Source organism: Centroberyx affinis, unplaced genomic scaffold, assembly GCF_046629955.1.
Source record: "Centroberyx affinis isolate AG114_WGS23_722 - 3 ecotype Tasmania unplaced genomic scaffold, CSIRO-AGI_Caff_v1 ptg000549l_1, whole genome shotgun sequence".
NCBI lineage: Eukaryota > Metazoa > Chordata > Actinopteri > Beryciformes > Berycidae > Centroberyx > Centroberyx affinis.
The window spans coordinates 23,910-95,998 of NW_027279194.1; the positions used below are offsets into that span (position 1 = coordinate 23,910).

The 72,089-nt window shown below is 43.8% G+C and overlaps 1 protein-coding gene across 1 annotated transcript; it reads right to left on the bottom strand.

Annotated features, from left to right (window-relative positions):
- Positions 1 to 1,754: 1,754 nt before the first annotated feature.
- Positions 1,755 to 41,452, bottom strand: LOC139642972 (PDZ domain-containing RING finger protein 4-like). Its single transcript, XM_071518073.1, has 8 exons — positions 41,384 to 41,452; positions 16,455 to 16,708; positions 14,331 to 14,433; positions 8,882 to 8,980; positions 6,536 to 6,598; positions 5,037 to 5,138; positions 4,029 to 4,168; positions 1,755 to 3,225 (listed from the first exon to the last, which is right to left on the bottom strand). Exons 1-8 carry the CDS (start codon positions 41,450 to 41,452, stop codon positions 1,755 to 1,757), a joined length of 2,301 nt encoding a protein of 766 aa, XP_071374174.1.
- Between the last annotated feature and the right edge of the window lie 30,637 nt (positions 41,453 to 72,089).

Below are 72,089 nucleotides of genomic sequence, written 5' to 3' on the forward strand. Positions count from 1 at the left end.
GGTAAACATGTTTCAGTAAAAACTATACAATATCTAAGAATGTTTTCTGTTCCTAAAAACTCAAATTATACAATGTATGAATAGGGTTGAATGATTTCTCTCCGTTGCACAGAGCTATAGACAGTTCATTGTTTCTGTGAGAAATCAGGTTGCCACACCAACATTACATGAATTCAGTTTCCACTGTTAAGGCTATGCTGAGTAAAGTTGTATATGTGGAGAGTAAAAAAATATGTAAAAATACTGGTATGTAAAAGCTATGAGCAGGTCCATCTGTTGTTGGATATAATATATATGTAGAAAAAAACTATCAAGCAAAAAATAAAACTGTGAACACAAAATACTTTCTCCCAAAGCCGCAAACCAGACAAACAAAGCTGTTTTCTCTGATGCCACCAAGAGAGAAACACCTGGAGATGCTGCATTGCCAATGAATTAGAGAATGACTTTGTGGACACCTGGGATGTTTTGAGTTTTAGCACCCAAAAAAACATTTTTCATTTTAGTTCTAAAATTGCATGTGTGAATCTCTTGTGTCCACAAAGTCGTCCACTGCCTTGTCAGTGGAGCAGCTTCATGAGTTTTGTATTTCTTGTTTGTAGCTTTGTGGGAGACTAGCTCATGTTCACGAATCTAGACTGAACTGTCCAAGATTACAGGAACAACATATGAAGAGTTTCACTGTAAAATGAGATATCGACCTTTTGAAAAAACTACTTTTAAAATAGTTGATGGTAAAACTGACCATGGGATTAGTTGACCAAAGACCGTTGCTTATAGGATATAAACAATTTAGAGGATATAACAAGTTGTATTTTTGCAGTACTGATCAAAAACCATTCAAAATGGATACAGCATTTTGGGGTGAAACTCTTCATATGTGAATTATTTTTTAAGATGATTTTTCCCTTTCAGGTCATTTCAGGTCTTATCTGTTTCAAACCTAGTATAGTGAGTCAATTTCTTGGTCGCTACAGTTTGGAGTGCTGGAATACACACTCATTATTACAATATTTTGTAAAGAATGTTAACAGTATCAACAGGGTTACAAATCAGTTGTTGAAATACATAAACATTTTGTAAATGCATTACCTCAAATTGTTAGCATAAAAAACATTTGAGTTTGAAAACAACTGCATTCCAAAGGATTATTTATTCCAGAATCATCAACATTTTATGAGTTAAAGACATTCTTAGTTGAGCAAGTTGTACAGTACTATGATTGGAATGTGTCAATGTATTTATGTGGCTTTAAAAGATAAATAGAGTTGTTGTTAACTGCATGAGCATAAAAAGGTCACAACTGAAAGACAGGAACCCACTGATTGGCTGTTTTCAGCACTCTGCAAGTACATCTTAGGTAAAACATCTTTATATCTCAAAAGAAAATATGTAACTTTTCTTAAGGAGCTCATACAGCTATCTTGAGTCATATGGGTAGAACAGAACGTAAGTATGAAAATAATTAATGATTAAAAAGATAAACATGTACAGAGTGAAGTAAGAAAAATAATTGTACTGTCATAATTTCATAGAAAAATGTTTTGTTTTTTTTTCCTGGGAGAGTGACATGAAAAACAATGCTGAAAAACACTTGAAGAAAATGCCATGACACCACTGATAAATTCTTTACAAAATGCTATTCGGGTTACAAAGTGTGAAAAATATTCCTATTGTCCTCATAAAAACGCCACATTGAACGAGGCAAGTATATTATACCGCATGGGGTAGATTGTGTGTTTGTGTTTTTTTTTTTATACAGTAGTGACTGATAGGAAGGCGTTGTGCACTTTGGCTCCCTCTGGGGCCTTGGTACCATGAGTCATCAGCTCCTGGATGGTCATCCAGTTGTCCAGGATCTTCTTGTTGCGTTTCTTCATCATCTTCTTGTGGCTGAGCTCAATAATGCTGACTTCCTTACGGCCCTCGCTGCTGCTCTGAGGGTTTTCCTTCAAGCTTTCCAGCCGGCTCCGCTGCATGAACTCCCGTCTCCTCCTCTGCTCCTTGGCCCTGACCAGGTGCTGCTTCCTCTCCTCTTTGCTCCAGTACCTCCCCATCTTCATCTCGCTCATTGCATCATCATCTGTGGTCATTCCCCCGCTGCGCTCCTCCTTAATCTTCAGGGCTCGCTCCCGCAGGATCTTGTCTCTCACAGGCCTCTTGGTGATGTAGCGCGTGCCGTCGCTGCGGATCTTGACCTTCCACTCCATCTTGGGCTCATTGGCGGGCCGCTGGGGCTCTTTGCAGACGCTGAGCAGGCTGAGCTGGCTCTGGGCGTACTCCACGGCTGAGCGCTGCTGGATCAGCTGCATGTAACTCTGGTAGTGGCGGGCGTGGGCCGGGATGTTGGCCTGCCTCTGCTGGGAGCTGTGGGATGGGGAGAAGTAAGGGATCTGGGAGGCACGGGGCTTTAATTTCCCTTTCCTCTCCTCCTCCGCCTGAGGTGTCTGGTCCGACTCAGAGGGGTTGCTGTGGTCAGGGCTGCTGCTCTTGCCGGTAACTGCAGCGCGGCGTGTGGGGCTGGGGCTCGGGCTGAGAGAGTGGCCCGTGGCTAGGCTGCTGCACAGGTTCCTCTGGTTGGTGAGGCTGACCATCCTCTGGAGAGAGTGCTCCGGAGAGCGGTCCATGGCCAGAGGAGTGCTCCGTGAACTCTCCGCCGTGTTGTAGGCACTGGAGCTGTCCTTGTCCGATTTCTCCAGTCTCTCGTTAATGTCGGCCAGCTTGCCCCTGGTGGGCTCGCCGTGGCAGAGGCTTTGGTCCTTGGTGGAGGGTGCGGAGCGGCCTGTGGAGGGAGACTGATGGCCCTTACGAAGCTTGTGGGCCTGCATGATGTTCTGACACTCCAGCTCGATGCTGCGCAGCTCCTCGTTGAGCATGCGTAGCTCACGCTGCACGCCGCCCTGCTCCCCCATGCTGCACTCGATGGTGCTGCGGCGGCTGTAGAACAGGTCGTACTCGCCGCTGTTACGAATCTGACACTTCAGCTCCAGGAGCTGCTGGAAACGATCGCCCTCTGTCTCCTCCTCGTCCTCATCCTCGTCGTCCTCCAGCCGCGTGGAGCCCGTGTTACAGTATGTGTCCCGATTGTCTCTCAGGCACTGGGACAGTCGTCTCTGGATATGAGCCAGGACGTCATGCTCTGAACTCTCCCTTCTGTTTTTTACACTCACTGCACTGTCCTTATGATGAGAGAGTGTGGAGCAGGTGGGCGTGTCATCTTCTGCTCTCTGAAATGAATAACATGAATAAGACCAGCTTGAAATGCTCCAAATACCAGATTTTCAGCAACAGAACCTTTCTGGTGTAGTTCTCTATTCTATTTGGCTTACTACAGAATAAAGACAAACAAAAACATAAAGTCACCAGAACTATCTAAGAGTTCAGCAAGTGCAACGCTATTCTGGATTCTCCTGTAGGATTACGTCTGTTGTTGTGAGGAGCTCTGTAATACAGTGCTGTTACTTCAGGGATTGTTTCTTTTCTGCCATGTCTTTGAAGTCCCATTTATATGGATTTTTTTAGTATGCAATCCTCCCAACAAAACAGAATTTTAAATTATGATTATTAATGTTTGGAATTTAAATGGATCATCAGTCTCCTCCCATAAATATTCATACACATTATTTTGTATTCATATTTCAAAGGGCATAGCTTGTTTTCACTGGGTTTTTTGGAAACAAAGTCAATGAAGAGCTTATTCCCATCTCTCCCACCAGCTAGAGCTGTAGTAATTTCAAGGAACGGGTTAATATTGACTGTGAATAATGACCTAATACAGTCAAAGCAATTCAACTATTGATCAGTATGATGGTATTATGCTCATAATACATTGAGTACTACAGTCTATATTTACAATGGGAAAAGTAGAGTAGAGGCTATCCCTTTTTGACTTCATAGTTTTTCAGATTTTTTTTATCCACTTGGCCAGAGCCAGTGAGAGGAAATGGGCCTTCCAGCATGTCTAAAACCCAGAACACAAAGCTCTGTCACTGACTTGCTAATCCAATTAAGTAAAGCATATGTTGTGCTGCCGTCTGACCTGTTCATTCTCCTGCTCCTCCTGAAGGGCAGCCAGCTCCATCTCCTCTCTCTGCTGCTCCTCCAACATTTCCATCTTCAACTGCTCCAGGAACTCGCTGTGTTCATCGTCCAGCCAGGCCTCCTCCAACTAAGGGTGAAGAGAGAAAGCATGTGGAGAGAGTGAGAGAGAAAGGGTGGGGGTGAAGGGTTATTTGTCAAGGCCCAAAACTCTTGCGATGGTGTCTCAAAACCAACAGTACAATGTTTCAAATGGGTGCTCTAAATGGGATTTTCTTCAGCAAAAAAACATCTTGTTTCTTTTTTTTTTTGATAACAATATCTGATAACAATATGTTTCTGATTGATTGATATATCCCTACTTCTTAACCAACAAAACACAACGTCCCAAACATCCTCATCTTTACAATACACATTCTAACCTTAAGATCAAGTCAATACAGTTTGATGGGCAGAATTTTCACCTTTGACCTATTTCCTCCATACCATCCATCAGCTCTTTGTCTGCTTGTCGTGAACCAAATGGGATCCATATCTGAAGACTTCAGATTTACTACTGAGAGACATATTTAATTACAAAGAGTCTACCATTGCTCCTGGCTCATCTGCACTGCGGCTGAGTCCTTCTCATGATTCGCCATCGGCCTTGGGCCTGAACTCACTCCACATTAGCATGCCATTAGCTTTTATGGCTTACCGTTGGAAGTCAATTACAGTGGCGCTACATAAAAATAAAACATGATGAGGTGTCTCAGTGGTGGCTTCCACTAGGGGTGGTGGTGGTGGAGAGGGGGAGGGGTGGCTACCTCAGACTGCTAATGTTTACTCTGGGCAAACATATATATATATACTGTAAATGAAAGACCTTTAGGGCTGTAATTTGAGCTTCCCTTACCTACGTTAGGCCCACAGTAGGTGTTGTGTAAATAGTGACTAAAAGCATTCAATGGATGAAAATCTGTCAGGCCCATAGGCGTTGGTGTGAGGTAATTTCTAACCTGCATCTCGGGTCTGGCAACCAGCAGCACAATGTTCCTACAGTCTTCACTGGAGAGTGCAGCCACCGCTTCCTCTCTGTCCTGCACATCCTGGCCATTTATCTGAGGATGACACACATACATGGTTACTACACACTATTGAGCCAGACGCAGGCAAGCATGCATGCACTGTACACACATACACGTGCACACATACACACAAACAAACACACATACACACACACACACACACAAACACAAACACACACAGACAAACCATTCTCACCCTCTCACTTCCATTACAAAAGCCCTAAAGAAAAACATAAGGTGCCACAATCAAAGTGGCACTGTACAATAATCCCTTCTTTCCAGAGGAAACTGTAAACACTCTGCGCTGCTCTCTGTGCTTAATATGAGGCAGGACCCAGCAGTGATTATGAATGGGACAGCGGCCATGGGCCGACGGAACTGTTGTGTTCACCAAAGTATCCGGCAGCGTACATACATCTAGCCGCACAATTAACTGGCCGCTGACAGGGGGCGTCCATCTTTTTGCAGGCAGAGTAATGGCCCTGTCACTAATGGATAATAGTGCCAGAGTACTGGTGTGCCTCACAAACACCCCCCCCCACACACAAACCACCACCACTGCCACCACACACACACACACACACACACACACCTCCTAACTCAAATCAGTCACACAACACACACACACGCTGGTAGACAATTAGACCAGTACAGCGCATTATCTTTGACCAAACAGTGCTTATGCATCCCTCCCCCATCTAATAATCGCTTGCACAGAATATTCACTTCTCCCTTGACTGTATTCCTGTTGCCCCCCTAATAATGCAGTCTGCAGAACTCATTAAACCATATTTACTGTATAGAACACTACAGTCTGCTTCCCCATTCATAAACCCTCACTTCCTGAAATATTCACCTGCCACTCATGGCTCCCATTCATTATAGCTCCCTAAGAATTGTTCACTTTGCCTATTGTGGTCTCCAAAATTACCTCTCCCTTTCCACTACTTTCAAACTTAACATTAAAATGAGAGGCTGTGAATCACCCACACGAAACAGTAATCACCCATGCAGCCCACCCAGCCTGCAGTGTGCTGCCTACAGTCCAAAAAATGCCTCTCCTTGGGGGTAGCAGCATCCCTGTAGACCTCTGGCCCAAAGATGAAGCTGGGGGCTAATAACACTCACAGCCTTTCAGCTATCCCATAGGGGGCAGCGAGCTGCAGCAGAGCGCCTTCCTGAACCAGAACTCTTAAAAACCCCTGTTGGTGCTGAGTCGGTAACTAAAACAGCCAGGGGGGCATTTCTCCCCTTCTAACCGCCACAGTGGGGGCGAGCTCCCCCTTTAATGTGCTGCCATTAAAAATGAATGGGCTCTCGTGCTGGGAGACAATGGTGGAGTGCGACAAAATAAAAGAGGGTTTTATGTTGAATCTAATGAGAGCGGGTGGAGAGGGGGCCAGTGGGAGAGAGAGAGTGTCTTACTGTACCTGTAAAATACGATCCCCCTCTCGGATGCGGCCGTCCCTGGCGGCGATGCTGTTTGGACCGATCTGTGTGGGAAAAGGGCACAGCATGCGTCTCTGAAACACGTTCAGTCTTTATTAGAGAAAATCAGGGAGCGCCTGGAAATCTTTTCACCCATAATCAAGACATCATCCAGCCAGATATGTCTAGACTGTTATTAACAAAGTGATCTCCTTGAAAACCACCACAGTAGACTGGCTGTATCCTTGCTGGCAGGGGAAGACCTTAGTTGTCAGATAGCATTACTGCGGCTGCCTGGTCAGGTATCAAGGCCACTTTAATCTCTTCTGGAGGCTAAACAAAAGCTACAGCAAACCTGTCAGTAAACATGTCAAGGTAAAAATAGGAGGGAACGTCGCTCTAAATGTACCAATCAGCACCTTTACCGTTTAATGTCTCAGTTGAGCTAAACTGCACCCGCCTCAGTTGCTATATTGGTAGGACAGGACAGGTTGATGTAACACAAGAGTCCGCCTATAGCATCTACAGCCCCGATCCACGATGCACATGCTCCTCCTGTAACTAATGGCAGTGAGCGAGGGGGTAGGACACTCTTTCATCGGCCAATCAATCGGTGTCTGGGGCCATTCGTTTCACTCTGTCCAATCAGGCGGGATCTCTGGAGATGGCTGGGCGCTGTGGCATTCCATCTTCATGATAGTCCACTCCCACACAGAGGACCACTCATTAAACTGGGAGGGAGGGAGGTCACTAGACTGGATTGGGACTGGGACTGAATAAGCTGTGTCTGGTCTGATACAGGGAAAACAGAGAAAACTGGGGGTAATCTGTCTGTTATAATCTGTCTGTTGAAAAGCACACAAACCTTGAAATGTTGAATCGACAGGGAAATATATGCAGTGACTAATTCATTTAGATTGTCGAAATTTCCACTGTGCTGCTCTTAATTGTGTTTTTAGTCATGCACCCTTCTGCATAATTCAATCACTGTATTGCGAGTCAGTATGGAAATAAACGCAAACAAACTGAAATAACAATGAGGGTAAACAATGCTGTTGATTTCTCTCTGCGTGGCCCATCGACTGTAATCACAAGAGCTCAGAAGTTGGGGAGATTCAAGCTCATTTTAAAATGACCTTGTGTTTTTCTTTACTCAATGTTGATGTGGTCTTACTACTTATGCGAGATCAGAGTATACAAAACAGCTCCTCTGACATGCCTCGTACACAGTGACATTCAGCCGCCTCATCTGAATGCAGAACACAACCTCTTGGTCCTACTTTTTTATACACGGTGAACACTTGAGGAGGCTGCCAGGAGCCACAGACCACAGTGATCTATATTCTGCTCAGGTCTGAAAGCAGGCACCTTGCGGGGTCTGACTCAACTTCAAACGAATGGAAGAGAAAGTTGAGCCGAATGGAGAATGCTATTTTGTACATGCTTCCAACAAGTGGGAGAAAGGAAGAAACGGGGAGGAAACAAGTCTTTCGCCCAACATATGTCACAGCCTGCTTGTTCATGTCAGCTGCATTAGAAAGACTAGGTGCACAATACGAAGAAACACCCGAGAACATTTCCGTTCATTGCTTTTTTTTCCTCTTAGGAGAGATTTGTGCCACAGACTGACAGTGTAATCATATGCAGTTAGAACATTGCTAAACTATTCAATAATCACATTTGTGCTTGATAAAAGGGTTCAATTTTGAACTTACTGTACCCAACAGAGAAACTTGCTTTGCTCACATGAATATTAAAGTAAACGGTAAATTGGAAGACAGAGCCGAATATTAAATGTCACTATTGATTTAGCCCTAGAACTCTAGCTTCGGAGTTGTTTAGGCATTTTACTGAGCCACTATAATCTAGTCACGATGATTGCCGGCTTCTCCAAGGACGTATGATATGTAAATGTGAAACTTCAAAGAACTAAAATATACAGAATCTGTGTATGCATACCTTTTTTCCCCCCCAAGAGTATTTACATTTTATTTTTTCAATTGCTGGTAGTCCTGACTTTGGTGGTTGGAAAAAAAGATAGCTAATAGGAGGAGGAGGAGGAGGATACATGTCGGTTGCATGTTTGTTACAGCATCACCAGGAGCAAGGCAGACTGGGTAAAGAAACAAGCCTGATTAAAGGGTGAAAGAAGCCTGATTAAAGGGCGAAGAATCAAATATAAAAAGTTTACTACTTCCTCAAGGCAAACTATAACTCGGAGAAGCTGCAACCCCGAGGTCTTAGATGAAGGAAATTAGGTGGGAGAGCTTAACAACAACAAGCTTTCTGTTCCGCTAAAGTCTTTCTGAACTTGGCCTGAAAACTTGCAGGTCTAGTTATCTACTCACCTCGCTGACATAGATGGCCACGTCGTCTTCCTCATCGGTCCTGTAGCACAGCGTTAGTCCCAGTTTCTCCTGGCTGTTGAGTCGACACAGCTCCACTTCCTACATAGAAATACAGACAGTGACAAACCAGATACCTTGTTTATAAGCAGTACATGGTGTCAGATGGTGGTGGTGGTAAACATTTTAATGGCTAGTAAAGAATTTAAGGACATACAGCTTATTGACATAGACAAATTTGACACGAAGTCAATAGTGTTGCCATAGATCTTTATTCCAAAATTGACCTTGATTGAAAAAAACAAAAAACCAGTAAGCCTTGAAAGAAATGGAAATAGAAGTCTGAGGCTCTAAATAAATGCTATACTCCAACAATGACAGTATTCTGTTCCAAGAAAGATCAAATAACAATGTTCTTCAAGTTTCACCACAAAAATCCAACTTGTTTTTGAGATGCTTATTGAGTTTGGATTGCCAAGGCCCGTCTGAACTTTCTGAGTCTTAAAGTGTTTGATCATGAAAGACATTCTCGGCTTGCAGAGCTTCGTCGGAGGGGCTTTGATAAATGTCAGAGGACCTCAAGTGTTTTTCTTGCAAGCCGTTGCCAAGTATTAGAATATTAGACTGTAAATAAACTATAATTATGGTAATGCTAACAGATATACGTGTTTGCTGCACCACTAAAGTATTCCTCATTTCCCCTTGGGGAGAGATCAACAAACTATTGACTTACAAATCAGCGGTCGTCAAATTTCCCATGAGCCTGTTGGAACATAGCTTAGCACCCTGGTGTCTGCATGAATTCATCATTTAAGTTCATAAATATACACACAGAAAGTGAGATTTGATTGATTGCCCACACCTAGAGCCCTAAAACGACACACTGCCCCCTCATCTAATATAAAAAAAAAAAGTAAAAATGCAAATATCAATACTATACTGGATATGGAACCAAACACAACTGGTCCCACTCCTCTCGTTGTTCTTGATTACCCCATTTTTTCCCAAGCTTGCAGACAGCCACTGTACATAAGCCACTTTTGCTCCCACTTTGCACTCAAACAGTTCCCACAACAGAGGTGCAGCCAAACAACAAATAGCCCGGTCTGTGCCCCGTTTTCCCAATGCTGAAACATGTCAGGGGGTGTTGAAGGGAATCAAGTGTGAAATGGCCTCTCCTCGCAAGGTCTTCATTAGAGCAGAAACACACCGACTCTCAGCAGTAGGAGAGAGGGGGGGGATGGAGGAAGGAGGCGGGGCCGGGGGGCTCAGAGGGGTCTCACACCGAGAGAAACAGAGAGATTCATTTCCTCTGTGACATCTGTGGGTTGGCTGGTTACACGTGTCAGATGTGGCAGCGCTTTGGGAATGGGGGAGTCAGTTCACAGACCATAGGATGGGATGATGGAGAGGAAGGGAAAGGCCAGTAGCAATGTCACAGAGCCTACACCTGGTGCCTCTTTCCACCTACACCCCCTCCTCCTCCTCCCCCCATCCACCCCCATACTGACAGACCATCAAGGTACCAGGACCAGGGACCTGCAGCTGGGCTAATGGCTCTCCAATACACACACATACACACACACACACACACACAGGTAAGAGTGTAATCCCCGTACCCCTGCATCAACCACATGCACACAAACACAAGTACACTCAACGGCGCACACGTTCTCACAGACAGACAGACAGAGAGAGAGAGAGAGAGAGAGAGAGAGAGAGAGAGAGAAAGAGTTAGAGAAAAACTACATTATCTGAGCTTTGTCATTTCATCTTTCCTGACAGCCTCCACCTGACAGGAGGCTCAGATCTTTAATTGACTGTCTCAGAAGCGATGACAACTTCAACTCCCGGCTGATATGTGAGGAGACGATGTGAAAGAGGAAGAATGGGAAAGCTTTAGTGCTGAATAGCTGAACAAAGTGAATTGCAAACATCAGTCATTAGCTATATTAAAGCTGTTAGTACTGAGCTATCACTGTCGTGGTTGGTAGAGATATTATTAAAGTAGCACATCTCCTGATGCAATGAAGCGGTCATGGAGGTAATAGGAGCTATGGCGACAGCACACATCTTGCATGCTAATTTGATGTGAGAAGTTGTTGTAGGATATCTGTAGGAAATATGGAAATCATTTGTGAATGTCTTGAAGACATCTGTCTAAAAATAAACCACACAAATTAATTGCTAAGACTGAGGCAAAACAGAGGTGTGGAGGTAATATATCATCCCTATCTGGCTCTGTGAAACAAGCCTAAAGTTACTTCTGACTAATTAATGGCCTGATATAGTGCAGAAGACCTGTGGCTAAATGATCAGAGAAAATAGATTGCTGCGATTACTGCATGTTGGATGAAACATCAACTCTGCATGTGTGTATACACATGTGTATGTGTGTGTGTGTGCGTGTGTGTGTGATGACCCTTTTTCCTTTACCAGATGTGTTTGTGGCTTTCTTGTTGCATGGCACAATGTTGTTGTGTAGAAAATACTTGCTCATGCACATGCACCCACACACACACACACACACACACACACACAAAGCAAGCAACAGTAAAGTGGGGCTGTCTCCTGATCCATCACACACACATTCAACACTCTCTCTCTGTCTCTCCTCTGCTACGTTGCCTCTTCTCTTTTGATTTTTTTTCCTATTTTCCAGTCAAGCTCTCAGCCTCTCAGGCAGGAGATTGCGGCGTGGCGCGGGGACGAGGGCTGACAGTAAATTAATGACTGCGATGGCGTGATTAGGGGGAGATTGCCGCCCACCGTCAAAGCACATTGGATGCTGTCATAATAATCGCGCCTTTGATTACCAGTAATTGAAAAAGCAGTCACAAACGCGTGGATGGCTGCCACTGGCAGAGAGGGAGGGAAGAGCACCGAGGCTATCTCTGAGCTTGGAGCACTTTACTTCTTCAGAACTCACCGGAACTAATGAAAGGAATGGCTACTAACATGGTGCGGTGGCCATATACACATCAAGGGATCCTATGAAATTTATGAGGTTTCTACCTGAAAGTGTGGTTTTAATGTATGTCCTGTGTGTTTCATCAATCCAATAAAGCCTAACACCAGAAAGTTGCATGCAGAGAAAGAGGACATTATAGAATTGCTTCTATTTGGTAAACAAATGTTCAGTTTTAACCATGGGGTTGGTAGAGAGGTTTTTCGTTGCCTTTCCCTAAGAATGAACAGTTAAAAGGGGGATGCACTGCATATTTTGACTCGCAACTCTTCCCCACTTGTCCTTTAGCAGGCTGAGTGAAGCAGCAGGTAAACTGAGAGGTAAACAAAGAGTGGCGAACATTATACTTGAATTAAAAAAAACAAAACACATTGCCAGGGTTACATGTAGTTCAAGAAGGGGGGGTTGTAACCACTACACCATCTCTGGGCAGATGAGTCGGTACTGAGCTTGTCTTTTGATGTCCGTCTCTCTGGTTCTTTCACTGAATACAGCCTTCAGTCCAAACACATGCTGATAGCTGTGTAAACATGGCTGGATTAGATGACACGTTAACTTGCTGCCCCCTATTCATTCAATAGGCAGTCCAGGAACATGCATATTGAAGTTAATTTAGTTTTTACATTCAGTATAAACCCAAACATCTCTGACAGTACGACATCCACCTCATCAACCACCACACTCCAGGACTCTCACAATGTTGATTACCTCAGTACTGAAGGAAACATCAATGTCCTGGTGTATTAGAAAAGTGAATTTGATTTAGATGTTTCCTCTGTGATGTGATTGCAAGCTGCTCTGCATGCCATGCTTTTTCATCTGACGAAGATAATTTAAAGAAATCTCTCTCCCTCTTTCTGTCTCCTTCTGCAGGGAGTGAGGGATCAGGTCTCGACTCTGAAAGTGGCTTTCGGCTTTTGCCTACATCCTTTCCTCACAGGATATTCTATTGACATACGGTAAGTGGGGGTGCATTAGCGTGGTATCAACCTCCCCGAGCATGAAATAAAAAATGGTGCAGGCTGCAAAGCATACACAATATAATGGGATTTGTTAATAGAAATGAGGCATAAAGAGAGGGCTTAATATATTATATTTGCTCTGACTTGACACTGGGGCCTCAGCGATACAAGTGGATGCGCAAATCTCTTTAGGATGCAAAGAAACGGCTCAAGCTCAGTGGGTGGAAGCATTCAGAACAAATTCAAATGAAACAAATAAGAAGAGGGAGGGGTGAGCAATCATCATACATCAGACCAGTCAGAGCCCCTGCCTGCAGTATTCTTGCTCCTCAATGACTTGGAAATAAAGAATATTGGACCAAAGTCTCTGGGTTGAGACAGAGTCTGTTTATCACTTTGTGTCACAGTTGAATCAAGCAGTGTGTGCATCTGTATGTATGCGAGTGTCTCTGTGTGTGTCTGTGTGTGTCTGTGTGTGTGTGTGTGTGTGAGATCAACAGCCTTAGCAACATCATCTATCAAACTGCTCCTGCACCTCCCCGTTACTTAAGCTCCAATACAGATGCAGAAGCAGTGAAATGTGTTTCTATCAAAAGCCTAAAACCTCTTTTGATTTGTTCCTTACCAGCACCTGACACACACCTTCACTTTAATTGGGTTTGATCAAGCCCAGACTCAACCAGGCTCCTGTTTTTTTCTTCATTCTTCCAGACTTGTTAAATCACCTCGACGGAACACAGGAAACATGTAAATCTCAAGTGACACCATCACTGTTGTCGTGTGGAAGTTTTCTCCTTCCTTTTTTCTGCCTCATGGAATAAAGACAGGCAGGAGTGTGTTATTGCCAATAGAGACGAGGGTCCTGACGATTTTCCAATCTGTCTGTAATGCGGCTCATCATCTGTCACTGCTGCCCCCTTGGGATTTGCCTCTAGAGTCAATTAGTGCTGGGCTCTTCCTCCGATTGGTAGACGTCATTAGATATGGAGTGTTTAGGGAATATGTAGGTGTGTGTTACAGGGGATTAGGGTGTGTGTGCGTATTTGTGCATACGGGTGTGTGTCTGTGCTACGGCTGGGCGATATTGACAAAATCAAATATCACAATATTTTAGACTGAATACCTCGATATCAGTAATGTGATGATATTTTGGGGAGGAGTATTTATGCTTTCATGAGATATTAACACAAAATAAATTAGTTATCAGTAATATGTAATCAGTAATAAGTGATATGGATATGATGAGCAGGTAAAGCCAATCATTGTTCATTTTACTCAGCCAGAAGCGGCTAATAAGTTCAGAAAATTGTGTCACTTTACTGTAACACAGCCTTTAAGACCAGGAAGAAGTAACATGTAAGTTATTTCACAATATTGCGGTAACCAAAATCCCAGATGGTATCTAGTCTCATATCACGATATCAATATTATACGATATACCACCCAGCCCTAGTCCCTGTGCAATGTGTTATTATCAGCGCTGTAGTTATTAACATTGGCATCAGGTGTGATCAGTTCTTACCTCATACTCAAACTCCTCTGCCCTCTCTCCATCAGCTGGCAGGGGGGAGAGGTAGTCTGTGCCTTCATAGTATTCCTGGTCCATTGTATGGAGGGAATGACAGCTGTCAGGGGAGAGAGAGACAGAGGGAGAGAGAGAGAGAGAAAGACAGACAGAGAGAGAGCCAGAAGGAAGTGGAGAGTTGGGCGTCTCTTTCTCATTCACTTTCACATACAGTATATGTTCAATACCTTGAAGTGACAGGATTTGCTTGCCTTTGTCTTTGCTAGAATCTGAAGAATAAAGGATTTGTCAAGGGCTTTCACTGCCAGTGGAGTGTGTGTGTGATAAAAGTACAGCCCCTTGCTAATAACTGCATATCCACTTAATTTGCTTCCTGCTCTTGACAGACAAAACCCCCCACATTGTACAGTGCAACTCCATTGTGCTGCTCTCACTCACTGAACAAAACAACATTGTATGGGCCTAACAAAATGAGCAGCCGCAATGCCACACAAGATAATGTTGACGAGCAAAAACTCCATTCTGTTGAACATATTGAGTGATGTGTTCAGTGGTCGTCTGACTCTCAGATTACCCACTACTGTAAAATTAACAGGTCCTGTCTCAAAACAATCTTCCAGGGACAAAACTAGACTGGTAAATGTCAGAATGCTTTATACTGTGATGCTTCAATATTACACATTGTAACAACTTTGGCAGTGTGTGCATAGAATACAATTACAAAGGTTTACAATCTAGCCTCAAAAATGAGAGCGGCAAACATTTGTTATACCTATAAAATCTGCAGTATAGTGGCTTGTGCACCTGATCTCAGATGAAGAGAAGAAAATGTGTGTTTTATGGGACACATTGATTACATTTGGGCTCGGCCTGGGGCTGTAAGTAGCCTGCGAGCGCGCGTTGCACTGTGTTGCCTAGTTTTTTATTAGCCCATTTGCTTTAATCACCTTGTAAACCTTCCATGAGACAAAATGGATACACCAAGCAGCTCCAATTATTGCAAGAAGGCCCTGTGGGGAATTCTATGGAGTTACAGTGCGAGGGATATATACGTTTGGGTTTCGGTCAGGTCATGTGTGGTGTACCCAGACCTATAACAATGGCATTAAAAAGCCACATGGTTACACCTAAGCATGGTTCATTATCAGTAGATATTGAGTATATTTGTTAATGATGAGCAATGCAGACAGAGCAAGAGGCTAAAATCTGATCCCTGAATGACCTGATAATGAACTAATCTAATGTACTCTTAATGACAATGGAAACTGGATGAATTTAAGACATTGTTGTAATTAATTATCTGCTTAACATACCCTGGTTTACAAAGACAGTCTCGATTAACTTCCCAGTCCTGTGCTATAAAGCTCCTGCATAGAGCACCTGCACAGTCTGCAATGTCGCATTCCCAAGAGGAGAAACCTAGATACTCCTTTATGCTAAACTTTGTCTTGTTCACAGTTTGCTTCTCCTTTGAGATGAATAGAATATAAACTAAAATGCCAGGAAAGGAAATAATGAACTCAGTTTCTTTTGTTGTTTTCCAGGAAAACCTCTTGTTGATACTTGAAACTTTGTAAATGGTGGTGGCTTTTTTTTTTTTTAACATATTGTTATGCCGTATTCTCAGACACACAATAGAAACACGTCTTTGAGGTATTATACTATGCAGTGTCCAGTTGTGGTGAGATTATAATTCTAGTGTGTATTGATTCTACCACATGTGTTGTTCTGGTGGTGAGCTAATTGATCAATGTACACAAGGTTACTGGAATTCATATTTTCACACATCCCTCCTAGATTTAGACACACGTAGCCTCTACAAATTCACATTAGATACCGCTGTACAGCAACATAAAACAGGACACTGTTTGGACAGGACACTTAACAAATTGTAGGGGGTATTGAGTCACTAACCAGAGATTCAAATTGATTTGGCCTACGAAGTTGTAACCCTCCTGTTAGCGCCAATGAATGAACCAACATAATTTCATTTATCTGTCTGCCTCTCTACCTCAAGGTCAACTTGCCACTCAGAAGGATTATTTTCAGTGGATATCCTGTGTTAAAAGGGGAAATGTCCTGCCTTCACCCCCCACGCATAGAGGAATTAAAGGTGAGTACCTGTCAGAGAGCAGGAAGGGACAGACGTCAGGCACAGGAGGGGTGGTAGGCCGCAGCTTGGCCAGAGCCATGATGTGTTCAAAGGTGATGTCGGTCTGGGTGCACACATCCATCACGTGGATTTCCTGAGGGGGGCCATGGGGGCGGCCGCTGGGGGTCCGCCTGATGACCTGCACCACGACGGGGTCCTTGGCAGTGCGGAAGGCCTCCACAGTCTCCTCATGGCTGGACTTGGACAGCTCCTTCCCATTCACCTGAGGATGACAGGTAGAGAATGACTCATTAATTCTGTGCAGAATATTCTCAATGTGCTCAATCTATTGTGCCTATTGTATTAAACTTAGCTGCAAACATTTCTTGGAAGCAGTGCTGCTCTGGAGGCAGAAATAATTGACTGCATGGCATTAATTTATCGCACCAGTTTTTCAGTTGGCAACACCTCTGCAGTTATCATGTTTTTTCTATGAGTGCAATGTTTGCTCTTATATGTCATCGTTATTTTATTTGTTAACATGTGGTGGCTAATCAAGTTTCTGCCTTGGGGGATTAATAAAGTTGTCAATCAATCAAATCCTTCAGTTTCTGCCTCCGGAGCAGCTCTGCCTCTGTTTGTGTAATTGTTTGTGAAATGTTTGTGTAACTCTAATCTGCGCAAGGTAAACTGATATAAAAGTCTTTCAAGCATCAGATCAGAACATTCTGGACATTTTAACCACCTCCATACTCTTGTCTCTAAACATGCAGTATATAATGCCAGTATTGTGCCATATGGTGCCAGTTTCCCACCTTGATACCTTCAGAGAAAAATGAAAGTACTGCATGTTTTCTTCAAATGCCTTGTCATGCCAGATAATCAAAAAAGGCATCTTACAGCATTGGAAAAACATGATCATTTTATACACAAAAACACAATCTGAACCAACATGATAAGAAGGTTGGATCAAAGTACTCAGTTCCACACAATCCCCGAACGGCCCGTTCCCATCTTCAGGCTCGGCTCGACAGAACTAGATTTTCTGGCAGAGTGAAAACCATTTGCACTGCAGCTGGCACATATATGAAGAAAATCATTGCTTCATTTAGCCCCAGTAATTGCTCTGGAAAGGAAGCCATGGGTATGGAATACCTCAGAGAATGTGCTTTGGTATAAATGCTGAAACCAGAGATTATAATTTAGATAGCCACAAAAAAAAGGTAGACGCAGCACAATTACTCTTGCAGTTGTATTCAAATATGGCTTTTGGAGTGGAGCATTTTGCTTGCAGGGCACGTTGAAATGAGTTAAAATGATAACTAGAAAAGTAAAGAAAAGGAACGAAAAAAAGAATGCATTTATATTCACAAGTGTCAGCTGTGGAAAAATACGGCCAGGCAGTGAAACCCTAAGCAGCAGTGTTTCAGCACTCAAACCGTGAAACCTCTTTAAAATGCTACATACACTGGGTGACATGAAAACATGTAGCCTACTTCAGAGTCTTACAAAATGACCTAATTTCATGAGCAGTCAACAGTTAAAGTGCCCCAGGCTGTGTGTATGTGATACTTTCTACAAGCACTGTAAAGATGCCTAGACCAACAGGAAACTCAGAGACAGTTTATGTTTGCAATCCCAGATAATCCACCACTAATTCAGTGGTGGTGCACGCTCTGTAACACATCTCAGTGAATTTGACACCGTAGATGTTGAAAGATGACTCAACATGTTTGGAGCAGCAGTGTAATATTGATAGAACCTGACACCACTAAATCCCCCGCATAGCGAGGCTCAACATCGATGGTTTCTCCTCTGCTCTCCTTGATAAATTCCTATCTATCCCCATCTGAGGTGTACATGGACAAACTGTCAGCAGCTGTCTTTAACCGGAGGGCTTTTGGCTTGGCTGATTAAGCATAATATATATGACCAAAACAAACAAAAAAACACATGTCCCACAGTATGCCTGTTTTTCCATGTTGGGTCACATTTACACTAATTATCCGCGTACTTGTGTGATACAGCTTATGTGCTAACGATACTACCATTCCCTCTTAAGTGTCCATTAACATTAAAAAGTGATTTATTCTTACCATTTAACAGTCTGTTGACAGCAGAGACTGCCACATAGCTAACATCATGACCTGCTAACAGAAAATACAAAATAGATGCTTAGATTCGGTTCACTAACTATCTAAAATATGTGGTTTGGAAGGGACCTTATGTGTTACTGTATCTCCTAGTTCCTTCCTGTGTCTTTTTTTTTCCTTTTACTTCTCGATACGCATCTCTAGGGACTGAGTGATGCCCTACAAACAAACAACTTATTCTCAGTCATAACAGTAGCCATATATAACTCCCTTAGCTCTTGTTGCGCTCCAGCCTGCTCCCCTGCTTCCTGATGTGACCTTTGTTTGCAGCGATGTTGCATTAATCACCTGAGAGAGAGATAAACTGGGTCAACAGCACTCCTGTGGAACTGCAGGGGCAATTTGGGAAAAAATATGAAACTGTGCAGTCGCGCAGCCTCCCTCATCCCTCCTTCCCTCCCTCTCCAAACCTGCTTTCTTTCTGTTCACTGTTTTTTTTTGGCCAGTCAGCAGTTGCTAAATACTGCAGCACGTACATCATACTTATATATTAAAGAAACATGGCATACTGTAATAATTAGCTAATATAGTTCCTTTGACTCTCTCTCTCTCACTCTGTCTCATTCTCCATCTCTGTCTCTCTCTCTCTGTCTGTCTGTCTCTCTCTCTGCAGCCTAATCCTGGAACAGGGAGCCTGCTGGAAACAAAGGAGTTGGAGCAGACAAATGAGGCTGCCTATGGCGTATGACAGTCCCAGAGAAAAATGATCAAATTTCCCAGCTCTCCCTCTGGTACAGCCTGTCCAGTCCACGCTCCTCCTCCTCCTCCGAGCCTCACCGCTTGCTAGCTGTACTCCATGGCCATAATGAAACAAGGGGAAACACGTCAGGAGAAGGAAGAGGGAGTTTTTTTTCTCTCCACTGGTTTTCGTGAGAGCCAGATGGAACAATTAATCCCCAATCAACACAGGAATATTAAGTAGCCTTAACTCCTTCATGTGGGACTGGGGCTTTGCTATCCCGGTTGTGTCCCCTTGGCTGATGTATATCTTGCTAAACCCACTGCTTCAGTTAGTTGGTCTGGATCTGTACTCTAAATTCCACACAGACAGATGGGAAGGGCTTCTGTAAGCCTGGCTGTGGCTTTCTAGATATTCTCAGATCCAGATGAGGCACACTGAAGATCTGCCTTCAGCATAGTCCTTGAGATGTCTTGCGACAGCTTTACCCACCGCAAAGTGCATCATCCGTCAGCATGCCTAAAGACTCTGGCTGAAGGTGACTCCAAACAGTCAGATTTCATGTGAATTATTTTTGTGAGCAGATTTCTAAGTGCCTTAATCCCATCAACACTTTAATGTGATTAAATGCGCTCGCCATGTCTTCTATTAAATAAACTCACTGTACGCCTACGCTTGGTAGGCTATATGCATGCAGCATGTAACGATTTCACCACACACTAGTTACACTAGCATAAACTATCCTCTTCAAGTGTGCATACAAAGCATGCAAATCCATATTCATTCGTTAACACATGCTGGTAAACAAAATCTGTTTGCAACAAATTATTTAGCAGCTGTACTGTTGATCAAGTCCGATGCAGCTCTGCAAGTGCTTCATGCCCAAAACTGCTCCATATGCAAAGAGTCAACATGAATTATCTTATTGGGCTGGAACAAAACAATGGTGATTATTCATGAGAGTCTATTTACTCTGTCCAGGAGAAGCCCGTGTAAAAATATCAGTGAAGTTGGAAGGAAATGGGCACTGGGATGGAGGAGTAGCTGGACCAAGGCACATCTGTTGGCTGTTTGCACATGGATATGCAGCAGCTGTAGCCAGCAGTGAAATGTGTTTTCATTCAAAGCCCCCGAGACGACCACCAGCTTTCATACAACAAATGCAGCAGACCGGCTTACTGGAGTGAAACGGAAGGATGAAACCTCTTTTCTTTTTCTCCGTGTCTGTGTGTCAGACTCCCATATTGACAAAAACATTCAAAAATTGTGTACTTTGTGATGCACCTCAGAGCATTAAATCTCAGCTTCAATAAATTCCACGTCACGTTAAGTTGTACTGAGAGTTGTGGGAGCAAACAAACAGGCTGGCTTGAAAACTTTGCTTTGTTTTACTATAGCAAAAAGTCACTACTTTCACAATTATGAGCGTATTGTCACCTACGGCGAAGCACAATCCCGAACCAATCCCTCATCTGTGTCCCATCTTATATGTTGTCCTCCAGGTATAAGGGCGAGCAAGAAAGAGCAAACAAGCAGCATCTTAGCTTGACTCCTCAGGCATCTCCTCTGTCAGTGCTTTTGTCTTATCGACTACCGGCTCCCATCAATATCTCCACAGACCGAGGGCAGAATGTAGTGACAGTGGTAGTGAAGTGGGGCCAGTTTATCTGCTAAGATGTCAACTTCAGCCCCATCTGATGCTGCTTCTGCTGAGGGACTGCGTCTGTGGCAGGAGGCATACACACTGCCAGCAGCTTGCAGGGGGATTACTGATAGAAGTGATTGATGTACTTCTACTGTGAGAAGGAAAGGCAGCCGCAGGCAGTAGACTCTAATAGACCATTAGCTGTTTTATGCTTTCAAATTAACCACATACATCGTTTTATGGTTTGCATGTAGCACACAGAATCTTAATGAAATGTTTTTGTTTTCAATTTTCAAGTGTTTATGCAGTGCACATGAGGAGAATGTATTTGTGTTTTGAATCACTTGTATCCTGGTTGAATTGGAAGTGTGCTGAACTGAATGAAACAAGGTCATCCTTTCTACTCCGAGTACACTGACAAGTAAAAAAAAGGGTTTCAGCTGCAGTAGAAAGAGCATCAGAGGCTCATACTTAACCTAGCACATTGTAACCTTGAGTTCTGCGCTCAACATCTGCACATGTTCCTCCTTTACACCTAGCCTGTATCTCCTGTGTGGCGTCACCCGCTGGTTTGAGTGGCAGCCTGTGGGGTGTTAAGTGTATGCAGGCAGACGGAGGAAGTGTAACATGTAGGTCATCCAGCCTCGGGAGCATAACGCTTACAGCCGTTGATTACATGGCTGCTCCATCTCTCCATCTTTTGGGAACAGCGAGGGTGACTCCTCGACGATCGGGTCCAGTCAGCTGTGCGGAGCCTTCAGATGGAAAAAGCTGGAGGCGACTGAGGAGTGGTGACAGCGCCGGAGGAGATGGAGGTAGATGGGGACAAAAGAGACTTGGCTGCTCCAGCTGTGCTCTGCAGATATGAGGAGGCGCACTGCTGCCGGTCAACCCATCACAACAGAGCGCTAATAGAATAAAACCCACTTCGCTAACACGCATAAAACATTCTTATGCCAACCCACTCAGGATGAGACGTGACAAGCCATTGTTTAGATAAACCTTCTCACACAGCTTGGGTATTGTCTGTGCATTTTCCCAACTGAGTCTAGGCAACAATAGTGCTAGAGCACAGTGAGACTGCAGAAGTGCTGCTCATTTCATAGAGGCAGGCGGAGTGATGGGCTACAGATCCACTCCTGCGGCTCCAAGCACCTGAATAGCAGCCGATATAGCCCCAACAACAACAACAACAACAACAACAATGCATTGCCAATTCCGTCTTTCAACATGTGGAACTAAATTTGCATTTTCATAAATAAAAAACAATATACAAGTAAAAGGGGGAACACTCAGCAGAGAAGTGGAATTAAATACTCCCTGAGGTAATTCCAAATGCTCGAAGGCTGAGATTTGATGTGAGTGTGACTGCTACCTCATCCTCTCAGTGAGAAAACGGCTTGGGTTCCTCTTTACACCCAAATGTCTCATTTCAATAATAAGTGTCAGAATAAAATATGGGCCAAGGTCTGCTACAGTACAGCCCTTATGACTGCATAAATCACTCCCAGACAGTCAGAGCCACTGTTTGAGCGACTGCAAGTAATGCTCCAATGACATGGAACTAAGGAAAAAAAAAAAAAAAAAAAAAAAAAAGAGCAAGCCACTGGGGAAATCTGACAATCCCCCCAACATCTCTACATGAACCAACGTACAGGCCTCCTTTAACCCCTCCAACCACATAAAACACACTCCACAAAGCCCCCGGGCTATTTTTCACATTAAAGGGCCTACTCACTTCTGTCGGGGTTTTATGCCCGCAGAACATTTGATGAATTCTGCCAATTTTCTTCTCTGAGCACCAATCTTCAGTGGAGTGCTCCCTTTATTGCGTAACTCGCTCAATGTGTATCACCACTTTCAATTTGCTCCGCAATTCATTGGCTGTCTTTTACATATACATTTATTATCCAATCTCTGGCCATAATCGTGCAGCGCAAGGACAACCATTGTAAAAGGACAAAGGGAGGAGAGATCTTTGCGTTAACTTAAAGTCTTGAGCAGCACAGTAGGTGAAGAAAGCTCCAGTGCATGAATGGATTGTGCAGTGCCATCACCTATTGCTGTCCTCATTCATCCCACAGCCCCTTGCTGTAATGACCAAAACACACACAGGTGTGCACACAGACACACAGATAAACAAGCAGGAAGACAGACAAGCAGGCAGACAGAAACACACACACACACACACACACACACACAAAGCTGAACAAAAAAAAGAGTAAACATTCATTCAGATTGCTTATTGTGTTTGGCCTTATTTGTCAGATGTGCTCGGTAATAATATTCACAATATCCTCTCTGCTCTGCTTATGATCACTTCACCATGAAATGAGATCAATACAGCGTTCCATCTTCATCACTAGCAGATTACAGCTGAATGTGAGATAATTGTACTATCCTGTTTTGGCTGAGTTATGAAATTCTGCAGTGGATTCTAAATATGATTTGGGACTAGAGGGGGCAAAAGGGTGCTAAGTTAATCAGCTTGTTCAAGGTTAATGGTACATGCAGGGTATATTTGTTAAAGAGATTTAGAGATGCACAGTTAATCTCTGTGCTTAACTTTTAAGATCTCACCATCTTGGAGTGACTTTTAATGTAAAACGGAGGGAGAAAATCGAATTAGAGTAAAAGCGGCACTTGGGTGAATGAATAACTAATGGCTGAGCAGCCTCCTCCTTGGTGATAACTGGTAATTGGTATGGGGTAGGGGGGGCGAGTGGGGGTGGGGAGGGATAGCTGGATGCTGCTATGTGCTGTGCGGATCAGCAAAATGGCCTAGCTGGCGTGAAAAGATGTTGTAAGGAGTAATGGTGCCATCCATATGCTGACTGAGTAAAATCAAGTGGGTACTGTCATGGAACACCTCTTTATGTGCTGAGAGTGAGCTAAAACAGGAGGTAAGAGAAATGCATGTGCCTGGGAGTATTTTCAGCACTGGCAAAGGCAGGAAAAACAAACAAAAATGTATATTGTGCAGCAGATACCCTTCCCTCAACTGAACAAGGCAACCGTATCTCATCGCTATCGTCCTCCTGCGTGCAATACTGGTATCCGCACATAGGAAGAACGGGAGCCAAGGCGAGTGTTGGATTCTGTACAACTGCCCAAGAACTCACTCTCTCTCTTAGGCACCCAGATACCGGCCTCTGTTTTAGAGAGCAGTTTAGATAACACGCAGGTAGCAGATGGCACCTGCTGTGCCATCGGATGCCAGCCCATGTCTTATTCACGGTGGCCTAGGGAGACTTTCAAAGTCGGGGAATCGCTTCCTTCACGTTAATATGCTCTTCCTAGCAGCGGAGGCAATTAACATTGGATAAGCACTATTTACATAATGCCAGACACACTCGCGATCACAACAAAGATGTCTCGTCCGACTTCCTTACCCCCCCCCCTCCTCCTCCTCCTCCTCCTCCTCCCCCAACTGGCTCTTTGTCTGTGAGGCTGTCACATGGTCGCTGGTGCTCCGCTGATCATGGGAGAGAGGGAATGAGACTGGGGGTCAGGAGGTGGTGCGTGGAGCTTCGAGCCCCCACATAATAAACTAGGAGAGTTTGGCAGGTCACGCAGGACCCCCACAGCTGGCCACTGATCTGCCTGTTAGATGGTAATTGGGATCCTGGTGAGGTGGGGAGTCAAAAGGCTTTGAATGCTCCACTCCAGATGATACAACAGACAAGGAAGGACGGAAGGAAGGAAGAAAGGAAGGAAGGAAGGGAGGAAGGGAGTAAGGAAAGAAAGAATGAAAGAAAGAGACAAACAGAGAGATAGAGAGAGAGAACGGGAAACAAGCATCAGCTACAGGGGGTTTAAAATCGTTGTCCACCTGCTGAAGAAATGTTTTTGAAAAAAGAAAAAAAAAAGATAGAGATGGCACTCCACAAGATCATTTATTTTCTCACATATTGTGTGTAATTGCTGGCATCTTGTGCCCGAGGCAGCTGTTTTAACACTTTCTCCAGAGGCAAATAGAGCAATTAGTGTCCCATCACAAATGTCAACCACCACAAAGGACTTGACAAAAGAGCAGACTGGCAAAATCCAGACTGCCTCATGGATTGACAGCGAGCAGGTCCGGTCAATTCTGCCAGTGTCAAAGAGAACAATAGGCTAGGATTACTGATGATAGCCTGGGGCTACAAGGGCTGAAATCTCATTCGAGCTTCCCTGCACCGCAAACTCATCTTCAAATCTTAATTCAAGTAGTGGAAATGTCTCAGAGAAAGGGAATCTGGGGAACGTCTGACAGGTAAATGGCTGCCGTTTTTTGATGAAATGTCAGGTTTATGGAGTCACAGGATGCTAAGGTCTCTCCGGTGCCCAATGAGTAAATACGAGGTTATTGACTCCAGAGCACTCAGCAAAGCACAACACCACAGGGATCAACCTAACATACTGCAAATACTGCAGACTCTTTGATTTTAAAAGGGGAGTTTCAGAAGTCCTAGAGTGTTTTGTAATTAAGTTGGCCTGGCAGCTAACAACCTGCACCTGTACTTGTTCAACTCTCCCACTGCAGTTTTTCATATGAAGTCAAGCCAAAACATTAGACCTCACTTTGCGAAGAAAGAAGCAGACTGCCAAAATGATTCGATTTTCAGGACAGACAGCGGTAAACAAGATCAAGCGGCAAAAACTTCCACTGAAAAAGCTGAGCTGTTCAATTAGGACGGCATTAACAATGAGACAGTGATGAAGTCGCTGGTGATAATCTTATCCTTGTAAAGCGCGGCGGCACAATGCATGATTAAAAGGAAGGACATTATCGGGGAAGAGTGATCACACGTGTAATCAATCTACTTCAAGGCTCCCCGCTGTGTTGTTCATGGCAGTGGAAGTGCCAGAGAGAGGTTAGGAGAGCCAGCGTCTGCGCCTTTCTCTCAACTTGCGCGGGTCTCACTCCTTGTCAGGTCCCCGAGTCAATAAACAAAAGGAAGCGAGCGGAAATTGGATGCAATTCAGCGCTTCCCACTGTCTCTTGATTACACAGTTGGAACAATGGAAACAGAAATAATGTTCAGAGCTCCTGTATACTGCATGTCAATACTGTACCTGTGTACCAGAGACAAAGGGAAGGGCATGAAACCCTCATCACTCAAATGGGCTTTCTTTGGTCACGTTAGTCACTTGCTCATAGGACATAAAGATAGCTTCACTTATGCTGCGTTCATGTCATATCAGATTTACCGTAAATACGAGCTGTAGGCTATGATATCTCCCACTTGCCATCATGAAGTGCAGAAGTGTGTCAACACAGGCAGCAAATGGGCAGCGATTCCACTGATGTCCCACTGAAGGTAATAAAAAAATCAAAGTTATCAGTTTTATTCACACTAATACAATAAATTCTACTGACAGAAAGTGAGCAATATCTGCTGCAGTTGGTTTATGGTGGATTCAAAATGTCATCCCATTCTTCCGCTTCTTCTGTATGCAATTCATACGAGATAATTGTGCGACGTTTTAGCCTTGGTTTTCAACAAGCCGATAGTATTGGGAGAGCTGTAAGAAAGGTACCTTTCAGCTGAAAATTGATATTAGAGATGTTTTAATGACAAAGAGAGCTTTGTCAGGCGAGATTATAATCTATTATAAATGTCATCAGGGCCCTATTGCGTATCGCCACCAGTGTTCAATGACGTTGCCAAGCGTGTCATATCAATTTCGGACCAACACGAATCCCTATATCCCTGTTAAACAGCAGAGACTGAGTAACCACTAATAGAATTATAGCAAACAATGTCACCGAGTCCATTCTGAATGTAATGAAACACCTGTCAAAACATGTTTATATGACCTGAAGCTTTGCAAAGTAAATGAGCTGTAACATTACCTTGCTCTTGATGGAGAATACATTAATGAAAAAGTAGTCCACCTGGCAATTTTAATGTATGCGAAAACAAGCAAACAAACCAATCTTGATTAAGAACACCTGGCGCTGTTGTTTGAAGAGTGCATCCAGGAATGAGTGGAGTGATTTACAGGCGAGACACAGCAAACTTACTGATTAATGATTCCGCCGTCTCCGTCAAAGTTTCTGCAGCAAAATATTTTGTTGACGAACATACCGAGCTCACGGAAAAAAACACTCCAGGGCTGCGCTCATTAGCTGGCCCTTCAGAAATATCTTGACATTACAAGCATGACACAGTCGACTGTTGCCATCGATGGCTGGGGTGGGCGGGGATGAGAGATTGGCGGTGTGTATGTATGGTAGTGGTGGTGGTGGTGGTGGTGGGGTGGGTGGGTGGTTCTTCAAATTGTCATGGGAACCGTATGTAGGCCACATGTGTGACAGTTGGGCTGTGCGGTTGGTGTTCCCCCATTTCATACGGCTTGGGTTCCTCTGGCTAATGGGCGTAATAAAGGATTGTTCATGCCAGCGTCCGCTCATTTATTCTCATCGGTGAGAGAGAGTGGGGACCGCTGCAGCAATCAGCCTCTACTCACTGCTTAATTCCAAGGCAGATTTATAGTCTGACTGTGTAATGGATGCTGCCTGCGTGTGTGTGTGTGTACATCACACACATTCTACCCGTGTGCAAAGCCCATATTGTTTTGGAGGGCTTTATTCCTACAATTGTGAGGCCAGCATTAATTTTCAATCAGTTATTACACCCAATCACAGCCGTGGTCTGGACCCGAGTAAAGCTTACACTCGTGCAGCACACAGGCCAGGTCTGTCATGTGTCCTGGCTCCGGGACAGAAACAGGTCACTTGCGGCTGCGGTGGAGACTCTCCTGCCAGACAGGAATGACAGCTGCTCTGCCTCCCCAGCTCAGAGTGCATGGTGTGGGGGTAATGAAGCCAGGAGAAGGGTGCACACTGGAGGAGAGGAGAGGATAGCATGACATCCAGAGCAAAGCCTCTCTTCCTCTTTCTCTCTTCTCTTTCTCCCCCTCTCATCCCACTCCATCTATCCCTCTCTCCTCCTTCCTCTCTCTCTCTCTTCCGTCTTTTTCTCTCTCCTTTTTCCACCACCAACAGATGCTTAATTGTGGCCTGGCCCTGCCAAAGCGCAAGCCACAAGAGCACTCCAGTCATTAGTCATCACCAGGTAGTTCAGGGTCCGCTGACACCATCACATCCATGCCCCCCTCGCTCCAGGCACAACCCCCTCATCCAGACACCACAAGACGAGGAAGGCTGAGAAGTCGGGCACTGCAGCCAGGTATGGAAGATCACTTTAGTTGAAGTGGAGTTCTTCTTTTGTTCCTGCCAGTCGGATCCTGTGTAGGGTTGGCGAGCGATTAGGTTCATTTATACCACGGCAGCCGCTTGGCAAGGATCGCCACTCCATGTGGAGCCAATGTAACACTAGAATGAGACCAAATGGCTCCCACAATTGGAAGGCAGAGAGAGAGAGGGTGGGGGTATTGGAGGAGGGCATCTGCTCTACATTTACCTAGTGTTTTATAATTAGATGAGCGCAACTGCTTGGGAGCAAAGCGTCTGTTCCACTGTGATTTTCTGATAACAATTCTACGACTTGGAAACAGGCGGAGGACGGCTGGAGATGGAGACAATTAGTGAAGCTAATAAAAATATGAACCATATTGGAAGTGAAAAGAAATCTGTGTTCAAAACATACAGACTGTTGGCTGGGTGGAACTTGGTCATGACAAATGCTAATTGGTCCCAAACAGCAGTAGGGCAACCTGTTAAAGCCTCCACACATCTGGCACATTTGGTTTCCTCGCTCTCTCTGTTTCATGCATTTAATTCACTGCAAAACATCAACATTTAGCGCAGGAGGATAACAGCTCAGTGGGTGCAGAACTGGAGTCCATGTGCCCACAGTGTGATGCTCCTCAAAGTGCCCCCCAGTGGCTAGCAGAGATGCATCTAGCATAAATCATGAAAAATGCATTTTCATGATCAATTCCACTGGCTTACATGCCTAGTTTCCTTGTCTGCTCAGCAATGCTGAATATATAATTGAAAATAGATACCCATGGTACCAACACAGATACCTACAAGGACTGTTTGCCTCTTTAAGTCATAAAGCAGCATCTTTTAACACCTATCTGTACAAATGCAAATGTACCGTATAATAAACTTGCAGTATACTAATGGAAAACAGTATGCACCTATTGTCTAGCTAACATTTTTTAAGACGTATTGGTTAAAAAAGACTAAACACAAATGCTAACTGTAATTGACTTTCAAATGAACCCACCTGTTCACTCAGCAGGTCCCACAGCATTCATTAATAGATATGCTGCTTTAGCAATTTTGCTAACAGATGCTAAACCCAGGATTTGTCACATCAGAGATAATGTCGGTGGGTCCTCTTCTCTCACCCACCTTCTAAATTATCACCTCGAGGGATGTGCATGCTGGGGACAATTCATGTGTTACCTGTTGTAATCATACAGATGGATTGGTTTTCGCTTCACAAAGAATTAGCCTAAAGCAGATACCAGCTTTTCTAAACAAAATGGCTGAGCCTGAATGCTAATCATACAGACACATTTCTAATCATGCAGCCAAGTGGCCTGGAGCCTGAGTGTAATCAAATCATCTTCAGCTTTATCCTAGATTTCATTGTGTGTTAATTTAAAAGAAACAATTTAAAAGAAATAATGATAGTGCATATATAGCCTTCCTTGGGTACAAATATTTTTGCTTTGTTTTTAGTTCATTGGTTTCCAATAAATCATGGCTACAAGCAAAACATTTGCATTTAAAAATGTTTCATAAATGAGGCCAGGATTTGCCCGCTGTTGCAGGCTTTAGGCTTTAGTGACCGTTTCTTGCCATAAGCAGGCCGATATATTTTAGATTCACCTGGGGCCATCACTGAGGTGAGGGCTGCAGTGCAGACTTGTCAGACAAAGACAGAGAGGAAAACGGAACTCCCTCAGTTCTGCGACTGCCAAATTCGTTCCTGTACAAAGAACAGCAAGCGTGATAGATTTTCCCCAAGCAACCTGGATATTTCTAGGCTCTGTGTTTCCTGAAATACAACTCTCTCCCTAGAGCAGGGAAATCTGGCAGAGAGCTGAAAAAGCATGATATGATGTTTTGGTGTGCAAAGACACACACGCATGCATAACTGCACACAAACACACACACACACACACACACACACACACACACACAAACAGTCTCTAGTGGGATCTATCTGCTTGCTCCTGTGCCTCTTACAGTGTTCTGTCAGTTCCCTGATGAATAGCAGCCCTCAGGTGCAGGTAGTAGCCCATCCTCATCCTCTTACCCGTCTCTCTCTCAAAACAGATTCTGCTATTGATTAATTCACAAACACAGTCTAAAATGCACACAGCGTCTAAAAACAGACATTCCTGTATTGATTACCTCAATGCATCTCCCTCAGGCTCTACCAGTCCCAAGGCACACCTCTGAGGAAAGTGCTATTTCCAAATCAAATCCACTTTGTTTCACAGCCACAGAAAACCCGACGAACAATGGAGATTACCAAAATATGACTAAAACCATCTTTAAAACGGCAGCTACTTCCAGTTAGTCTAGACTTTAATGCAACCATATAAATTCATGATCATTAAAATCACAGAGTCACAGTTAAAATCACAATGAATCACAATAAAACAAGGCATTTAACTGTAAAAGCATTTACAGTTAAATTAGGCACCATTAGATGCTGGGTGTGTGTGGTTGGAGGCAAGTTGTTCTCTTTTTGGGCTTTGGGACTTCACTGCTCACAGTGCTGGACAGTGGTCTTTACACGCTGACCGGTCGCTGAGTGTATTTTTTCCCTGAGCTCTCAGAGTGTCGGCGTGATGACAGCAGCCACTCCCCCCTCAGATCTGACAGGCGATGGAGAGGAACTGACATGGGCGATGACACTCAGAGTGTTAGTGAAGTGCCGATGACACTAATGGACTCCAACTCAATGTTCCCCTGACATTAGCAACCCTCTCTCGTTCTTTCTATTTCTCTCTCTCGCTCTCTCTCTGTCCCTCTTCTTCTCTCATGCACACACTTATCCACAGAAGAGTCAGATCAACCAAAGAGCCACATATCCAGTGAGACTGGGCCATAAAAGGCTTATCTACAGACGTTCAATGTACAATCAAATCAAAGCCACAGTTGTGATTAAAAACATTCTTGATGTCAAAAGCAATGTTTTTTCTCCAGTATCTGTGATATTCTTTATCATACTTAAGATTGTAGGATGTATAAGATTGTAGGAGTATAAGAAAAAATCTAAAAACATTTTTATAAATGAGAGCTGTGACCAAAGACACATGTCTTTGGTGGATAAATCAATAAGGATCACCGACTGGTCAGTGAAAAATATGAGATACCATTTGCATTCCTCAGTTATATACAGTCTTTGGTCTTTGCCTGTTCTCAAACCTGCTGAGCACTATACACTCTCTCTGACTGTCAGTCAAATAAAATGCAAAGCAATGGCTCTGTACCAAACAGGCTCCTGATTGGCTGCCTGTTACGTTGACTCTACACAAAGCAGCAGCATCTAAACTTCTGCAAACTTTTCTACTGTCTCTCCGCTGCCTGGATGGCCGACGAGCCTAAGGTTACTTGAAGATTAACAGCATGTATGTGTCAAAATGCTCTCTTGTAATTTTGAATTCTGTTGCACTTCACGGGGAATTACAAGCTCCATTGTGTAATACACAGTACACAGTAACACACACACACACACACACACACACACAGATTACCTGATTCAATCCACAAAATAGCATTGGAAATGGGCAGGATGACACATATATTAATTATTCTGGCTGGCAAAAAAATATTCTTGGCAGCTATTTTTTTGTTTTGTTTCCCAGCACTTGGCAGGTGAGCCAAAAGATAATTTTAGACACTGCTTATACTACACTCTCAGATTACAACCATGCATACTACAGCCATGCAGTATCCTTTTAAGAACATTAACAATGATTTGCTTTATTTTGCAGCATTGCATGCAATATCGTAAATTATGAATCTGGTGTGACTTTTATAAGTTTAACTACACACTGTAACGCACACTGTAACTCTTTTTCTGATTATACTTATTGTAATGCACTTGCACTGAGTTTATGATGAGCTTGAGATGCCTTATAAAGAGTGTTACCAACTTTCTGAACGCAACTTTAAGTTGAGCTAAATGAGGCAGGTGGACTCCCCGCCTCAGTATCTCAGTCTGCCCGCTAGTGTCGAGGCTGCGAGGAGGGAGGCCTGACTGTGAGAGGATCTGGGTTGTGTAGGAGGTGCCGGGTTGACTGCAGTGCTGCGGGGGAGAAAACATGGTCGCCATTCCAACCTCGCAAGGATCTCAGCTAGTTCCTACTGTGAACTTCTGCTAGCTGCTGTTTGAGAGCAGTGTGTTATGCGGTTGTAAAAATAGTTTTCTCTCTCACATGGGTAGGCTGAAGGGTTCATATTGATACAAATAGAAGGAAGTGTGCCTCAGTCAAAGATGGCGCTTTGATTTTGTGTTCTGCTACAGCAAACATGATACATGATTTATCATATTGATTAACATTTAGCATATGCTTGCATATATCATCAGCGAGGTATGAGATGCTTCTTAGAGGGTTTGCAAGTCAATTAGCCAAAAGATCCACTTGCTTCAGGTTCTAATGCTATTGGACTTTTAAATAGATTTTGCAATCCGAATAAATTACATTTACACTGAGGTGTCGGTTGGAGCTCACCCTCCATTGGCGAGGAATTGATTTCATTTGAGACAGGCTGGAGTTTTTAAAAAGCCATTGTGATGGTCTCATTGCAAATGTGGCTCATTAAACGCAAGGTTTTGGGAACTGTGTCAGTGTGTCAGTGTGACAGGAGCAAGAATAAAGCCACGCCTCTGCTCGCCACACCAGACTCTAAACAGTCGTTACATGCACAGACACACACACAGTCTTAATTATGTCACTTTTGGGGTATTTACATAGACTTACATTCATTTCCTGGTGACTTACCCTAACCATAACCATAACCACTACTTACCTAAACCTAACCCTTACCCTAACCTTAACCACTGACCCAAAAATCAGCTTTTTACCAATTGGGGACAATCTAACGGGATGTTGTCCGGCTATTGCATTTTGGCTCATAAGAACTGATATGAGTAGCTTCTCATGTTCAGATTTTGAGGACTGCAGCCCTTAGCAGCGACTGCTAGAATGCTAATGTCACTGCAGCGGCTGCATTCACGGAGGCTCTTATCACTTTCCTCCCCAGGGCCTGGCTATGCAAGCTGTAGAGCAGGGAGGTGTGAGTGTGTGTCACCCTTCTCATCAAACTGCTGTCAGCCCGGGCTTATCATGGGAGCCGCAGGGGGTGCCCGCTGACCTGTGGAGTGACACCCAGCATGGCTGCCTTACCCGGGGGGCTTTGTGTCGCCCTGCCCCCCTCCCAGTGATCAGTGATCCCCCTGCCCTTCCCCAGCATCAGTCATCCTTTGTCACACATGCGTATGTGAGTGTACACGCACGCGCGCATGTACACACACACACACACACACACACACACCTGTCACATACATTATGCACAGACGTACCCACACCTTCCAAGTCACAGGGCTAGAGCAGAGGTGAGAGTATAAAAGTCAGAGCAACGGTAAGAGAGAAGGAAAGGAAGGAAGAGAGAGTAAAAGACAGAGAAACAGAGAAACAGAGAGAGAGGGGCGAAGTTGAAAGCGCCTACCAGAAGAACTCCAGGCTTTGTCGCCTCCTTTATCGACTATAGATCAAATAGGCAGCCCCTGCTCTGACACCGTCCTATTTCTCCAAATGTCAGCGGTGATGGTGGAGCTGATATCTTACGGCTGGTGCACGAGGGGGAAACTGGATGCCGAGCTCATTGTATGGTGCAGATAAGAGAATGATTTGTCCTGTGCATTCTGCCAGGTCCTCTCTTATTTCCCCGGCAAAGAAAAGAGGACCTTGTCTTTCTCACCATCCAGCAGCCGTATTAAAAACACCCAAACAGATGCGGACCTTTGATTCTCTTGGGAACAGAGCCAAAGGAAGAGGTTGTACGTTGTCTTTATCATTTTGAGAAGTGAGATGAGAGACAACACATTGTATATCTCTCTAAACCATTCAAAAGGTTAATCTGCTTTCCCATTCCTCTTTGGGAATGATTTTCTATGAAGCTATGCTGTGTGACAAAATGGGTTTAGCACTTTGCAGAAGCCAAAGTGTCAGCGACAACAAGTTCAACATATGAATTCTTCAAGATAACCGCTGACACAATTCACTTACTGTACACTACCATTCAGTCTAGAGGCACCTACTTTTCATCGTGGTTATGGTTATACTATGGGTCTAGACAATCAATTTCTAGCTTAAATCTGCATCCCTCTTAGCATACATGCAATCCTTACTAATTGGGTGAGAAGAGAAGATGCCTTCTCGTGAATGGTAATGAATTAATGAGGGTCCTTCTGTCTGCTTAAACACAGCTAATCAACTGAGAGGCACCCGGGATGCAGATGCACAGCCCCCTGTGTGTGTCCCATGGCTCTTTGTTTTCACTAATGTTTTGAGTGGAAAGCCCAAGCTGTCAGGTCTGGTCTCACTCTACACCCAACACACACACAAACACACAAACACACACACACACACGTTGCAAACAAAATTTAACAGCCTACAGTCTCCCATAAAAGCCTCCACACACACAAGAAGATACAGACACAGACAGACGCAAGTGTGCGTGCACACACACACGCAAATTTCTATGCACACATGTACAGTCTTACATTTCCATACACAGAGACACAAAAAAAAGAAGTGTGTGTGTGCAAAGCAGGAAATAGCTGCTTTGAAATGCATAATGTCATGTACTGAGGTGCTGAGTTGTACAGAGGGCACCGAGTCATGGCTAATAATAATGGGGGCGGGAAAATATGCAGGCAAAGATGGCAACAAACAAAGGAGCCAGTATTTTACGGCTCCTTTGGGGCAGACAGTATTTTAGGGCAGACAGTATTTTACATCCTACAAGTCAAAGTGCCATGCTGTTTCCCAGCTCTTTCCACACATACACAACAAATGAGTCATCTTACACCGGGTTCAATTCATTAGACAGACGCTCCGGTTCATTGGGGATTGGCATTGAGACGCTCAGGCATGTAGTTCATTTTCTCCGCGGCTCCTCCAGCCTGATTGAAGTCGACGGCCTTTGATCTCGACGAGCATGTGAAAACTAAAACAAGCAATAAGACAAGGCCCCGTATTACTCACACTCATGGATGATGCCACGCTGCTGATGTCATCCTCACCATCCGAAGTGTTACCCAGAGTGAGATTCCTTCTATCCAAATGAAGTAAGGAGGTGATGGAATTAAAAAGGTGAGGTAAATGAATATAATGACCTTGTTTGCTTCTATAATTGGATCCTTGCTGCTTCTGTGCAACTAAATGATCCCTTCAGCACCTATCAACACCTTCCTCTGAATACCTTAGACTCGCAAGCTGCCAAAACAAGCCATCCACACTCCACGCCTAGCGGGGAGATGTAGAGAAATAAGTTTTCGGATAAACAGCTTTGGTTCCCCAAAGAAAGTGGCTTGCCATGGTTTGTTTGTGCAGCTCTTCCTTGGCAGAGGCTGTGAGTGAGATGAAAGAAGTGGGGATAGAGGGGAGCGCATATGGGAGATAAAACTAATTTTGAAGAGCCGTCTTCGTGTTGGGTCGGAGACAGGTGAGAAGACGCGGGGGTCCGGAGATTTGATACACGGCTGAAAAGGTCAGCTGGGCTCTTATTGGGATAAGAAACAGATGAAAAGGAAAAGGTCAATTCATCAGCTCCCTCTTAAATCCTCTCTGCTCCTCCACAATGAGATTTAGTGAACTGAATGATAAAACCCATTGACTTCATCTCTCGTGGCAAATGTGCCACTGACTGTATCAGAGTATGGTGCGCATCTTCAGGCCAAAACGACCAGATGTATGATCTGGATTTTTATTGCCTTTTAAATTTTCTCTTATCACGAACAACATTGCATTTAAAAACAAACTGTTTGGGCTATTTGAGCAAAATTGCCACCGGTTATACCGGGGCAGTCAAGCGATGTGTGATTCACACAATATTAAGACTATGAAATCTGTAATTATACATTCAGTGTGAGTCTGTGGTTATGCAACACTCTCTGCAGTGTGTTCTACAAGATAAGTATGGGAATAACATTAGATGCTGGGGGGGTTATAGAGAGAGGAGGTAAATACTGCTACTTTGTAAACAGCCTAAGTGGAAAAAGAACAGCTCAGCATATTTAGATCTCAATTTCAGCCACTGGGAATCCTGAGACAGACAGCCGCAAGGCTAGCAGACATCCATTTGTGTTGCAATCAAACATGGTTGGCTGACAGATCTGGCGTCTGATTAGAAGCTACAGGATGAAGTACAGCAGGAGCATTGGAGCTGATGATGGAAACAGCGTAGACTCAGAAATACGGTTCCCTGTATTACCGGGAAATGGTAAGATGGTCTGGTATGTGTGTGTTTGTGTGTGTATGTGTATGTGTGTGTACCTATTTTCTAGTCTCTCCATCTGCCTGTATACCTATCTATAATGGGGGAGCTTCAAAAATATGGACCCTGGTATTCCTGGGGAATTGCGCGGACAGCCTAGACAGCCCAGATTATATTTCAGGCTAATCTCTCCTGGGTGGACACAAGATCAATCAAGCAGCACATTTTTTCTCTCCTCCCCCCCTTTCTTCACTCCTATCAATTTTAATGGTTGAGGGACATCTTTCAAAAAAACATAATGGGACAAGAAGATGGATGAGAACATTTGTAGCTAACAGTCTGGAGATAGTGCCGGAGATGTGGTGGGGGTGAGAGCAAGGTTCAACAGCCTTTAGTCTCCAATAAAAGCCATCCCACGCACATGCACACACATATACAGTGCACGCAAACATACACACAAACAGAGACACACACTCAAACACACAGACTCAGACTCAAGCACACACATGTGCCACATCCCATCATCTCTCAGAAGAAGAAGGCTTTCTCGATCTGACTTGCAACCTGCTGCAACTTGCCAACCCTATTCTCAGCAATCTTGGGTTTCTCTGATAGCTATTCAACACATGCTACTGAATGAATGTCCATTAAACACATGGTCAGGTGTCACAGCAGTGCAGAAGTAGCAGGCCATCTGTATCCCCCTTCAACCCTCTCTGGTCCACAGGTTTCACATGTGGTGCTGCTGCAGGTCCCCCCTCTGCAGGACCGGACCTCCTGGGAATCGTCCTTCACCCCAGGAACAAATGGATTCCAGCTCTGCCTCATTTCAGCTCTGTCTGGCCCATCCTGTCAACCAACTGACACCGCTCAACATGACACTGCTAAAGTCTAAGATTCCATTACAGTCTGCCTCCCACATTCTAAAATTCATGAATACGGTTTTCTGGTCTCATAGTTAGAATATTCACTAACACTGTGTTTTTGTTTCCCGAAGAAAGACGGAGGGGGGGTGAAGTGTGCTGTGGGTGCCTCATTCTCATTCATATGCATCAGCCAGTTATCAGGGACTGCTGTGCCTCATTGAGTTGGGAAGCTGCTTTCCATTTATTTCTCAAATGCAGCAGAGTGTGATTCTGCTCCTGTCTAATAAAACTTATAACACTGCCTCCACTGCCGACTAAACTTCGCGAAACACAGAAAGAAAGCCATGCTCATTGGGAAATTACAAAAAAAAAGGATAATGAAAAACAGAGGGTCTGTACTCAGCGCTGTGAAGGATGAAATTCATTACCCAGGAGCATTAACAGTAGCTGACTACTGCTGGAGCCTAGTGGTGGCACGACGTCACTGCTCTCTGTTCAGTTGACACCTAGAGGCTTCCTTGCAAGTCCTTTTGTTTTGATCGCAAACCTATTTGGAATATAGGGTACCGTGAAAAGACAGTGGGGACCATTAATGCATCAACACACTTGCTGTGGCAGACTGCACGAATCTCATCCTACCCACATTACTGTGAGCTACACCGTGTTGCTCCACTCATCAACATCTGCCGTCCTGCTAATTAGCCCCAAAAAAGCCACACATCACTGGGTTTCAGCGGTGCACAGACAATGTGTGACACTCACGAGGGGAGCCCACGGACACAATGGGAATTTCAAAGCTGTGCCAGATCACAGAAGCGTACCAACTAAGTTATTGTCTACCAAAATGGCCCGAGCGGCTCGGTGGCGTAGAATGCGAGAGAGAAAAACAAGCTGTAAGAGTCTTGCTGGCCGTGGAGTGAGAGCTGCTGAACGGGTCAATAGGGTCAACCAGGTTTCACTCTTGTTAAAAAAAAAAAAACCCCAGAAAAAAAACAACCTCTTCCTGTTTCTCCACCATGCAGAGGACAATCACTGGAAGGTTAACTGGAGTGGAACCCAGCAGAGAGGAGGATGGGGGAAAGGATGGAACAAATCCATGTAATCAAAGAGGAGGAGAGATGAGTGGAGAAAAAAGAAAGAAGGAGGGCAAGCGAGAAAGAGATAGACGACAGGCAGAAAGAATGAGAAAGTGAGAAGTTAAGTCCGAAAGAAAGAAAGAAAGAAAGAAAGAAAGAAAGAAGAACGGGGTCGCAGGGAAAGAGCAAGGCTAGAAGAAAATTCCTGTCCAGCTTTCAGGCAGGAAAGCTGATACAATAAATAAAAAATGTCAGCCGTGTGAGATAGCTTTGCGGGCCAGCTGAGAAAGGTGAGCACATTTCCATGCAGAACACCCGCAGCCGTGAGAACAGAGAGAGAGAGAGGGAAAATGGAGAGAGAGAGAGAGGGAGAGGGAGAGGGGGAGCCGGCTAGTTATAAATCTCCCACAGCTAGTGGGGTCAGGCAGACAGGGATAGTGTCAAAATTGTTTCTGCGTGTGAAGGGAAGGGGAGGTAGGTGGCTAACCAACCGCTGTGACTGACTCCTGCTCTTTCGAATCAACCTGCTGCAAGGCCAGGCCGTCACGCTGTGACACCGTCAAACCACCTCCACTTCATTTGCATACACGCATTCACCAACTCTGCATAATCATGATTAACCAGCCTTCTGTAAAATGTGCGTGCGTGGCAGGGTGTGTAGCGAGTGCAGAGTATTGAATGTGTATGTATGTGTGTGTGTGTGTGTGTGTGTGTGTGTGTGTGAATGTAAGACAGAGAACAAGAAAGAGATAGAGAGAATAAAATGGAAAAAAAAAAACAGCAAGGAGGGGAGAATGATGGGAGAGGGAGAGCAGAGGAAGCGAGAGAGAGATGAGAAGATGTGTGAGAAAGAGGATTAGGTTGGCGGTGGTGTGAGCGGTGAGCACAGCTTCCCCCTGTCACAACACACTTCTCCTGACCACAAAGACACACTGACACACTTCCTAGCTGCGGTGAGAGCGCCGCTACCCAGAGGACACTCTTCTCCCCTCCCGTCTGTCTTTTCTCTTCTTTCTTTACCTGTTGTGTTGCTGTTGTTTTTTGTTTTTTTTCCTGTGTTTGCTGCGTTGCTGTGGAGGGTGTCTTGCTTGTTTTGTTGTCTCTGAGGATGTGAGCGAGCGTGTGTGCAGTTGTGTGCCGGCTAGGTTGAGGAGGAGGTGGTTTTATTTAAGGTATGTTGAGTTTTCTTTTCCCCTCTTGTAGGGTTTTGAAGTGAAACATTTTCCTAAAGAACATACAAAGTCTGCTTTGCAACTTCTCTTCCTCCCTCTTTTCATTGCTTTCTTTCTCTTCCTGGAATGGTGACGCTCCTATTTGCTTCTTTCCTTAATTTCCCTTTTACCCTTCTCCCCTCCCTAGCCCTTTCCTCTAAACAACTGCATTTTTAATGGCTTACTCTCTATTCCCATCCCACTCTTTATCCTCCATGCTCCATATCCTTCTCTCCTTCCCTCCCACAGTGGTGATCAGGAAGTAGGTGCTGATGTTGCAGCTCTCGCCTGGACTGGCTCAGTACATCAGTGGGTGGACAGACATGCCAGAGAGCCCCTGTCAACAGCGGGGCACAGTGAGTGTGCCCTCGGGTCTGTCCCACTTGGCGGACACTGATTCCCTCTGCTAAACCTTGAGAGGAGTCAACACTATTTCTCAGCAACTGGAGCGGAGAGGAGGCGCAAAAGCCAAGATAAGCACCAGGACAGCACTATTTTTATGCTCCTTCTGAGGAGAGCGGGCGCTGCGGTGGCTACCTATTCATCCTTCCTGGCCCCGTGACAATACTCGCTCCGTTTGCTAATATTAAACCGCCCGTTAGTGAATGCAACCTCCTTCACTGCTGATCTAGAAGCTCGCAGCTCACTTCCAAATCTTGCAGCTTGCTCTGATCATTCCGGCAGCTCCACTTCCACTGACAATGCCCATCGCTTGAGTTTGTCTCCAGTTGCACATGAGCTGAAAGCCACAGGCAGCAGTTAACCCAGCTATCTACCTCCCCCTCTCCTTTTCTCCCGTCTCTCCACAAGGGTAAAGAGAGACATTTCACGTCTAATTAATGCACAGGATGGTTGTATAAAACGACTAATGAGGCTGTGATCACAGTGGCATGAAGGCAGGCGCTATTGGAGGGGGGATGAGCACTACTCCGCTCCAGGAGACACTGAGCTCCACGGTTATTAGCCTGTCATAGAGGAGAGCTGATGGGGAGGCAAGAGGGAGACTGGAGGTGGCTAGGTTGGATGCTTGGCTTTGGTGCTGTTCCCCCTCCCCTTCCCTTCAGTCTACAACACATTCCCCTCAGCCACTTTATCAGTTACATGACTAAATCCTCTACAATGATGTTTTATAATACTATATATACATAAGCAAATGATATGGTAGAAATGCTGCATATGAATGCGCAGGTAGTTCTTATAAACATGCAAAATTCACCTGAGGTTGCATTAGAGCTCTAAGCATGAATGAGACTTGCATGCAAACGGTATTCTCAAATTCTGAAAGAGTTGCATAACTATATTGCTTTGGGGTACTAACAGTTTTCTCTAAGAAGTAAAAAAAACAAACTGCTGGCTTTAGATTTAACTGTCTCGCAGCAACACAAAAAGAGTCAAATGAAAAGTTTCTTCATAAAAGACCAAACACCTTCACTCCAAACATTCTGAACATCTGGATCATCCAAGGGTTCGGAAGTCAAACAGTGCCATTACCCACACTGTGAGAAATCGTCTTCAGGTCTGAACCACAGTCTAAAAAACTTGCTCCCTCAGCACAGCTCCTCTGGCAGGATGAATGGGCTGCACACTACCAGCTCTCTAAGCAACTGCTCATTACTCGAAACACATCTGCTGGTGAGTAGGGAGCCTCACTCTCCATTACGCTGCCTCATTTTCATTTTGCGTATCAATCTCTCATTCACACCTTTTTATCTTCTCTCTAAAAGACTCCAGCGATGCTACCGCTATTGCTTTAGAGCCTTTTCCCCAAAAACAGCGCTCAGCAGCCGGCAGCAGCCTAGAACTGCACAGCACGCATAATGAATCATACACAACACACACACACACACACACACACACACAATCGATGATTGCATGCCAGAGCCGGCGGTGCCTCCGCTCACCTGTGCAATCTCATACAGCAGCTTGTAGTGTTCCTCTCGCTTCTGTAAAGTGCACAGATTGCAGCCCATTATAGTCGTCGTGGAAACGCCAGGCGTCCAATTCTCCCCGAGCAGTGGTACGGACACAGGGGGTCACCCTCCACACCGGAGTGCTGGTTCTCATCAGTCACTCCTTAGCAAGCATCTCTCCCAGGCATCCCATTCACACACATACACACACACACACACACACACGTGCGCACACACAGTCTCGTAACCAAACACGTATGCACTCACACACAACCCCAGCTTGGGATACAGAAAGCTCCAGCTGAGTGTAACAGATGAAGGTTCTGGTGTGAGCGGAGCAGTGGCAGCTTCAGCTTCAGCAGTGGCAGTAATAGTAGTAGTAGCGGTTTCAGCATCGGCCGCTGCTTCTCGTCTCTCCTCTCCCTCTCCCTCTCCCTCTCTCTCTCTCTCTCTCTCTCTCTCTCACAGACCCATACACACATACACACACTCGCACGCCGGAGTTGTGACTCTCGCTCACTGAGACACTCCCCCCTTTTTCCTCTCAGCCTCGGCGCACATGACTACGCTGATACCAGCTCATGAATAATGTGGGAGACAGTTGTGGATATTCATGAGGGAGGCGGGAGCAGGGGAGGGGACTGGTGGAGAGGGAGGAGAGTGTGGGAGCGAGGAGCGCTGGTTCATTAAGACTGAGGCACAGTTATACAATAAGCTCCTTTGTGTGAGCAGCACCTCTGAGCGGCCGGGGCTGGGCTGACTGCACCGACGCTGCATCTGCATACTGTGAGCAGAGGAGGTTTTCTCCGCTAATGGGTACACTACCTGCATCTGAGGCAGTTCGTTTAGTGTTTGAGTGGAGGATGTTTTGCCACATAGTGTTTATTTACAATGCACATTTGAATAAAAGCATCACAATGGTCATGGATATATCCATAGGCACAAGGCATTTCAGCACATAATGAAAATAGGATATAGTTTCCTATTTCATGCACATAATGAAGAGTGAACATTAGAGTTCAGTATATTTCAGCAAAGCCTGTCAAAATGAGTGTATATACTGTATTGTATGATGTTGAATGGGCTTCAGCATTGTTGTGTAACAACACTGAATGTTGTGTGTAGGCATGGGACGATATGAAAATTTCATGTCACGATTATCCTGGCCAAAATAATTGCAATTCACGATATTATCCCGATAATCATCAAAATATGCTTAAAACTCTTAGAATGGCACTAAAATATACTGGAACCTTACATTTTGTTAAGAAACAAATATTTTTATTGCATCATAGGACACATATCTTTTTTTTGTGAACATCCTTTTTAGTGAAAAACAAACAAGGACAGATTCAGACTCTCGCCAACACCCAGCAGGTAATCACAATGAGAGAAAAAAAATCCATTAATAAAAAGAACCTATCAACCTGATATCCAAGCATTCACATGGTTCAATTAGTGTGTTGTAAATGCACAGTAAATGAATAACTTCTTTTGTTTTTAGATCACACAGACAGGTCAAAATCAAATCAATAGGACTGTACGTTAGTGAGCTAGACAGCTTTTTCAAGTCACTCGTGAGGATATTCACGCTCATGTGAGGATATTCACGATTATCCCGATAATGGAAATTCACCAAGATAAAATTATCTTGAGTGTTTTTATCGCGATAAAAGATAAAATCTTATATCCTCCCATCCCTAGTTGTGTGTTAAAAATTAAGTTTAACATGAATTGATACAGACTGCTAGGGATGAGAATTGTCACAGTACCCAAGAGGAAAAAAATGAATTATGAATTTATAACTCAGTAGGCATTACAGGTGTCACTGATAATGGGCTCATCACAACAAATTGGCAATCAGCAAAGCCAGAGACTTCGGAGACAATACATCAACCACTGCCTTCTCTCAAACTGTGATAATTACAAGACAATAGACCCTGGCTATTGTATCAGCCATGGAACCCCGTTTCGCTAGCAGGAAGCTACACTAACGAGCAATAATTGTTAACAAATTGGCCTCCCAGCCAACAGCGGGGCTCGCTGAGCAGAATAGAGCTAAGAGTAGATGAGCGCTCATCAGCTGGCTACTGGGCATCCCACCCCCAGGGACGCCATAATCCGATTTTCCGGGCTTTAATTTTACTCCACTGCCTGGAGGCAAGCCAAACAGCAACCTACAACATACAGCACCATTATGGTTAATACTATCCACCGCTCTCCCACCTCGTCCCCGCCACCCAACCCTCCTCCACCGTCCCCATCCTCACGACCATTCGCTCCTCATCCTGAAGACTCCATGAGGAGTGGGTTTCTGCAGTTGCCTGGCAATATCAAATCCATGAAGAGCTGTTCACTAAAGTGTCAATTTCACATCAAAGGGTTCTTGTTGGGAGACCGGGAAGCAGGGATATAATATTGCATTTGGTGAACAGGGGTGCTATGTTTGCTTGCGGTACAATGGCCTGTGATGAAAATGTGAGTCAGTAGCAGTATACTGTGGAGTGAAAGCTATTAAGTGTTGTGAGCATGGAGGGCTGCCAATCTAGTTGTTCATGGTCAGCGCAGTTGGAAAACCTGGAAGCATCAAGGGTCAAAGGAAATGCGTTTTCTGTGTAGAAAGACAAATATCAGAGTGTGAATGTGCTGACAGTAACCATCGCTGTATCTGATCCTGGCTTTAGAGCTAGTGTGCGTAAACAACCTTCCTCACTGACCAGATCTGGGTGACCATCAGTCTGAGACGCTGCACTCACTGACCCCTAAAGGTTAAGATGCCCATCGTTCACCCTAATGGTCTTTCTCATCATCTGTGAAGCGAGACTGATACAGTAGCCTCTGCCTGCGGTCAAGCAGCACCTCTCAATGGGACATGCAGAGTGAAGGATGCTCTTTGAAGAGTGCATTAAGACTGATAAAAGCTCTCCTGAGATGCTTTATGGCCACGGGTTTTACATTCTGACAGGGTGAATTTACCTGAGACTGCATTTCCAATGTGACCTGAGGGCAAGATTGGCACATTACACTAACATTTAGTAAAACCATTTACTTTCTGACAAGGTGATGCTGTACTGTATTTATAATGTATAATTTTGTCCTTGCGCCTGGTAGATTGTCTCTATGTTTCTGTGAAACGATGACTAATGCTAACAATAAACCATAAACTAATTCAATTAAATGAATTGTTGAACATAAATGTTAAAACATGAAAGCAGCTATACTGTACGTACAGTGAGTTTTTCATATTGACGGCCAGTGATTCTGTCTAGTTCTCCACTGCTCGTGTCCTTTCGGCTTCCCCGCTGTCCTTTCCTACTGTCCGGCAGTCGTTTATCATCTGGGCTGCCCTTTGCCTGCCCGAGTAGAAAAGAGCCCTCGATCGCGTTCGCACTCTCAGTTAATGGGCCTCGCATCGAGGGGCATGGAAAAGCGATTCCTTCTCACCGTGATGGGCGTATTTTGAGATTTCTTCAATTGCATTTCTGACAAACTGATATTTGAGCTCACCTTACACCTGGAGGTATAACCTTCAGCGAAGTGTGTAATGCAGGTATAGGGCCGATGTGTAAGCCCTAATGCTCTCAAGCATGCCTGCCTAATACACACACTGGCACAACAAGAGTGTCTCTCTCTCGCACCACACACACACACACACACACACACACACACAGACACACACGCACAAGTGTCAAAATAAGCAAGAACAACACAACTGATCCCACCACTGCCAATGTGGAATATGAAATCACAATCACTGCCCACAAACTGCATTTCTATCGATTTTATGTCCAAGGATAAATACCATCGACCGTCACTCACCAGCGCACAAAAGTTGGATCAATTCAATATTCCATCACGTCTGATTCAAGAGGCTGACATGCACTGTTTTCAAATGACTTGTAAAACAGCTACCGTGGAGCGTGTTTTTCTATTTCCACTCGGCATAATCGCAACTTTTCAAGGAAACTTTTGCAGTAGCCAATCATGGCTATTTTCACCACCATCTTAGGAGGAGGAAGATTACTTGCTCCTCATCTAAGAATCCTGCGTTTAAGACTTTGAGATTTCACAGATTTCCGAGATCAGAGCAATGCGATTAGATCCACTGAACACAAAGCTTAGCGGGTATGGAAACCAAACCGTTACCAGGGACAGCAAAGTGGGGACCATCACAGGCTAATGTGCATGTCAGAGATCCTTAGAGTGCTCCGATGAAGATGGAGAAAGACATCTGTTTGTTTCCAACACTTGCGTAAGCCTATGGTAACCTTGACAACAAACATGAGAGCGTCTTATAAGAGCAGTAGATTTGATAAGGAGCGATGATCACACAGTGGTGTCTATGGCAATGCCTGCCAGGAATACCAAGTATCGCCAGTACGTTTAATACACAAACAGGTTTATTAGGCCGCCGTTGACATGTCAGGTAGGCGGAAATTCTCTTTGGTGTAAGCTTTGAAGATTGAAATCCTATTCACGTGAATGGAGAGCCGCGGGGATCTGAGCGTGGTGTGTGATGTGACGCACGGCTCAGATCTGATCACCTACTGCCACCGTATAGCAGCCACTCCTCCCGGGTATTGACGTGACCCGATTTGGGAGTAATTAAATGAGGCCCTTTTATGAATGAATCATCATCACAGCCTGTTCCTTTGATGACAGTTCTGACGGTAGTTGGTCCAACACACACACATAACGCACAGGTGGGTGCTTCAAAGCCAGTGTGACCACAGACCGTGGGAAGCCAACCAAAACATTTCTTTCTCAATGACAATAAATAATTAAAAAGGCCTGAATCATTAATTCATGTGGGAACATAGCTGTGGATATAAATAGCATATAGCAGCCTTGCATGATAACACATGCAATGTTGCTTTTCAAGCAATCAACGTAATGGCCATCTAATTCATAACCTGAATAGATTAATCAATTGAAAATCATATTTCTGTCCACACACACATGTGTCTATGTCTTTATTTTTAAACCATGGAAATTACTGAGATTAATTATGGATTACTGAGTCATCTGACCCTTTGACTGGCATAAGATGATAAGCTCTAATAATACTGTTGCATTTATGTATCTAGCTCCCTAAGCACTTTACACTAAAAATCCAATGTAGAATAATCTGTGACTTGATTTGAGTAACCATTATTTCTGATCATAAAACAGGGATCCCCTGCTTCTTTGTAAGTAAATCAATGGGGACATGTAAAAATAAACTGTAACAAAGCTTGGCAGGCCTTGTTGTTTGAGTGGTTTGTGTGTATCAGCGTTTTGAGCTAGAAACACTCATGAGATAGACGTGTTTGTGGCAAATGTTAACCAAGCTACTAATGAGCCTCTTCAATGAAACATCACACCAAATCCAAGGAGTTTTCCTACACGTCTACACAAAACAGCATGTGACATACACACACCAGGCGCACACGTCCGACATGAAGCATGGTTAACCTGGATTCCCCTCTGCCTGTGTCAGGATGAAACAAAGTGCACATCAGACGGGAAAGCTCCTGCTTTCTCTCAATGACATTGGGTGTGCTTTGGAAATGCAGAGGAAGTGACATGTACCAAGCATTCAGTTAAGTCAGGGGGGGGAAAAAAACAAAAGAGCCTAGGATGAAAATGTCTGTCTGTGGGATCTAGATAAGATACAAGACCGAGTGGTGCTGCTAGGTGTTGCCAATACAAACACCTAAGGAGACTTAATGTTCCTTTAGATGAAAGGTGTAAGATCAGAATAACACATTTTTTTTACACACATTTTAGATGTGCACAAACCTCTTTCGTGACACTTAGTGGTCATGCTCACAATTTCTTCAGCATGTCAGAAACGCCTATCATGTGCGAACCAGGTGTGGCTCAGAGAACGAGCAATACACGCTACAACAGTTTAACACGTGTAAGGGAAGTGACCTTTTCAGAGAGGAAACCTTCTGTTTGACGCTTTCAGCTGCAGGAGAAGAGGAAAGGAGAGTGAGGGGAGCAGTCGGTGAAAGACAAGACGCTCGTACCACCTTCTCTGTTGGAAGGCCATGTCCTCTTTCATAGTCTCTCCCCCCCGCCCCGGGCTGCAGAGTGTCTAGCCCTCGCTAACCACCGCTGTGTGTGTCACAGCCTAAAGGCACGCGCGACCACACGACACCAAGACTCCACCGCCACCCATGTAGCAAGCCCCGGGACAACCAGCGTTACCGCCGCCTGTCAGGTGACTTGCACCAGCCTCCCTGCAGTTCTGGAGAAACAAGGGAAAGAGCAAGGGAGAAGGGGGAATGTCTCCTCTCTCTCTCTCCTAGATCTCTCCCCTATATTTATAGCCCTCGGTGGCTGTTCAGGTTCTCCCTGCGACCCTGTGATGCATGGGTAATCGTTTCAAATGCATACAGCACTCCAGGATAAATGAATCTAAGCTGTACAGTATGTGTCATATTTCTGTAGCTCTAACAGAGAGACATTCGAGGTCCATAGGTCTGCCCGCTCTTGTTGCCTGAGGTGCTTAATGATGTTTGTGGCCAGATACAAGCCTTTTGTTCACTGGGGCCCAGCCTTTCTATCATATTATCTGTCATACAGTACCAAGACCACTAAGCCCCCCAGCTGTATGCCCTTCCACTGAGCAGGTGTATAAAAAGGATTACAAAGCCATACTTGATGGTGAGATAACACTGACTACATATACTGGAAATACATCTGGAAAGAAAGAGGGCCTTAAGCAACAATACTGTTACCAAATAAATACTGTTACAAACTCCAGTAACACTTTAGATTACAGCCCGCTAATTACGGTGTGACTAGTTTGTAATTATGGGGTACCAATAAAATAATTACAGGTACAATACTGTAGTTACAGGCTAACAAAACACAAAGTCTGGGAATTAAGGGGTTACAATTTTGTAATTATTAAAGACTTATAAGGTAGTAATGGTGGAACTACTTCCGTAATTACCGCATACTTTAAAAATTATTACAAGGTACAGTAACTACTAATTACAGGAGACAAAACAAATGTTATTGGGCCTTGTTCGATGCAGTTATGGAGTAAGTATAAGATGTGCAGGCTGTAAAATAAAGCAATGCTTGTTCCCTACTTGTTCACAGTAATTTTAGGGTAAGTATAATGTTGCCCCAACAGAAAATCACATACGTCTATCTGACTACTTTGGTAATAGATGTTAGGAGAGGAGACCCTAGACCAGCTATTTGGTGACATTTCTGTAACAATATAGCATACCTTTATTTTTATTTAAACTCGACAAAATCATTGAGGGCTGGCCCTCATTTACAATGATGTCGAGTATAAAAGATATAAAATAGTAATAAAAATACAATAAAAGAAAACAATCAATTCAAACAAGTATATAAGTACAGTTAATAAAAGATACAAGATACAAAAAACAATCAATTAAAACAAGTATGTATGTACAGATAATAAAAGATACAGGATACAAGATATAAAACAAATCAATTAAAACAGGTGAAAACAAAAGTTAAGTGGTTAGTGATCATAGATTTAAATTGTCCAAGGGTAAAGTATCAACTTTTAGGGTGCTCTGCAAAGAGTTCCAGGCGGTCGGAGCATAAAAACAAAAAGCAGATCTCCCAAGCTCAGTACAAACTCTAGGGACTTGCAGTGAAAGCCAGTCATTAAACCGAGTATCATGTGGTCCAAGGGCCAGTCTAGCATAGACGTGATATAAGATGGCAGCTTCCCAATAAGGGCCTTGTAGATAAATAAATACATATGCTTAACACGTCTCTCAGACAGAGAAGACCACCCAACCTTTTCATACAGGATGCAATAATGAGTGCTATAAACATCACCAGTAATAAACCTAAGAGCAGAATGGTAAACAGCATCCAAGGGCTTAAGAGTAGAGGCAGAGGCATGCCTATAAGTTACATCACCATAATCCATGACAGAGAGAAAAACAGCTTCAACAATCCTTTTCCTGCAAAGCATAGGAAAGTTAGTTCTATTTCTATACAAAAAAAACAATTTTCTGTCGTAATTTGTTGACAAGATTGTCTATATGAAATTTGAATGTGAATTTGTCATCTATCCAAATACCAAGGTATTTATATTCTGTAACTCTCTCAATAATGGATCCTTGTACAGTGGAAATATGAAGTTTTTGCTACCATTATCTCTAATTCTAGAGAATAACATAAACTTAGTTTTATGTGCATTCAGTACAAGTTTAAGATCATTAAGTGCAGCTTGGAGAACGTCAAAGGAATGTTGCAGGTTCTCCACAGCTAGCTGAGCAGAGTCTGCAATACATTACAATATTGTATCATCTGCATATAAATGTGCAATTAGTTAAAGATGAAAAAATATTATTAATATAAATTGTAAAAAGAACTGGACCCAGCATTGAACCTTGTGGAACACCCTTAGTTATCGGTAAAAACTCTTAACGAATAGTTCCCAAGTTCACTGACTGCTGCCGATCAGATAGGTCATTCAGGAACCATGCATAAGCACTTGAACTAAACCAACATTATTTAAAATATATAAAAGCAAGGAATGATCAACAGTGTCAAATGCCTTGGAGAGGTCCACAAAGATGGCCGCACAATGTTTTTTCTCACCCAAGGCATTGACAATGTCATTCACAACCAAAGTTATGGCAGAAACAGTGCTGTGCAAAGGCCTGAACCCGGATTGATGCGGACTCAGAACAGAGTATGCGGTGAGAAATTCCTTAAGTTGACAATTTACCAGTGACTCTAGAATTTTAGCCAAACAAGACAATTTGGATATTGGTCTATAGTTATTTGGATCACTCCTTTCTCCAATCGTATGCAGGGGGACGACATGAGCAGTTTTCCAGACTAAAGATGAAGCAAAGGACCTGAAGATTAAAATATGAAACTTAAACACACAATAACAGACTTAATTGAAAATACACAAAATGCTTTTGGTGGAGACAGTGATCAACAAATGAAGCATCGCGTTAGTTCAGGCAGGGCACGGACGTCACGCGTTGCTAGTCATCTACCAGCTGATCACCACACACACCAATCATACTCCATTCTCATAACAAGGCGGTCTATTTAAATGGCCTCCTCCTACACTGATTCCTGCTTCACAACTGCTGCACACTCTGCTGCTTGGTAAAGCTTTATGCTACTGCTGCTGTTACTGGTCATGTTGCTGCTCCTACCTGCTACAAGTTGCCGCTGGTCGCGCTGATTTCTCGGGCTCAAGATGTCTCACTTTCGTCAGATGAAGAATCTCAGGAGGCAGCACCATCGGCTTCCAAACCCACTGTCGGAGCTTCCATCTCGCAAAATACAGTCTTGTAATACCGCTTCAAGAAGGCATTGTCAAGGAAAGAATGGCGTTTGCGCGACTCATCCTGCCGCGACACTGCCGCGACTCTCGCAAAGGAGCGAGAGTCCGAACTCTGATTACTTCGAGCCGACGGCCGGTCATTATATCCAGCTCTCACTCGGTCGCGAATGTCCGCTTCAAGCCTGGAAACCGGTCTTTTCCTGCCAGCGTCAGCGGCCATTAGACCCCACCGCGGACCAGGGCATTCCCATGGGATTTCATTGCAAACAATGACGTCATGGTGCCGATAAGGATGCTGGGAGTTGTAGTTCCCATTGCTCCACTTCACCTAAGCTGAGTATTTGCATTGAATATTTGCTCTTATTATGGTGCAAGCATGCATCATTATGGCTGGCTGGGCGAGCTCCATTTTCGATTTAGTGTTGCTGTGTATTTAAGCATAATGCTGACATGCTGCTGCTTAGCTGGGATTGTAAGCTTGTACTACAATTGCTTGTTGCTTTACATGGGTCTGCAATAGTTCAATGCAGCTCATTTTAGTGAGAAGCAATTTTTTGTTTTGGGGGATTTTTTGCGCTCCTTAAAGAATCTCTCCCTTATATTCGACTGGACTCTTGATATTGTCTCAGCTCAAAGCCATGAGTGCATATAGCCTAATTGATACTATTGCTGTCGTCAATAAATTGCATATGACATAAGAGATGCTGCATAAGGTGGTTGACTGGGTTTCACTGCTCTGATTTAGGTAGTATGACCTCACACGGGATGCATGCTTGCATCCCTCCCAAGAAGCAGTAGGTGATAGCTGAGGTCTGCAGCAGGCTTGCTGCTCACATAGATATTTCACATAACTGTAGGATGGCCTCTTTCAGGATGCATGCTTGCATCCTTATTCTTCAGATAATGAATTTCTGAGGTCTGCAGCAGGCTTGCTGCTACACATAGATATTACACATAACAGTAGAATGACCTATCAGGATGCATGCTTGCATCCTTTCATGTAGGCTCGTCTGGTGCCACTGCTTGAGGTCTGCAACAAGCTTGTTGCTACACATTGATCTTTCATTATTGATCAGCTGGTAACTTACTAAGAATCGGCTGCACCAGTTATGTTGCCATATGGTTCTGTTTGGGGGATTTGCATGGCGCCCCTGCTATACCTTCAGCATGCTTGCCGGGTAAGCAGGGAGCTGCTCGAGCAGGGCCATATCCGCAAATATAACTGTATTACCATTAGTTGCAATTAATGGGTTCATCTGTGACTAAAGTGTTCCTGACTGAAATGAAGCATCGCGTTAGTTCAGGCAGGGCACGGACGTCACGCGTTGCTAGTCATCTACCAGCTGATCACCACACACACCAATCATACTCCATTCTCATAACAAGGCGGTCTATTTAAATGGCCTCCTCCTACACTGATTCCTGCTTCACAACTGCTGCACACTCTGCTGCTTGGTAAAGCTTTACCTCCACCTCCCCAGCCTCCACCTGTTATAGTCTATGCAATCGAGCCACGGTGGCTCTTAAATGTCAACACTACTGAGTATTGCTGCTCTGGCTCTGCTCTGTCCACTCCCATGGGGGGATTTGCATGGCGCCCCTGCTATACCTTCAGCATGCTTGCCGGGTAAGCAGGGAGCTGCTCGAGCAGGGCCATATCCGCAAATATAACTGTATTACCATTAGTTGCAATTAATGGGTTCATCTGTGACTAAAGTGTTCCTGACTGAAACACATTTGTCTGATATTAACTGGTGGTACTGTTCACTTGTACATGCACTTCACATTCTCTTGCACTCTATAATCTACTGAAATGCATTCCATCATGCAGAATAAAGATATTAATGATCTGAATGATATACTAGATGTGCAGCACTGTACCATATACTAAACCTAATGACTTTTTAATGGCTAATGACTTTTTCTGTTTCTGTGAATTTCAACAATAGGTGAAACCAGCGATAAATACCGTGAATTAATTTCTACACTTCATGCAGTTTTCATCACGGCCTATTTGGGAGTGAGCATTTTTCTTCTTTGAACCATGTTGTACGTATAAGAGCAAATAAAGCAGGTTAATCCATTTTTGGCAAGAGTCACTGAAGCTCAAGGTGGCAATGTCTCACTGACAACAAGCAGCAAACATGTACAACAGGCATGTCATTGATTTCACACTCTGCCCACTGCTGGCTGAGTAGTCGTCAATACGCAGTCAATACACCTTTGATTGTGGGAGAGAGTTTTGTTCCTCCTGAAGAGAGAAAGCAGATCTATAGGGACAGTCGGCACAGAGGGCAAACGGGTTAGGCTCCACACACCAGCCAATTCCACTCCATCTATTCATTCTTATGCTGATTCTAGCTTAACAGAAAACAGACAACCTCTCATTGTCCTGGGTAAGACCATTTGGGGCAATGTCACCTACAGGACAAGGGCTGTCTCATTTCAGTGACACCACATCAGGGTCTTTATGTCCTTTCCAAATGTCATGTTGAGTCACGTAAAACACATCCAGCAGCTGTTTGACTCATTTTATCTGCCCACTCATGACAATGTAATGGGCAGATATGGCACCAAAAAGCCGGCCAGAAATGAACATTTTCAAGCATGCAACTGAGCAACCTTAACACATATCCAATCAGCCAGCTGAGATTAGGTGTGTGCAGTGTGTACGGCTTCACTCGGCAGATCACTGAGAACCACAGTCCTGCATGTCTGCCTTCTCAGTGGGTCCACAGATTGATTTCAACCATATGTGGACATTTTCACATTGACCTTCGGAGAGAAACAAATTTGAAGCTCTGCTCTGTGTCTCGCGAGCTCCTGGCAGCAGAATTGAATCATAAAAGTTACACGTCCATGGAATAGATTCAATAAAAATTTGACACAGACATTTTTCCCTCACCTATTTGTCATTTATATTTTCAGTTGGTAGTTTTAAGGTAATAATACCATGTGCAGTGCATTGGCAATGTGACCTTGATGCTGAGGTCTTCTAAAGTCAACTCCTCAAAAGCAGTAAAGCAAAAATGAAAAAAAAAAGATTTGGAAAAGATGGAAAACAAACAAACTAAGAAAATCTCAATCTAGTGAGACTTTGGCAGCAGCACAGTAATTTGTGTTTGCTCCATATCCATGTGGCAGCGGGCCTCCACCGGCACCCTTCATGTACTCTATAATTTGTGTTGTGATGGGCTAGTTCATTGTGCTCCTCCGAGCGCTTGAGCCAGCCTAGCGCACAAACACACATTCATTTCCTGGGCAATTTTTTTCGGTTCCTTCTGTTCCTCGCCACGCAGGGCGGGAGAAAGTCATTGGTGCGCCTGAGGATAAGCTTAAAACCTTCACCTAAACAGCAATGCTCCAGAATGAGAATGGCTGCAGATCCGATGGTAATAACAGAACTGCAGATGGATCACTCGCTTGTTTTTCAGCACACACAGATTAGTCTGGAATTATGATGATACCCAGGGGGCAGGAATCTTATTTTCTGTCCTCCTGATAAGAAAACAAGAGCAGACGACAACCAAAAGGAAAGAGAGAGAGAGGGAGACGTGTGTGATTTAACATGCTGTGCCGCATGCTGGTGTGTTGGCACTCCAATTTAGGAGACTGGATCAGATAGTGTCTGACGGGTAATGTTTCAATGTTGGCTACAACAAACACAGCTCCATGTCCTGTAGCACAATAGAGTCTGCTGTTTGTATCCATTTGGCACTTAATAATACCTTGTTTAATTACATGTGCTGTTATCTCAAGGGCTCTTTACGTACACAACACACCTGGATAATGTGTGAGCGTGTAGTTATTAGCATGAGCAATAAGGGGTGAAAACCGTGGGTCTGGATATAGCCTGAAGAACACAAGCACACTGCTGCCTGACATTGAGGTCAGTGACTGACCCTGTGGTTTTATATACTAATGCTGACCATATGTAGCAGGAGTACACACACACACACACACACACACACTTGTGGGCACTCTCTTCCATTCTTGTGTGCTTTGAACAAAGTGGTTGTAGTTTCATCTGTGTTTGAGAAGAGCAACACTTTGATCAAACATGGGTCTATCCACGTTTTTAAAAGGATGTCCACAAAAGACAAGGAAAAGACAATTTCACAAGCCATTGAAACGTTTGATTGCAAACACTGTGTTGCTTTCCCAATTGTTATCTCTGGGAGAACAAAGAGTAATGTCTGCAAATCTAAGTCTAGGTGGATTTGATCTTGATCAAAGAATACCGGATGAGGTAAATATTTCACACAGTTCGAAGCTTCACAGTCAGAATATCAAATTGAGATCTGATACAGTGGCTTCTCACATTTACATACTGCATAAACCACTATATTGGATTTATACAACTACGTCAGTTAAAAGTTATCATCAGCTGTGTTTAGACATCTGACATCTGAGACTCCTCACTGCCTCCATCTGTCTCTCCAACTCACTATATCCCAAGGGATAGCCATTGATTTTCCAGTTATTATCAACACCAAATTATTGAATGTTAGATGATAAAGTGTTGGGGTCCGCAAGCATTTCTCGACGATAGGTTTTCTGGCCCTGCTGGCGTCACCATGGCAACCCCGGCTGTTTGACAGAGCTTATGACAAAGAAGTCTTCTGCAGAGATTCATCTGAAAAACGGGGATCCGCAGCCAGGTAACCCCCGCTTTGCAAGTGTTTTTCAGTAACCAACAATACTTTTGTGAGCGCCCTGAATGACAGAGCAGACACGGCCCTTTCAAATGAAGAGAGCTCATTTGTGGGTCACAACAAGGTTTCATATCAGAGCACAACAGACAATCACAAATTCACAGAGAGAGATACCGTAATGCAATAAGTACAACAGCTGAAGCAGCAAAACAGCTGACAGATACAAAAGCTTTGTTTATAACAGGCACAAACAAACCATGGTCAACAAACAATAAAATCTGATCTCTAAATTTACACTGCACAAGTCACTGCATTATCATAAAAGGCCATATTTCTTAGTAGCGGCCATCTAATGAGATTATACATCTTGGCTCTTGTGTTATATTGATTTCTCTATTGGTATGGTTGATGGACCTCGAATAGCTGGAGGCCATCCTCAGCTCCTCTCACCACTCATGTGGGACAACCATTCAGCTGTGACCCTGAACTAGGGCATCGCAGGTCTTCACGCCTCCATACCAATATGTCTTTTGTCCGGTCACATGCCCTCGAGAAATCAACCCAATGTACTGTTAATCAAATATTGCTGTATCGAACCTACAGGGGTGACCCCAAAGAGGGTCCATCAGTGTAGGCCAACAGCCACACTGGGGGATAAATAACTGTGCATTTCTGGATAAATATCCGTCAGGTCTTGGGGGGGGTAAATCGTAAAAAAATATCAAACATGCCCTCAGATCCCCTGGCCCATCTTTTAATGGAGTCCATATCAAGGTTTTGGGGCAACACGGGTCAGCATTTTCCACCGTTTACTTTGCTCGGTGGTGAGAGGGTTGGGGCGCGCTCTCCTGCCAAGACAATGTTAATACACGGGAGATAAATTAACAGCCCCCTCCGGCAGCCTTCTGGGAATAGTTTCCGCCTCACAGCACACGGCAGATTAAACCAAAGGGGAACAATATTCACAAATCAGCCAATGGTTATGAGGGAAGAGGCAACACTATCAGTCAGAGAGCTCTCCATGCTCTCCACCCCCCTCACTAAACTATCCGGTCCTCACAAACCAACACACTCTAGATTTTGCCCACCAAGGGCCGCGCTGGGAGAGCAACGATTCTTCTTTCAGGAGGCAGTTTGAATTTCCCCCACATTTTCCCGCACATGACAAGGCAGGCTGGAGACGGGCTGCATGCTACCAAATTACAGTAATACATGGAAGTGGTCCTGTGGAAATTCAACAGCTTGTAATGCTTTGACTGAAAAGGTTATTCAAATGATGTATGGTCCTATACATGCCCATTGCATTATTGTCTCAGCCAAGTAATGCTGTATATGCTACATATATCATTGGCGTGTAATTTGAATTTCAGATCATTGTTTGTTTACGCATTGCATTACAAAGTAATGAAATGTATTGTACTGTATTCTGTCTGTGTGTGTGCGCATGTGTGTGTGTGTGTGCATGTGTGTGTGTGTGTGTGTGTGGGGGGGGGGTGAATGGTGGGGGGCAATGAAACAGACATTGTATTGCAAATTTGGAAATGCAAAGTTATGATTGAGTATTATATAATACTAACATATTAACAGCAATACTAAAAACATGTTAGTTATATTTCTCCTTTCACAAATAATCTGAACTGTTCACTTGTGTGATTACTTGCCTTGGCTCAGCAATGCCATTCAGTTCTGAGTTAAATTGTTTATAATGGATCTCATTATGTGGTACATTTGCTGTACAGTATTGTCAGACCTAGTGTAAATAGAAATATATATAAAAAACAATGACTTCACAATGCTCTATTGTCAATATGCAATCTTCTATCATATACTTTATCAATTACAATCTGTACTTGCATAAAGCAAGATTACATGTGGGCAAAATGACAACATAGCTGACAATGAATACAATAAGTAAGTAAACTATAGGGAAAAAGAACAATTGAAAAAAAATCTTTCTCAGCATGCAGAAGTAATTTTTTATAGCATATGGACCCTGAATCTGAAAAACACAACACAGCAGCAGTATACAGCACAGCTCCCTGGATAATACTGTAGAAGAGCATCCTTGCCCCATCCTCACCCTGCGCTGCTCCTCACATCATAAAACTGCTGTTAGCTAATACTGTGTGTTTAATTCCTCGTTGTGGAGCTCACCTCCGGGTGGCCCTGCCAAACCCTCCCCGCAGGAGATTTACAGTCGGCCATTTTGTGGACTAATTGCCCAGTCCCAGTGCAGAGAGGTCAGGCATAGCCGACACAGGGAGCCAGCTCACACACCTGCTACAAGCTAACCTAGGCAGAGGGCAAACTCTTCAAAACAGCAAGGCACACCAGGAGTCTCCTTGAGTTGTCTTGTGTAAGGTCTGTCAGATATATCATCGCTTGCACTGCAGTCCATTGTTTGGAGATAAACAAGTACCAAATCATTTTTTTCCCTCTGACTGTATCTCGCCGGAACATAAATCAAAGTCAGATAAGAGGCGGATGTGTGATAGTCGAGATAGATCCGCTGCATGTTCTCCCTGATATGGATCTAATCTCTTCAGTTGGGATCATATTTGTGATTCATCTTCTCATTCCCCTCCACCCATATCATCAGCCTCCTGTCTTTCTGCATAACCTCTTGCCAATCTCTTCTTGATTGGATGGATTGGACTGATGCCCGGATCGTGAAATCGCAAGGGAACAAGCCATTTTGAGTTGTACAGAACATCACTCAAAGCCGCCGCGGCACCTTACAATCCCAGCAGATCACACTGGTATTAGATCTAGCTGTCCACCTCATTGACTCCTCTTACTGGTGCTGAAGAGTTAACAGATCAGTCCACTCCTCACCATTTACTTGTGAGGCCAAACACAGAGTGGTTCTGCGGAGCGACAGGCAGCTAAGCACAGTTTTGCCTTTGTCTAGTCATTTTTAATAGCTTTTAATTACTATCTATTAAAAGCCACTACAAACCCCATGCTATTCTGAGCACTCTCTCATTATTAACATCAGCTGACACCCTCATCATTCAGTGGTTCCCTTGACTTTATCATTGCTGGTGACCCTTCCATCTCTCTAATTAGCTACAATTTACTAATCACATAGACCACTTTCCCAGAGCCGTGCGCCCTCCATCAGTGAGCAGGGACAAAGGCTTGTTAACTGGGCCTCCCACCTATTACCCCTGAGAGGTAGAAAATAGGGATTCCTAAGGTCAATTTGGAATCAAGAGCCATAAGATATGCAGAGCTATGGCCAACATGCAATCTGGGTAGGTATAATGGCACCACGCCAGTAATACAATATAAAATAAGACTGCGCGTGGTGAAAATAGACCTTCAGCTTTCCCGAGGCTCAAAAAGGAGGAGAAGCATTATATAAATCACAGGCTGCAAAGTTTGTCGAGAGCTACAACCCGCAAAGTGAGAGAGGAAAGGGGGAAAACAATTTCAGGTTTCATTTTACAAGAGGAGGTAGAGAAAATCGATAGGCTGAATGCGGGCTTAATGCCAACTTGCTGAGGGAAAAATGAGAAGATAACCAAAAGCAGCAGGTTGTTTTTTTCCCCCCCTTACTCCCGAACTCTGAGCCCGGGATATTACATCACAAACACCGCAACAAGGTACAGTTGGGCACCGACACACTGCTAGACAATTACAGCAGGTAGAGACAGAGGGAGAGGCCCATATCAGAAATGTGAGATCCACCAAATAACACCCCACCTGCACTCTCTTCCGCTGCCATATCAGTGGTGTTTGTTCCAATCACACTGCAATATCCTTTGGCACCTTTCCCCAGGTTTATAACAATCCAATTTCCAGTGGCACCTTTCTAACTATAATACAGGGAGTGACTACACTACACATACAGCAACTGAGAACTTCAACCAAATATGACGCTTTATCTCAGTAAATCATACACTATTCCATTCTATCCCATTATCCATTTTGTCTGCCTTTTCCAAAACCATTTAGTAACAGAACTCTAATCGATCAGTCTCTCGTCTCCAATCCAGAAGACACTGCATGCATAGCACCAGTACCATTTCATCTTGTTTTTCTTTTCATATGTGTTTCCATAGTTCAGTGCGTCTGACACACTGGGGGCGCACATTAGTGAGTGAGAAGGTAACCCAGTGCAGCTGCTCATGTCAGTGATGGGCATCAATAACCGGCGCCAGGCCTGTGGTTCGTAATTGTGTTGGAGGGGTCAGTATGGGGTCAACAGGGCATTCCCCCGGCCTGTCTAATGAAGGGAACACAACTCTGCCTCACACCAACACTCTGCACAGCCATCTCCAATCCCAGGCCCCATTGCCCATGTCAATCACAGCATCAGTAATAGATATGCGGTACACCCAACACTGCCAGGAGGTCTATGAACCAACAACACAAAAAATATATTCTGGCCACTGAAATCACCCTTCAACTAATGCATTATAATGTTGTTCACTCGGCGAATCAGACTACAGTTATAAGCCTCGATAGTACAAAGAGACACTTTTCCTCATGACACATACAGTAGTAGTCTTTACAAGATATCAGCATTCATTCAGCTTCATTAAGTAGAGTTCAATGTTCAGCAGCCTGGGGTGGTTGCATCAGTGATGAGGTCATTTCTTTTAAACTCCATTTTACTTATGGATAGGCCAATAGCTGAGCAGGGCCCTGGCGATCAGGTCCACCATCCACCCAGCAGAGTGATGTATTATGGGTCATCCATCACCATTGGCTGGCCTGGGGCTCGGGAGGGCTCGGTACGCCCACCTGTCAGGCAGAATCCAAGGGTAAGCAAGGCCATCTTTGAAGTCTTAAGTGGACGTAACAGAGCTCATACTGGTATGATTGAATTAGACTGATAGGCAGCTTGAAATGCCTTCAGGAGCTTGTGCAGGTGGGAAAAGTTAAAAAAAAAGTTATTTTGCTGAAGAGACACCCAAATATATCTTATCAAGACCTGAGAGATAATGAGATGAAGAGAAACACTTGAAATTGTGGTATGTCAAGATATTCACCGTAATGACTTCTTTTGATGATAAATTAATAGCAACAGAAACAAACAAGAAATCTAAAAATATAGTCGCAAGATAACAGCCATGCCCGATCCAATATCCATTTGCCTCCAACTGAAGCACCAATAGATTGGGGGGAATTGAATTAGAGCAGAGTGATTGGCTATGGTTACATCAAGAACTCTCTGTGTCCAATCAGCGTCTCCTTTCCAAATAAGAAGCTCTAAAACATCAGTCAATTATACTGAAAAATGCTGGAGAGGTAAAAAAAAAAAAAAAAGATGGGGGTGAAATGGAGAGAGAGTGAGATAGAGATGGAGAGTGTAAACGAGCCAAAGTGCGAGTACAAGACAGAGAGAGTGAGTGAGTGAGAATGAAGGAGAGGGAGAAAGAGAGAGAGATCGAGATGGAGGGAGGGCAGAGTGCAAGCAAGGAAGAGAGATGGAGATGGCGAGGAGAGATAGAGAAAGAGAATTAGAGAGAATATTTGAGAGAAATATGGCTACACATGTCAGCGAGCAGCCCAAGACGTCAGTATTGTGTAAAAATAACCTGTCCAATTACGAAGAGAGACTGCTCTCCATTCTGTCTGGGATGCTTTACTGTACCTCTCCACAAGAAAACCCCTTCTTTCCCGCTCTCTGATTCTCTCCCGCTCCCTCTTCACACATCTCCTGTATATATTTAGATGCAGTCATATATTGCCTCTGATAATGTGATTTCAGGAAATAGATTGGAATTTTTCACTGTCCCTTATAAAGATGGATTGTTCTGTCAATATCCTATGGCTGGCTAGCGTTAGCTCGCCACGCAACATACGACTTTCCATTCCCCAGCAAAAATGGTGTTTAATGCTTCCCTGAGAATCTATGGCCGCTGCTGTTTCCATTATCCATTTAACAGCCTCTAAAAGGAGGATTTATTTCAGTAAATTAGCTCCTGTATAACATGATTGTATCATGGATCATAAACTTTAAGTCAATACAGGATGGGGATACCATGGTTAGAGGGAGAAAATACCCAACTGACCCGTTCTTCTCCTGCTTGCCCAACAGCATCCGGGGTGGCGGCAGCTGTTCCAGACAGAACTTTATCTTGGTCCTCCTCCATCTACAAGGTTCCCCCATGTCCCACAGTAGCCATTTGCTCATCAGCCTATTACTTTCAATAGGCGTCAGAGTAATTGGCTATTTCACACATGTAAGGGTTGAACTGGCAGAGGGTAAAGGCCAGGCAACCAGCCTGTCAGTGTCCTGCACCGCAGTCATCCATCAATTATTATCAGGCAGGAGGAAAGCCACCGCGGCCCTGAGCCGGCACTTTGTCAAGCCCCATCCCGGACTCCCTGGTTAATCCATTAAAATGTGTGAGTTTTTGCAGTGTGCATGCGTGTATGTGTGTGTACTTGCACATGTGTGTGTGTATGTGTGTGTGTGGCTGTAGAGAGATAGAAAACAGAAAAACTCTGTTTGTGCTCTCCAGACAGAGGAAAGACTTTTCAACACTGTTCCCATAGTGACCATCTGTCAATCACTTGCACATTGGCTAACCTTTATTTTGACTCCCTCAGACATCCCCCTCAATTACAATAGATGGATTACAATTATCGTCTCAGTCTGAGGAGGACAGAATCAGGAGATAAGACACAGCTTTGTTCCTGGACACCAATAAAGTGTCTCATCTGGAAAATGCAGAAGGTTCTTATCTGGAGCCCTCATTCATATGCACAGTGATGTTGATTCAGCAGCTTCAGACCGCACACAAACTGCTGGGTCCTCTGCTGAAAACGAACCACTGTCCAGACAGTTAATCCGATGTTTCTTACCGTCTCCTGTCCCAATGCTACTTATACCCATTTATTTACCCATAACTTGCCCATATCCTACATGACTTCCGAAATAAGACATAAATCAACATTTTTTCTACAAAACAGTAGAGCAACAATGATGCAAAGTAGCCTAGCTCAGCATACATCTTTATATTCATAAAAGGCAATGAGTCACTCTGCCTCTCTCCTCCCGCCATCCCTCCATCTCCCTGTGCAGTAAAAGTTGGAGGTGAGGATAAAGGATTGCAGGTTGCTGGTTGGTTGGCTAGTTGGCTGGCTGGGTCCCTGCTGACAGGTTGTGATAGGTGTCATCTATCACCCATGAAAAAGGCCTGAGGGCTCACCACACCAATCACACGAGTGCCAGATGTTACAGCCAAAGCACTGCACACATTCGCACATACACACAGGCACACACACACACACACACACACACAAACACACAAACACAAACAACCTGACACTCAAACACATGCAGAAGCCGTTGATATTTACCATAAAATTGTTCACCATATGTACACACCTACGCATGAGCAAAAAAGCATATGTTATATTATGATATTCCTTTCACACAGACATTGAGGACACAGAATTTACCAAAGGAAATTGATCCGCTCTAACTTCAAGCTGTTGTCGTCAAGCTTCAATATGGTACAACAACAACTGGAAACAGGAATGGCCATTTCTGAATGTCCCAACCCCTACAGACTGAATAAGGCAGTGAAACACAAAGAACAATGACTTTGCCATCAGGTTATCAACACAGACAAAGAGGGGAAGCCCCCCACTGTCTCTGAAGGACCTGTGCAGACAAAAGAGAAGGCCAGCTCACTGCATGAACAATTATAGGAACAACTTCTCATGTCCTTCTGTCCCCCAAGGGGCCAGGCATTATGAGCCCACCTGTCAAGTGTCCACCCGCCCTTCTTGAATCTCATTGGATATGCACAAGGGCTGTGGCTCTCAATTAGTTGGAAGGAAGAAGAGAATTCTGAGCAAATGCTGTCATCGAACACTTCGAATCATCTCTAATTAATGGTGGAGATGCAAACGAATCAGAAATTTAAATCTTAATATGTAAAAGCTGTCATGCGGTTCACAGGGTCTAAACAATTTTAATAAGCTGGAAGATAGACACACACACACACACAAATAAGATTCTTCCATAAGTCCTTTCCCCTCATGCTATGCTTGCTAACGAAGTCATCCAATTACAGATTGGAAATGGCCATATTAGAATATGTAATAACCCTTCTGAAAGGCGTCTCACCCCTAATTTGATTGATCGTTTTTTGCTTAATGACCATGCTCTCTGAGTATGATTCATTCACTTTTTAATCTATAATTCTGGCATAGCCCTATGAGGTTTTAGCTGAACGATCGTCGGGTTTTCCATGTTATTTCTGCTAGTGTGTATCTGAGCCGTGTCAAGAGGGAGTGGAGGAGGGGAGGGGAAGTGGGAGAGGTAATGGACCTCTTCATGCTCTGCATTGCCTAGCATGGCTGAGAGGTATGAAGGGCGATCCTATGGCTGCCTCTACATCACACCCCTGGTCCGTAGAGAGTAAGAGACTAGGCGGCCGTGGAAATGCTAATGTTGATATATCAAAATGGACTGTGATGGTTGTATTAGATTGGGCCATGATCTTTTGAATACCAGCAGTATGGGTTATACAACTGAATATATGAATCATAAAACCTAACAATTAAAACAGAAAAATACGATGTCAGAAGTTATTGTCTGATGAATAATAAACACAGACCTTTTTGAATCATGCTCACATGCTTGCATAAAGTTACAACATCTTACAAGCACAGCAGACCCCGATGAACCTACCATGACTGCAGATTTCTAGTGGTTAAAATATCTATGGCAGGTTGAATAATTCAACTGCGATTTCATAGCAAGATGTAAAAGACCTTTTTCTTGATTATTCATTTATTAACACAAGTTAAGGCCTCTATACCGTAGGAGCGCAAAGCATATCCAGACAGAGCTCGATAAATGACGCCGACTTGCCATTGTGGTGACAAAATAAATTTCAATTACGGCCACGTGAAATTGGATTTCCTTGGAGCATTAGGGGATTGAGAATCGCTGAAAGGTTTCACGCTTCTGCTCAGGTCCTATCCTTTCAGATGGCTTGTCTCGGTCACGGGACTTGCAGCTTGTAGCGGAGCTTCACCACTGGCTTTACTGTCTTATGAAATCAATAAGTCACTCTGGACAGATGTGTTTTCTCTGGTAACAGCCACGCTCACATAGGATTAATATAGATGATTACAGGCCGCAGCCATTCTGGGTCATTTTCCTCCACCTGGTCACCTTCCATGGTGATTGGGTCCTCTTGACGGCCATTTTGTGTCCGTTCTGTCACACTCCCTGATCAATAATGTGCAGAGATGTATATTATCACTGTAAATAAAATTTGTGAGGTCAATAAAGATGTTACCTGTCACATAGTAGATCTATATGGCTTGTAGCAGAATAGACCATTATTAGTTTGAAGATGTTATACTGCTCCAGAATTCAGTGTTGGCCTATATTCACCAACCTACAATCCCAGCCAACAGACCGAAGATGATGCACAGTTTTTAAAGTTCTGATCTGTAATCCAAAAAGGAAATATGTAGCCTCACTACGGAAAAAAAATGTTTTTTTGTTTTTGTTGACTTGTTTGTCAAGTATTTTAAGCTTTGTTGACATGATACAGCAAAATCAGACCTATATTTTGATCTATGATGGAGTTTCAAAGTTTCAAAGTCTTTGATAAAAAATTTGAAGAAAAAACCAAGGCAACTCCTCTTTGAAGTATCAAAAGGCTAAATACTTTATTATATCATAGAAGCATTAAAAACAACAACATGTTTCAGGCATAGGGCCTTCTTCAGGGTGTCAAAAACCTTTGATTTCTATCTACAAGTCAATCACCTCCAGGATTTGTGTATATATATCAAAAAATGACTAGCAAAGACAAAGAAATGAAAGATCACCCTGTAATCTGTAATCCAACCTGTACAAATGTGAACAAATAACTGTCTCTCAGCTGGTCTCTGTTAAGTAACACATTTATTTTGTGTGTTAGAAGTCTGCATGTGATCATTGAGGATGGAAATTCTATTAAACATCCACCAGACTCCAGCAGACTCGTCTTCAGGGCGGTCACTGAAGTGTTAATGCCAGCTAATTGATACAGAAAGGAAAGTGGAATTTGGGGCAGTCCATCTGGACCATTTCACCCCAGGGTTAACTTCAACTACACATGACCCTGTTATCTAGCGACGCGTGACCCTGGCCTCTGGATCCATGGAGCACTGAGCAATGCAAACAACTGAAACTGCACATGCAGTATTCAAACACAACCTTTACACATTTCTCTCTCTCTCTCTCTCTCTCCCTCTCTCTCTCTCTCTCTCTCTCTCTCTCTGTCTCTCATCTGGAAAGAAGACGCTCTCCACCGCTGCATTCCCACATTTCAGGTGACATTTCCCTCTAAAGACTCTTATTCTTCAGTCTGCTGCACAGTTTCACTGTTGAATGGTTTTAGTGAATGAGCTGAAATGTGCTAGGCTTCACTAAGAGACTCATTTTCACAATAGGCTATAACGACAACAAATTCACCCTTTGAGTCCTGCTAAAACCGCAAAAAGTCCACAGTGTTATGTTCCCCATTTCGTTTCACCATCGGATAGTGATTAGTTTAATTTGACATCATTACAGTTTTATTGCTGTTGGACAAGCTTATAGTCAGAGCCTATGAATGCTTAATAAGAACAGCAGCGCCAGCCTTTCCCACACATTTATGTCAGCACATGTACTTACTTAAGGCATATTGTTACATTTGATTAACTTTTCCTAATCATCTATTACCCATGTGTTAGGATATTGCAATGTTTGCCGTGCGTGATACGTCAGCCTGGTTATGAATTCCTGTCAATGACTAGACCTCATTTCCATACCACACTCGGGCAGCTTTGATTTGAATATCACTCTTCCCAGTTCACCACTCCAGCCTTTAGAAGCAGGATTGGAGGTTGAGAGCTCTCGGCGGGGGGTACTCAAAACATGGAGATGGAAAACTGAGTGTGTAAATTTTTGACACTCTCAGGAAACGCTGACATCTCAGCTGATGTGAGTACAGTATAAAATGACAGCTCCCTGAAACCCTTTGTTCTCAAGAAGTCTTATTTTATACAAAAAATTTCAGTGAGATTTGTTTCTTAATCTTCACAAAACAAATCAATCATTGACTGAAACTCTGGAAATCGACGCGTATTGATAAATAGGTCAATTTATAATACAGCTTTCAATCTGTGCATGTATGTATTTCATGTGTGCCCATAGTACATACAGTTGAGGCCATATATTTAAATACACCTAGGCTAAAGACATTCAAACTCAATTTTTCACAACTCCACATATTTCATGTTACCATACATTTCTTGTGTTAAGTCAATAGGGTGTCTACTTTATTTCCATAAGAGATCATTTCAAAATAATAGCCAAGAAAGATATTTATTTCAGCTTTTATATACTAGAACAGATTTTCAGTGGGTCAAAAGTTTAAATACACCAAGTTGACTGTCTCTTTAAACTGTATGGAAGATTCCAGAAATTGATGGAATTACTTTTGGAAGCTTGTGATATGCCAATTGTCATAATTAGGAGCTAATTGGGAATGCACCTGTGTTGTAATGGGGAGTGCACCTTTATTTAAGGGCCTACCCTCAGAGTCAGTGCCTCTTTGCACTTGATACCATGGGAAAATCCAAGCAACTTAGCCAAGACCTCAGAAAAAGAATTGTGGCGCTCCACAAGTCTGGTTCCTCCTTAGGGGCGATTTCCAAGCGACTGAAGGTCCCACGAGCGTCTGTGCAAAACATTGTACGCAGGTATAAAAATCTTGGAACCACACAGACACTGAATCGTTCAGGAAGAAGGAGAAAATTATCCCCTAGGGCTGAACGAACCTTGGCCCGAAAGGTTCAACTGAACCCCAAGACAACAACAAAGGAGCTGGTGAAGGAGTTGGAGGCACAGGGTACCAATGTGTCTAAATCCACTATTAAGAGAGCCCTACATCGCCAAGGCCTGAAAGGCTGTCGTGCACGGAGGAAGCCCCTACTCCAAGACCGGCATAAAAAAGCGAGAATGAAGTTTGCAGATGATCACCAGGACAAAGACATAGCCTTTTGGAAGAGGGTTCTCTGGTCAGATGAGACAAAAATTGAACTGTTTGGCCACAATGATCAGCGCTATGTGTGGAGGAAAAAGGGTGAAGCTTTCCATCCAAATAATACCATCCCAACTGTGAAGCACGGGGGTGGCAACATTATGTTGTGGGGTTGTTTTGCTAGAAATGGGACTGGTGCACTCCAGAAAATAGATGGCATCATGAGGAAGGAGGATTATCTGCAAATACTGAAGCAACATCTCAAGACATCAGCTAAAAATTTGAAGCTTGGTCGTAATTGGGTCTTCCAGCAAGACAACGATCCTAAGCATACTGCCAAAGTTGTGACAAAATGGATCACAGACAACAAAGTAAAAGTATTGGAGTGGCCATCACAAAGCCCTGACCTGAATCCAATCGAGAATTTGTGGACTGAACTGAAAAGGCGTGTCCGAGTAAGGAGGCTCACAAACCTGACCGAGTTACACCAATTCTGTCAGGAGGAATGGGCCAAAATTCCGGCAAAGTATTGTGAGAAGCTTGTGGAAGGCTACCCTAAGCGTCTGATTCAAGTGAAACAATTAAAAGGCAACATCACCAAATACTAACAGAGTGTATTTAAACTTTTGACCCACTGAAAATCTGTTCTAGTATATAAAAGCTGAAATAAATATCTTTCTTGGCTATTATTTTGAAATGATTTCTTATGGAAATAAAGTAGACACCCTATTGACTTAACACAAGAAATGTATGGTAACATGAAATATGTGGAGTTGTGAAAAATTGAGTTTGAATGTCTTTAGCTTAGGTGTATTTAAATATATGGCCTCAACTGTAGTTCCTGCAGATATTTTGGTGGCACATCTAGGGATATATCTAGGGATATCTAGGGACTAGGCAGGTCATTGAAACTAACTGTTCCTGGCACCATCTTGACATTATGCGCCCTTTGCGACATGGTACATTATCCTCCTGGAAGTATCCATTTGACAAAAGTGTGTGACTGTGGCCATGAAAGAATGCACCTGGTCAGCAACAATGTTTAGGTATGATGCTCCATTTCAGGGGCCTCTAAGGGGCCTAATGTGGCCAAGAAGACATTCCCCACCCCATTACGCCGCCAGCAGCAGCCTGCGCTGTCGATACCAGGCGGGACAGATCCATGGATTCATGTTGTTTACGCCAAATTCTCACCCTGCTATCAGCGTGTCACACCAGAACCCAGCGATTCATCGGACCAGGCAAAATATTTCCACTTCAATCATCCAATTTTGGCGATCATGCGCCCACCTATAGCTTCATCTTCTTGTTGTTAGCCAGCTGAGTGGAACGCAGCATGGTCTTCGGCTGCTGCAGCCCATCCACTTTAAGGTTCAATGAGTTGTCTGTTCTGAGAGCCCTTCTGCAACATTACTGTTGTGCTAAGATGTTATTTGCATACTTGTGGCCCAGCTATTAGCCATTTTCTCTCATCAGCTTCTCTCATCAACGAGATGTTTTTGCCCTCTGGAATGCAGCTGACTGGTTGTGTTTTGTTTATCGCACCATTCTCAGTAAACTGTAGACTGTAGTGTGTTTCTGAGATGCTGGAACCGGTGCGTCTGACACCAACGCTCATACCACATTGAATATTGCTTAAATCACACGTGCTGCCCATTCTAACATTTAGTTGAACAGTAACTGAACCTCTTGGCCCTGTCTGCATGCTTTATTTACATGTGACTCACTGTGTAGAGGAGTGCGCCGTGTGGAAAAAACAAAGAGGTGTACCTAATAAAGTGGTCACTGAGTGTATGTCTGTCACATATACACTCAGAGTGTGTGTGTATGTGTGTCTCCACAGTGTGTGTCTCCTCCCTGTGTCAGGGTTACTGCCCATGTATAATGCATACTTCAGCCCTCACAGCTGGCTCTGATAACACCCTCCAATGGCTTCATCTATCAAGGTGTTGGGTAATGGCAGGTTTAGTCTGCAACGATAGTCAGTCTCTATTACAATCCACACTTTCTCCCCCACAGATGAGAGGTGAAGAGGGCTCCAAACAGACAGAGCGGAGGAAGAGGAATGGAAGGACGGATTTACCCGACATTAACTCCTTCAATCTTCGAGTCTGCTGCTGAAAGTCACGCATGCTTTTGGACATGTGCTAGTTAGAATAGCAGTTTGTAAGATTTTAGGCAACAAAATACCTCTAAATGTTATCATAAATTGAGGAAGGTCAATCAATAAATCTTCTCTGAGGCATGCAAAATCACAGAACGATGCTTTATGCCACTACAAGGCTTTTAACATCTGGTGCAAGAGACAGAGGATGGAGCTAATTATGAATGTGCAACTCGTGTGTGGCTCGTTGCTTGCCTATGTTGCTTGTTTAGAACAGATTATCATGCCATTATAAATCTATTTGATCAAGAATTCATTTCAGCAAATCATTTAGCTAAATGATGATACAGCCGCTAACAATAACGTGGGAGAAAACATGTTCCCAAACACATGTCTTCCGCTGGTGGGGAGTTCCTGGAAATCTGCAACTTTAAGATTGACGATCACTTCGATACTACGCATCCTGAAACGATTTATTGGGGTTTTACATTTTGGAAATCGATAAATCTGATGAATGAGAGAGAAATGTTGTAGAGGTTCAAGAGAGAATTGGGCAATGAAAAGCTGAAGATATCTAACTGTACTGTATTTGACCCCCTCCCACCCCCCCTCTGTAGTCAAAGACCAGTCCCAATGCTGTATCCAGGGTCAACTGAAGAGGTCAGAGTGCATCAAACAGAGGGAATTGACCTTCTCTAAGCAGGCAATCTATAAATACTATTCACAACCTCTTTCAGAATGTTTCAGAATGTCACTGACCACCTGGGAAAAGTAAAAAAAAAATCTGTTCAGACATTCACAGTCTTTGAACAAAATGCATTGCTTTGAACGTCTCCACAGAATTCATGCAGTGATGATTAGAAAATAATAAGGCCTCACAGGGTGTTTACTTTCCTTTAATTTTTCACCTCCAAATCCTATCAAAACAGCACATTCCCTGAATAATGATCAGGTTTAAACTCCCAGAGAAACAAAACAAAACCAAACAATGTCATCCACAAGGATAAGTGGTTGTCATCTGCATCGGTTTATAAGAGGCGTGTCTCGCATCTTCGTTAACCACTAAATAAGCAGATGAGACTGAGTTAGATGAGACCGATCTGTTCACCGACAGATCAGGAAGTGACCTAATGACCATGTAGTGACCCCAAACCTCTCTGTGGACATTCTCCAACATCTTAGGGTCATGACCTCTCTGGCCTCCACACATAACCAAAGGGTCTCTTGATCAAATTCAGGCCCTCAGAAACATAACGCTGGTGTCTTGCCAAAAACACATCTGCAAATTTTATATTTTACTTTGCGGTCTTTTTGTGAGTTTCATGTCCCTTGTGACCTTAAAACCTGCTCAAAGCATATTGCATAATTAAAAAATAAGTAATAGTAAATAATTATTTTCCTTGTTCATGAAAAACCTTTGCAGATAAGTCGTTTTCACATGACGAAAAACAATAAGCAATCATTTAAAGGCGACTGCTGTTAGACTGCAGTCAAGGATCTAGATGACAGCATTGTTGAACTGGCATCTAGATTAGTCTAGAATGGTAACATGCATGATTATTGTACTGTAGACATGGTAGACAATTCGCCCATGTACCCAAATGACTTCAGATGCAATCTAATGTACACACATAGCATCTGCATTACTTGGGCATCCATCAGAGCTTCTCAAAAGCCCAAGGTGTCATTACATTGTCTGGTTGAGTAAAAGCAGTAACACAAATCAAAGCTAGGACGCTGCGTGACGCCCTCTATCTGTTCCCCCCCCTCCCCAGAATGCATTGATAAAGGGCATGGGCGGCATAAATTTAGTACTAAATGGCCAACTGTCATGTAGAAGGTGAAGGATCACGTCACGTCGCAGGCAGGAGCAGATGCCTGTGAAGGTCTAATGACGGTGACCGTGTCACCTCTGTGCATGCATGTGTGTGTGTGTGTGTGTGTGTGTGTGTGTCTGTATGTGCATGCATGTATGTGCATGTGCCACGGATGTCTGAGACAGACAACCCACACACACGCCCACACAAACCTAACCAGACCCTGATTGAACGCCCACATTGCAAAACCTGGCATAGGAGTCTTTTTAGCCATTGGTTTCACAGACCTCAAAATTAGTTTCAGTTCTTATGTAGAACGGAGGAGAACAAAAGGGAACGCAGAGAGACAGAGAGGGAGGACGGGATGAGTAATGAAAATCCCATTTGTCATTTAGGAGAGCTGTGAAGGGCTGGTGACCTAAGCCAGACTTGATGATGTAATGCATCTGTCGATTCATCTGAGTTCATTCAATGGAACTTAGCTCACCACCAAGGTACCACACACACATACACACACACACACACACACACACACACACACTCTCTCACACACACACACCAAGAGAAATCAAGCTTATTAGCATTATTAGCTGTGCAGAGCCAAGTGGCATGGGGAATGTGTGTGTGTGTGTGTGAGGGGGGATTTGTTGGCCCTAATTTGTGTAATGCACAGTGACAATAGAAAGGGGCTCAGAGCGTTAATACACCATCCATCATCGAGCTAACTGTTGACTTGGATCTAATGGGAACCAGGCCTGGTCCGTCCTAGCAGTCTGTGCATACAGCTGGCCTCACTCAAATTAAAAATAAAATACGATTTTTTT

Bases quoted from the DNA above. Each gene is read 5' to 3' on its own strand.
- LOC139642972 (XM_071518073.1), bottom strand. From the start codon at position 41,452: ATGGGCTGCAATCTGTGCACTTTACAGAAGCGAGAGGAACACTACAAG. The intron at 6,599-8,881 runs GTGAGTAGATAA...TTTCCCACACAG, and splicing joins TGGCCATCTATGTCAGCGAG to ATCGGTCCAAACAGCATCGC. The intron at 3,226-4,028 runs GCACAACATATG...TTCATTTCAGAG, and splicing joins AATGAACAGGTCAGACGGCA to AGCAGAAGATGACACGCCCA.